We start from the raw sequence: 72,089 nt of genomic DNA, 5'->3' as shown, positions 1-72,089 counted from the left end.
TACCCTGTGAAAAACATTTGGTAAAGTATGTAGTCGGTGCAGTCCATTTCACCATCAATGAGTTGATATATTGCTGTTTGAGGACATGCGTGTTAGCTGAACCACTGGCATTAGGATAATGTTGGTAGAGGAACTATACTTCCATTATTTTCTCAAGTTTCATTCAAATATCATTAGGCACACAAGGAACAAACTACAGTACATTTAAAGTGTTCCTCCTATCTCAGTTACAATTGCCTTATTAATTCACCTCATTAAAACTGGACTCTTATCAAACACTTAATCAGTGTAGCATATACCAAGACAAGACTTTATCACATTCAATACTGGGACAAATTCAGATTAACACATTCATAAAAGATTTGTTTCAAGAACAAATGTATGACACATGCAAACATTTGTTAAGTGAGAACTTATATATAATGTATGTGGGTTTTATATCAGTAATGTCAAAAACATTTTGTTTGTTGGAGAGTACAGATTGATAAAATAAACACACAATTTCTCATGACATATGTAATGTTTAATGGTCAACAGTCAAAGCAAGGCTTAACATTCACAATATCTTCTTTCATGCATTTTAAAGTTGTGTAATTTTGGCAACTACTAATTATTTAAGCCTCCAGATTTGGGCTGGATGTGTCAATGTTTAGTTCATACATGCATAATCTATGAGCAGAATTACTGTCTGACCTCAATTAGCTACGAAATCCCAACATTTTCAGCATGGGCCAGCCCCCTAGCAATTCGAGTTATTGCCAATGAGCTTCAGCCCCTCGCCATTTGAGTGACAGCCAGCAAGTTGCACACACAGCAGAGCAATGACGTGGTGCACATATCTGCACATGTGAAATAGTACACAATTTCCGGGGACCACTTTTGGCTCGTGAGCTCTTTCAGAACTATTGGCTAAAAAGTATACAAAAGTACTGTAGAATCTCTTTAACCGACAATGCTATTGTGGCACTATGTTGTAAACTATATAAATACATCTACAATTAAAACAACAGGCAAAATCCTGAGAAAAAGTGAGAACATTGTCTTTATTATAATACAACCCTGCCCCTAAAGTCCAGACTCTCCTTGACGGGTCTCCTAATACATAGGCTGAAAACCAATGAAACACATTCAAGAATGACACTGAAATAGCTAATACCAATTATCACCCCTTCTCATCCCCAAAAACTGAACACAGCAAATATAAATTACAGGCATCGTATTTTCCAATACATTTATAAAGCTTTACCTTTGCCAAATGCTCTAATTTGACTTTACAAACTATTTCATGTTACATCACTATTTTAAGGTCATTTTGTGTAAAAATCTATACCGCAATAAAAGTGCTCCATTGAGTGTAAAACTGTTGATCACAGAATGATTTTAGATCATCACTTTATGTGATTGAATAGACAACCTATTTCCACTCATACATTATACACTTCAACCGTCCGCCGTAACAGTCCAAAAGTGTGGTTACAGAGGTCATAGACACATAGGAATGCTGTTATTGGGAAGGGGTCTCCTCAGGCCTACCAAACAAAGAGCAGATTCAATCCATGGCTGAGCCTATTCATGCATTCATCCTGTGCTCATCAGTTTTTGCCAAGCTCACACTGGGCAGTGATAAAGCCATTCTAACTACCCACATGTCCTTTTGAAATGTCCGCTCCAATATAAACGGTTGTTTAGTTGTAGGTCCGCATTTTGCTTATTTGCCGTGTCATGTTGACTGAATTTACAACATTGTCATTCCAAACGCAAATGTCTTCAGCTTCTTAGTTATTTTCTTGTGAGACTGTGGTTTCCTGTAAAAGACAAATGAGCAGTAAGTTAGACAATAGCCCGAAGCATCGTGATATGCATCAAAGGAGAAATATGAGAGGAATCCAGCACTAAACCAATATTTGAAACCTGAATAAGCATTTATTTTGTCAATTCATTGAGGGGAGAGGTGGTAAGGTAAGTGGTAGATCATTGTGTGCCCATACTCTTCTTATCTTATCCTATATGCAAGCGATGTTGTAATAGTGCTGGCCAGACAGTGGTTTGGTCAAGGTAAACTTGTGCAATTTGTGGATTTTAGATAAGCTCTCCACTGTTGGCAAACCCCAAGCAGAACTAGTCTGGTTCTGTTCTAGCGTAACAGCACACAGCTAGCCTGAACATTAAAAGCAGACTCCAACCTGCCCTATAGATTAAAAGCTATTACCGTGTGGAATACAGTCTTTCTGTTACGCATCTGGCGGCCTGTGGAAACAGAATCCTGAAATTCTTAAAACTAACTTTGAAATAATAAACTTAAACGCATAGAAAATGCAATAAATGTATTTTAAAATACTAGGTGAGTGTCACTGAATTGTTGATTGTACTGTTATTTAAATGGGTGGAAACGACTTAAGACTTCCTGTGTAATTAAACATCTGTAAACATTTGGAAGGAAACGTAAATGTAGCCTTAACAGTACGGATGTGTCTGCAGGCAACGGAATAGATACGTTTTACAGAATAGTGTGAAGCGCTCACAAACCAGATGTGTTGTCATGATGTTGATACCAAAACACATATAATCTCATTATCCTATAGTCACCAAAAAATGAACTTTTACAACACTCAGTCAAGTTGAACAATACTTTTTACAACAATGCTGTTAGTTAATGAAGGTCCACACACCATCAAGTTTTTACAGCTTTCAAAAAATGTTGTTTTTGTATAAGATAAGCCGCCAGCCATTTTCAGGACTTTTTTTCAAAGACATCCATGCGGAATTCATGGGACAACAACAGGTTGTTTCAATAAAATTCTGGGACAATCGAATTAAATATAATGCCTGACAGTACTCTGTAGACTTTCAACAGCAAGCCACTTGAATAATATAAACAAATTTATGGCACCTTTCACCAATACGTTCACAAATTGCATCTCTCTCCTACACTTATCCGCTTAGGTAAAAGAAAGTTGTAAAACTTTACCTCAGCGATTGGAGATAATATCTAGGGTGTTAACACTTAATAAGCCAAAATTGCAGTCAGAAGAGCAGGTAATGATATGGCTATGATAAGCTATACATCTATGGTTCTGTGTTTGGTCAATTTCTGAAAGAAGTCTTACAAATGGAGTCCTCTCTCCAAATTTGCTCCAGAACGTCATCTTGACAGTGTTCTTGTGTCCAGTCCGCTGGTCAAAGGTCTGGCAGGTCTTGAAGGGGGGACTGTACAGGTGCAAACTGGCCGAACATTCTGTGTGACTGGCGTTCTCTACTCTGTGCAGCCCAAAGGAATCTAAAACAGGTAAACATCACACATTTATAAGATATGGAACCAGAATGTGAAACATTCACGTAGAGGTCGACCGATTAATCGGCATGGCCGATTAATTAGGGCCGATTTCAGGTTTTCATAACAATCGTCATTTTTGGATGCCGATTACATTGCTTTCCACGAGGGAACTGCGTGGCAGGCTGACCACCTGTAATGCGAGTGCAGCAAGGAGCCAAGGTAAGTTGCTAGCTAGCATTAAACTTATCTTATAAAAACCAATCAATCTCCACATAATCACTAGTTAACTACATATGGTTAACTAGCATAACTAGCTTGTCCTGCATTGCATATAATCAATGCGGTGCCTGTTAATTTATCATCGAATCACAGTCTTCTTTGGCAAACCGGTGATGATTTAACAAAAGTGCATTCGTGAAAAAAGCACAATCGTTGCACGAATGTACCTAACCTTAAACATCAATGCCTTTATTAAAATCACTACACAGAAGTATATATATATATTTTTTTTACCTGCATATTTAGTTCAAATTAATTCATGTTAGCAGGCAATATTAACTAGGCAAATTGTGTCACTTCTCTTGCGATCATTGCACGCAGAATCAGGCTATATGCAACAGTTTTTACAGAATTTTACATAATTATGACATAACATTGAAAGTTGTACAATGTAACACAAATATTTAGACTTATGGATGCCACCCGTTTGATAAAATACGGAACGAAAGAATAAACGTTTTGTTTTCTAAATGATAGTTTCCGGATTTGACCATATTAATGACCAAAGGCTCGTATTTCTGTGATTATTATATTATAATTTAGTCTGTGATTTGATTTTTGATAGAGCAGTCTGAGCGGTGGTAGGCAGCAGCAGGCTCATAAGCAATCATTCAAACTTTACTGCGTTTGCCAGCAGCTCTTAGCAATGCTTGAAGCACAGCGCTGTTTATGACTTCAAGCCTATCAACTCCTGAGATTAGGCTGGCAATACTAAAGTGCCTATTAGAACATCCAATAGTGTAAGGTATATGAAATACAAATTGTATAGAAAGAAATAGTCGACGCGTCATAATTCCTATAATAACTACAACCTAAAACTTCTTAACTGGGAATATTGAACCACCAGCTTTCATATGTTTTGAGCAAGGAACTTAAACATTAGCTTTTTTTACATGGCACATATTTCACATTTACTTTCTTCTTCAACACTGTGTTTTAGCATTATTTAAACCAAATTCAGCATGTTTCATTTTTTTTATTTGAGACTAAATAGATGTTATTTATGTATTATATCAAGTTAAAATAAAAATGTTCATTATTCATTCAGTATTGTTGTAATTGTCATTATTACAAATATGTATATACATGTATATAAAAATTGGCCGATTAATCTGTATCGGCTTTTTTTTAGTCCTCCAATAATCGGTATTGGTATCGGAGTTGAGAAATCATAATCGGTCGACGTCTACATTCATGTATCACATAGCTGTGAGTTCCGCTTATGGTAATTTCACACCAAACACAGCACATAAACCAAACAAAGCCCATAGAGTCCCAGAGTATACATTAAGAATTTGTATAATACGTACCAACCTTTTTTAACATATACAACCAGATTTCAGAATCAAATAAATGAAAGTGAAGATATTCAGTAAGTGAATGTTTATAAAGATATACTGATGAAACTTTACCATATTTTCCTATTAACAAACATACAATTATGACACTTTAGAAGCTATTTTTAAAAATGTTCTTGGTCCTAGGGTCATGAAATGTTCAGAGTACATTGAGGGAAGTTGCTGCGTTGAATAAACAACAAAAAATATTGAAAAAAATTATTTGAGAAATTGCATTACGACATTTTCATCAGACCGTGATGATATTATGTATGTATTATGTATGCCTCCTCATGTTGTCTGACACACAATGTTGAAGAAATACTAAACTGTCTTACCATTGATGTAGGCACACTGGTTTGTTTGCAGGATTCTCTGAGATTTCTGAACCATGTTGCATGTTTTTTTATCGGGCCATTCAAAAAGCGTCTCCTTCAGCTGGCCTTGCAGCAACTTCATGAAACAGTGGGAGTCTGTGTGGTCATGGATACTGCTGCAAGTGGTGGAAAACAGACAGTCTTAGAATGTGCCAGAACAGTGTTAACAGCAATCAAACATGTGGTTACATGTATGTACACCACCATTAGTTCTAAGTCCTGTTTAAAGAGAAACTCTCTGCCTTTTGTGTTGGATATTAAACATCTACTGACAAAAAGTATAACTTAACTCCTCAAACTATATTAGCTACAATCTGATATAGTATTCCTTTCATTGTGCCTCAAGCAACGTGACCAATTGTTCATATCTGTTAAGTTTCAAAAGGGCAAATTATTATATGGTTACCACAAATGTATTTATCTTTATGAAACTTGCATAACGTTGACTTTCACAAGAACATTGGACTTTGTTATCTCCATACACTTTCTGCCTGGAGCCCGTTTCTTCATTTCACTAGACCTATACTAGTGTTCTATCTGACAAGTCATATATTGTAATTACACTGGTTCTGTCAATATTTATGGCACTGCCAATATATACACTGGTATAGACATAGCACCTTAATTACCACATTAATTCTGAAGTAGAGGGATTTAATTGCCTCAGATCAAATAAGTTGCATCATTGTTTTCTAAAAAATGTCTTACCTGCCGTGACCCTCTCCCCAACAAAGTATCATGAGGTTGAACTTTCCATTCCCTTCATCCACCAGGTTCCTTGTGTACCTGGAACACAAATATAAAACACAAACAGAAGTGTGGGTTAGAACAAAGGTAGTGCTTACCCATTCAATTATTGGGAGCATATATAGGGTGTGCGACTGTCTTTTAAATGACGACCACTCCAACAGTTTGGGATGTGTGTCAACTCGTGATTTTGACTAGAACAAAGGTAGGACATCCACTGCTTTTGTTCACTGAAATTTAGGAAACTGATTCATATGGTATAGCCACAAACTGATTTCTGATTACCACAATACTGTACATGCAAAACATCTGGCACAAATACAAATGCCAAGCAGTAACATTCACATTATTGAATGCAAGGCTCATTAGTTTGCACAGTCAGTTGGGGCATAATTATCTTGAGTCTACAGTCATTACAGTTACAGTTAGCGCAAGAGTAAGACCAGAGGAATAGGGTTTTGAACAGATGGATTGCAATGTATTTTGTTCTCAGTGGTGTGACTCATTCAGAAAACTTAAAAATTATGTTTTAGCTCCACACTGTTTTATCCACTAATTTCCACAATTCTGTCCAAAGACCTATAAATGCTACTCTCAAAATCTCAAGTGATTGACCTATATACATTTATTAGGAGTACTGACAAAGGAGTATTAATATCAGATGATATAGAACCGCATATGGCCCAGTTCATGTCTCTAATCATAAATTATATTTAATAGCGTAATAGCGTAAGCAACACGTGCATTACGTCTATAATGTAATTCGAGCCATCACAGACAGACATGTTGTTCCCTCGTTTTGCACGAAAGTCAATGGGTACACTAGTCACGTTTTTGAGCGCGTAGAAAATCGTGTTCTTGTGGCAGCTTGCAACCCCATACCGCAAACGCAAAAGGAATCTGCCTCTAAATTCTGATTGGCGGACGGGTTCCCACCCTCGATTTACCCCCACAAGAACCAAAACAACTCCCAGTTTATGGTGCAAGCCGGGAAAACTGTGGACAGAGCGTTTTCTTTTGTTGAAGCACACAATGAAACTCATTTTGAAAGTCTCATTCTGTTGTAAACATCTTCGAATGTAACTTTTTTGAACGTTTTAAAGTGAGAGCATGCATGCTATAACTGACAAAATATTAAATCTATTGCTTACACCTTTTTACATGGCAAAAGTTGAATATAATTATGCTTTTTTAGCCTATTCAAATGAGTTCGGCAGATAAAATGCCACATGTGGGCTATATTAACAATATAATATATAACACAATCAATAATTGCACATATATTATGAGACATCACATTAAGTTAAATAAAATGGCTGTTTAAATCCCCTGAGAAGAAGCCTTTGTCATGCGTTGAATATGTTTAGGGCCTTTGCCTGCTGATCATTTGTGCTACAGCTTTGAAGTTAAAGTTAGCACCAGCACCCCACCAATTTCAAGTAAATTACTGGAGTTTTTGCAATTCATTGTAATACTATTCGTTGCAGGATTTCACGATAAGGTGATAACTGCATATAGCCTAATTAGTGATATTTGTGTACAGATTATTATTATTTTTTAAATAGTACGTTTATCATCAGGCCATAGGATATCTTTTAAATTAAACAGGCCTACTCAATCTCAACACAACAGGAGCCATAATAATACTTTTCCAAAAAATAAACATAGGCCTATTTATTCGTTTATTTTTTACCTGAACTGGTCGAATTTAGCAAATTTCATCCATTCCTGTGGATTGCTGTCATATGCTTCCATTATATTTTGCACCTCCTCCACATTGATATTGTCACTTTCAAAGATTTTATGCAAAACTTTGATCAGATCATCAAGAGTTTCTGGTTTCATCACTTCGGTTTGCTCCATGGTTCAGTGCGTATTTATCCCGGCAAGCTTGCTTTCTAACTGACTTTTGAGCATCGCCTAGTCTTTATAGAGTCGCCTACTCTATTTGGGGCCAACTGTTGTTGGACTGTACCATTATGAAAAAGGGTGAACATATTAGTTAAAATATGAAAACCTTTATGGGAATAACATCAATATTTAAAATCAACATTAACGTTGTAAATAATAGCAGGTATTTTATTTACAAGATACACTTAAGTTCTTGGTGTTAAAATATTATTCATTATTTACCCCCACATCATGAACTTGGACCAATCCTTGCCTTGGCCGCAGCTGTTAACAAAATCTCTTCTTTCTTTTCATCATTATTTTATTTGGCCTTGACTTCTGCAATAGCCCCCTTGCTCTCTTAATTAGGCAGGTATTGAGTCAACGAGTCAGAGAGAAAGAGAGAGAGAGAGCTAGAGCAGAGTTTTAGGAGCCTAATAACAAAACAACGTGATATAACTTGTGAGAAAATTAAATCAAGAGTTTAATTTAAAACAATTATATTTCTCTGTTTCAGACAGTGACATTGATTTGTAATAATAAGTATTAGTTATTATTTTATGCTAATAACAGCATTAAGAAAAATCATATTTTGTTATCATTGTTGGTTAAATAAGAAGAATAGGCCTATGTAAAGTCTATCAGATCATAACACCACCTAAGCTTTTCATACATCTGTGCAAACTACCAATTTGGAGCTCAGATCCAGTCATTTAAGTGTAATGGCGGTTGGGCAGTGAACTACACTGATGAGTAAACCATGCCTGAGACCTGAAAAGATACGTTGGCGCCCCGAGTAAAGGCTTTAGCTCAGTGGGCTAACACAATCTCGTGGAGCAAAGTTACAAACCACTTGATCACATTGGTACCATGTCACAGATTCACAGTGGTGTAAATGACTTAAGTAAAAATACTTTGAAGTACTACTTAAATATTATTTGGGGGTATATAGAATGGTGCCAGAGTGGATGGCTGCTGTTTTACGGGCTCCTAACCAATTGGGCTATTTTGTGTGTTTTGCATTGTTTGTAAAATATTTTGTACATAATGTTGATGCTACCGTCTATTATGACCGAAAAGAGCTCCTGAATATCAAAACAGCAATTACTTACCTCAAACTGGACAAAGGTTTTTCTTTAATGAGTCGGCCGCAAAGGATATAATGTTGCTCCCAGAGAAGGCCAAAATCCCTGTCATTCACATGAAGAAAATAATGAAATACAGGGGGCGGAGAGCAGGGTGCCTTGTGAGAATTTGTTGGTGACTGTGTAACCTGCCTCTTCCAGTCATTCTATAAGCCAATGTGCAATCATGGGAGAATAAACTGGATGAGCTCCGTTCGAGACTATCCTAACAATGGGACATTAAAACTGTAATATCTTATGTTTCACCGAGTCGTGGCTGAACGACGACATGGATAATATACAGTTGGCTGGGTATTCGTGCATTGGTAGGACAGAACAGCCACGTCTGGTAAGGTGAGGGTCGGAGGTGTGTGTCTATTTGTCAATAACGGCAGGTGCGCGATTAAGGTAGTCTCAAGGTATTGCTCCCCTGAGGTAGAGTACCTCATGATAAGCTGTAGACCACAGTATATACCAAGAGAGTTTTCATCTATATTTTTTGTAGCCGTCTATTTACCACCACAAACCAACACTGGCACTAAGACTGCACTCAACAAGCTGTATAAGGCCATAAGCAAACAAGAAAATGCTCATCCAGAAGTGGCGATTCCATTGGCCGGGGACTTTAATCCATCACATGTGCAACCAGAGGAAAAAAACTCTACACCACCTTTACTCTATACACAGGGACACGTACAAAGCTCTCCCTCACCCACCATTTGGAAAATCTAACCATAAATCTATCCTCCTCAATCCTGCTTACAAGCAAAAACTAATGCAGGAAGTACCAGTGATTCGCTCAATACGGAAGTGGTCAGATGACGCGGATGCTACGCCTTAAGACTGTTTTGCTAGCACAGACTGGAATATGTTCCGGGATTCATCCAATTCCATTGAGGAGTATACAGGTGTACAGGGGTGGCATGTAGCCTAGTGGTTAGAGCGTTGGGCCAGTAACCAAAAGGTTGCTAGATCGATTCCCCAAGCTGATAAGGTAAAAAGCTGTAGTTCTGCCCCTGAACAAGGCAGTTAACCAACTGCTCCTAAGCCATCATTGTAAATAAGAATTTATTCTTAACTGACTTTATTATTATTTTTAAATACCACCTCAGTCACTGGCTTCATCAATAAGTGCATCAACGACATCGTCCTCACAGTGACTGTACGTACATATACTAACCAGAAGCTACCGCTTTCAAGCAGAGGTACATTAATCCGGACGCTTATAAGAAATTCCGCTATGTCCTCAGACGAACCATCAAACAGGCAAAGCGGCAATACAGGACTAAGAATTAATCCAACTACACCGACTCTGACGCTCGTCGGACGTGGCAGGGCTTGGAAACTATTACGGACTACAAAAGGAAACCCAGGTGCGAGTTCTACCAGATGGGCTAAATGCCGTTAACGCTTGCTTCAAGGAAAGTAACACTGAAGCATACATGAGAGCACCAGCAGTTCCGGACGACTGTGTGATCATGCTCTCCGTAGCCGATGAGAGCAAGAACTTTAAAACATTCACAAGGCCGTGGGGCCAGACGGATTACCAGGACGTGTACTCAGAGCATGCATGGACCAACTGGCAAGTGTCTTCACTGACATTTTTCAACCTCTCCCTGATCGAGTATGTAATCCCTACATGTTTCAAGCAGAATATATTAGTCTGTGCCCCCAAAAGTGAAGGTAACCTGTCTAAATGCCTACCGCTCCGTAGCACTCACGTTGGTAGCCATGAAGTGCTTTGAAAGGCTGAACATGGCTCACATCAACACCATCATCCCGGAAAACTTAAACCCACTCCAATTCACATACCGCCCCAACAGATCCACAGATCTCAACCTCAATAGCACTCCACACTGCCCTTTCCCACCTGGACAAAAGGAACACCTATGTGATAATGCTGTTCATTGACTGCAGCTCAGCGATCAACACCATAGTGCCCACAAAGCTCATCACTAAGCTAAGGACCCTGGGACTAAACACCCCCCTCTGCAACTTGATCCTGGACTTCCTTGCAGGTCCGCCCCCCAGGTGGTAAGGCTAGGCAACAACACATCTGCCATGCTGATCCTCAACACGGGGCCCCTCAGGTGTGCGTGCTTAGTCCCCTCCTGTACTCCCTATTCGTCAATGACTGAGTGGCCAAGCACGACTCAAACAACATCATTAAGTTTGCTGACGACACAACGGTGGTAGGCCGACAACGATGAGACAGCCTATAGGGAGGAGGCCAGAGACCTGGCAGTGTGGTGCCAGGACAACAACTGCTACCTCAATGTGAGCAAGACAAAGTAGATGATTGTGGACTACAGGAAAAGGAGGGCCGAACATACCCCCATTCACATGGAAGGGGCTGTAGTGTAGAGGGTTGAGAGTTAAGTTCCTTGGTGTCCACATCACCAACAAACTATCATGGTCCAAACATACCAAGAAAGCTGTGAAGAGGGCACGACAACGCCTTTTCACCCTCAGGAGATTGAAAAGATTTGGCATGGGTCCCCGGGATCCTCAAAAGCTTATGCAGCTGTACCATCGAGAGCATCCTGACCGGTTGCATCACCGCCTGGTATGGCAACTGCTCAGCATCTGACCATAAGGCGCTACAGAGGGTAATGCGTACAGCCCAGTACAACACTGGGGCCAAGCTTCCTGCCATCCAGGACCTATATAATAGGCGGTGTCAGAGGAAGTCCCCAAAAATTGTCAAAGACCAGTCACCCAAGTGATAGACTGTTCTCTTTTCTGCCGCATGGCAAGCGGTACCGGAGTGCCAAGTCTAGGTCCAAAAGGCTCCTTAACAGCTTTTACCCCCAAGGCAGAAAACTGCAGAACAATTAATGGCCACCTGGACTCTTTGCATTGACCACACCCCCTTTGTTTTTACACTGCTGCTACTTGCTCTTTATTATCTATGCATTATCACTTTATCCCTACCTACATGTACAAATTACCTCGACTAACCTGTACCCCCGCACATGGACTCGGTACGGTACCTGCTGTATATTTAAACAGTCAAATTATTATTATTTTCTTGTGTTACTTTTATTGACATTTTTTTCTGTTTACTTTAGTTTATTTAGTAAGTATTTTCTTAACTCTATTTTCTTAAACTGCATTGTTGGTTAAGGGCTTGTAAGTAAGTATTTCACGGTAAAGCTTACCTGTTGTATTCGAGACATGTGACAAATACAATTTGATTTGATTTGTACTTTACTGTTTATATATTTTTTTACAAATTTTACTTTTACGTCACTACATTCCAAAATAAAATAATATACTTTTTACTCCGTACATTTTCCCTGACACCCAAAAATACATTTTGAATGCTTAGCAGGACAGGAAAATGGTCCAATTCTCTCACTTATCAAGAAAACATCCCTGGTCCTCCATACGGCCTCTGATCTGGTGGACTCCCTAAACACACATGCTTGTTTGTAAATTATGTCTGAGTGTTGGTGTGTGCCCCTGGCTATCTGTAAAAAAATATATGTAAATGGTGCTGTCTGGTTTGCTTAATATGAGACATTTGAAATTATTTATACTTTTAATACTTAATTATATTTCAGCAATTTTATTTACTTTCGATACTTAAGTATATTTAAAACTAAATACTTTTAGACTTTTACTCAAGGAGTGTTTAACTGGGTGACTTTCACTTTTACTTGAGTCATTTTCCATGAAGGTATATTTACTTTTTCTCAAGTTTGACAATTCAGTACTTTTTCCACCACTGCAGATTCCATCAGTTTATCAGCTGCTGGGGTCGGTGTGGAGAGGGCGAGGAGGTCAAAGAGGGTGAAGTGAGACGTGAGGGTGTGGTGACTGGAATTGAACCATGCACATGCGATGAGTAACAGGTCTGAGACTTGAAGACTTGGGTCAGTGGTTTAATGCCAGTCATTGCCAGAGAAAGGGTTTAACCGGAGACATTTTATAGGCTCAGGCATTATGACGGTTGAAGGATATAATTTGGTTATACACTGTATATAAAAAAGTATGTGGACACCCGTTCAAATTAGTGTTCCGATATTTCAGCCACACCTGTTGCTGACAGGTATATGAAGTCGAGCACACAGCCATGCAATCTTCATAGACAAATATTGGTAGTAGAATGGCCTCACTGAAGAGCTCAGTGACTTTCAATGTTGCACCATCATAGGATGCCACCTTTCCAACAAGTCAGTTCGTCAAATTTCTGCCCTGCTAGAGTGCTGTTATTGTGAAGTGGAAACGTCTAGGAACAACAACAGCTCAGCCACGAAGTGGTAGGCCACACAAGCTCACAAAACAGGCCCGAAATGTCAGCACAAGAACTGTTTGTCGGGACCTTCATGAAATGGGTTTCCTTGGTCGAGCAGCCACACACAAGCCTAACTAAGATCACGTGCACAATGCCAAGCATCGGCTGGAGTGGTGTAAAGCTCGCCTACATTGGACTCTGCAGCAGTGGAAATTAGTTCTCTGGACTGATGAATCACGGGTCACCATCTGGCAGTCCGATGGACGAATCTGGGTTTGGTGGATGCCAGGAGAACGCTACCTGCCAGAATGCATAGTGCCAAATGTAACGTTTGGTGGAGGAGGAATAATGATCTGGAGCTGTTTTTCATGGTTCAGGCTAGGCCACTTTGTTTCAGTGAAGAGATATTCTTAACACTACAGCATACCATGACATTCTAGACGATTCAGTGCTTCCAAATTTGTGGCAACAGTTTGGTGAAGGCCCTTTCCTGTTTCAGCTTGACAATGCCCCCATGCACAAAGCAAGGTCCATACAGAAATAGTTTGTAGAGATTGGTGTGGAAGAACTTGACTGGGCTGCACAGAGCCCTGACTCCAACCCCATCAAACAACTATGGGATGAATTTTAACGCTGACTGTGAGCCAGGCCTAATTGCCCAACATCTAACATTTAGTGGAAAGCCTTCCCAGAAGAGTGGAGGCTGTAATACCAGCAAAGGGGACCAACTCCATATTAATGCCCATTATTTTGGAATGAGATGTTTGACCAGCAGGTGTCCACATACTTTGGGTCATGTAGTTTAGCTTATTGTCAACATTTGTCTTTAGTTAATATTACCATTGTATATCCTTTTTCACCCACTGCTATACTTTCTGTACACTGGGGATCCTCCCCAAACTACACGGTGACTAAATTGAAGTCACCGTGTAAAGTTTAATCATGGATGTTATTTCCCACCACAAAAACAGCCTGTAGGTTATCCAGACATGGTGCCATTTGTTCCCAGCTCCAGCTACTGGAAATGAACTGGGAAGAAATTAACTGTGTACAGTATAGGCATATAGATGTACAGTGGGGCAAAAAAGTATTTAGTCAGCCACCAATTGTGCAAGTTCTCCCACTTAAAAAGATGAGAGGGGCCTGTAATTTATCATAGGTACACTATGATTTGGAGTGTGACAGTTTGAGGTTGTGGACAGGGGTCTTTTATACTGATAACAAGTTCAAACAGGTGCCATTAATACAGGTAACGAGTGGAGGACAGAGGAGCCTCTTAAAGAAAAAGTTACAGGTCTGTGAGAGCCAAAAATCTTGCTTGTTTGTAGGTGACCAAATACTTATTTTCCACCATAATTTGCAAATAAATTCATTAAAAATCCTACAATGTGATTTTCTGGATTTTTTTCTCTCATTTTGTCTGTCATAGTTGAAGTGTACCTATGATGAAAATTACAGGCCTTCTCTCATATTTTTAAGATGGAGAACTGGCACAATTGGTGGCTGACTAAATACTTTTTTGCCCTGCTGTATACATCTATAGGTCAGAAGGACATAGTCAAAATATACGGAACTAATCATTTTGCCCAATCGTTTTCACTTTTGTAAGAAATATTGGCAATATTAACATTCAATTTCAGAATGAACAGTTGTGGCCAGGTCCATTGACACTTTGGACATACAGGTAACTGCCAAAATCAAGGAAACATTTGAGTAAATTAGGGATATAAAGTATACTTTTGATCCTGGACAACACCCTGTCGTTCTCAACTAACATCATGGCGGTGGCCCGTTCTTGTAGGTTCATGCTCTACAACATCCGCAGAGTACGACCCTGCCTCACACAGGAAGCAGCGCAGGTCCTAATCCAGGCACTTGTCATCTCCCGTCTGGATTACTGCAACTCGCTGTTGGCTGGGCTCCCTGCCTGTGCCATTAAACCCCTACAACTCATCCAGAACGCCGCAGCCCGTCTGGTGTTCAACCTTCCCAAGTTCTCTCACGTCACCCCGCTCCTCCGCTCTCTCCACTGGCTTCCAGTTGAAGCTCGCATCCGCTACAAGACCATGGTGCTTGCCTACGGAGCTGTGAGGGGAACGGCACCTCAGTACCTCCAGGCTCTGATCAGGCCCTACACCCAAACAAGGGCACTGCGTTCATCCACCTCTGGCCTGCTCGCCTCCCTACCACTGAGGAAGTACAGTTCCCGCGCAGCCCAGTCAAAACTGTTCGCTGCTCTGGCCCCCCAATGGTGGAACAAACTCCCTCACGACGCCAGGACAGCGGAGTCAATCACCACCTTTCGGAGACACCTGAAACCCCACCTCTTTCAGGAATACCTAGGATAGGATAAAGTAATCCTTCTCACCCCCCCTTAAAAGATTTAGATGCACTATTGTAAAGTGGCTGTTCCACTGGATGTCTTAAGGTGAACGCACCAATTTGTAAGTCGCTCTGGATAAGAGCGTCTGCTAAATGACTTAAATGTAAATGTAAATGTATACTGATAGCAGCTGCAGGTATTGTTCTTGAGTTAATTCAGCAATTAACATCCCATCATGCTTAGGGTCATGTATAAAAATGCCCAGTTGCCCATTATTTAGGCTACCATCGCTAGAAAAGATCTCAGTGACTTTGAAAGAGGGGTCTTAAAGGAGAAAAGGGGATTTAAAGTGTGTGGGTGTGTGTGTGTGTTTGTGTTTGTCTGTCTCAGTCACCATATCAACCCAATTGAACACTTACGGGAGACTCATTCTGGAACGACGCCTGAGACAGCGTTTTCCACCACCATCAAAACACTAAATGACGGAATTTATCATGGGAGAATAGTGTAGAATCCCTCCAATAGAGTTCCAGACACTTGTAAAATCTATGCCAAGGCGCATTGAAGATGTTCTGGCAGCTCATGGTGGCCCAAAGCCCAGTTAAGACACTTTGATTCGAATCCCAGAGCCGGAAAGATGGAAAAATCTGCCATTCTGCTCTTGAGCAAGACAGTTAACCCCTAACAACAACTGCTCCCCGGGCGTGGGTGACGTGGATGCACATCTCTGATTCAGAGTTGGGTTAAATGCGGAAGCCACAATTTGGTTGAATGCATTCAGTTGTGCAACTGACTAGGTATCTCTAGGTGTCGAAAGTTTTTCACAGGGATGCTGGCCCATGTTGACTCAAATGCTTCCCGCAGTTGTGTTAAGTTGCATGGATGTCCTTTGGGTGGTGGATCATTCTTGATACACTCAGGAGTGTTAAAAAAACCAGCAGAGTTGCAGTTCTTAACACACTCAAACCGGTGTGCCTGGCACCTATTACTATACCTCGTTCAAAGGCACCTAAATCTTTTGTCTTGCCCATTCACCCTCTGAATGGCACACATACACAATCCGTCTGACTTGTCTCAAGACTTAAAAATCCTTCTTTAACCTGTCTCCTCCCCTTCATCTACATTGATTGAAGTGGATTCTACAAGTGACATCAATAAGGGATCATAGCTTTCCCTTGGAATCATCTGGTCAGTCTATGTCATGGAAAGCGCAGGTGTCCTTAATGTTTTGTACACTGAGTGTATATTTGTTTGCTTATTAATCTAAATCAATTGGGCTCTTGCTCCACCTAGTGGCTTAACCTAGGTGAAACATTATGTCCAAAAATGAAAACAATGGCACTTGTGGGAAGTATGGGTGTAGGCCTAACCAGAAGATTGCTGTTTCCAATTTATCAGGTAAATGGGAGTAATGGGGATGTCATTCTCCCACACAGCTATTTCACTACTTTACTAAATGAAAAGACTGGATCAAATAGGAAATGGTGACATGACATGGATAGGCCCATTTAAAACATAAAAATGTTATTGTAGCTGTAGGCTTTAGCCTGGAATATTTCCTATTGTACAACAAAGTTTATTGGAAACCTGATGACACACAAATTCACTAATAGAAGAGAGATAGAAAGAAAGACAGAGAGACATGAGTTTGACGTTGGAGAGTGGTCATGGGTGGGATATGGGCATCAGTTCAGTGAAGTGTTGGAGGAGCTGGGTAGTAACGGATTACTTGTAACATATTACGTAATTCAGATGACAAAAATTAACAAATTGTAATCAGCCCAGATAACTTTTAAAAATGTAAGTCAATGACAGTTACATCATTCTTAACAGCTGATTACATTTTGGATTAATATGAAGCTGTGGGCTGTAAGTGTTTGCCTCAAACACCCCGAAGTCACAGCTTAGAAGTCACCTGTCAGTGGGAATGGTAGCTCCCTTCTGTTCTGATTTACTTGAAATCTTAAAAACAGGCAGATTTTCTCGCAATCTGAAAGGGTTTGGCCATAGGAGCCAGCAGCCCAGCTGGTTAAGACGGTCTGCCCGAAGGCAATGACTCCCCCGGCACTGAACTTCAGACTCAACATTGACATCTGATGGACTGGCTCATCTTGGGGGAAAGCAGAGAGAGAGGGGATGGGGTTTAAAGAATCAGTGTAACACACAGGGACAAACCTATGCAAGTTTTTTTTGTCATTATTTGCAAATACTGGGGGCGCATTCCTCTGCTCAGACATTGCCGACACCTGCCAGATTTTACGCCTCGATATATATTTTTTTACGTGTCAGCTAACCACATCATATGATATAGCTATCTATAGCGTTATTTTCAGGCCTATGACATGGACAGGCCTATGACGTGGACCATGGCTGCAACTCTACTTGTTCATGTCCATTAATCATTCTTCAAATATCTTATTTTGTTAATGTCCTAAAAGTCATCCCTAAGACGAAAACACATAAAATGGTCTGCAGTCTGCCAGAGATGGCAATACCCTCCATACATTTTTCTTTATACTTCCATTCTCCCACAAAATTACTCAAGCATGTTTCAGTTTATGAAAAAACCTTCTGCAAGGCCCCTTTTATCCAAAATCAACCCCTTGCCTCAAATCCTGCACACTTCTTGATGGCCCCTCAAGATACCCGTATGTTAGGTGTAAGCAAAAAGATTGTGTTCTTCTGACTGGCTTTGACGTGAGGGTGCAAGAAGAAGTGCTTTGACGTGAGGGTGCAAGAATGGCGTTAAGTTCAGACCTTCGTCTCCTAAGTACATACCTTCATCTCCTGGATACAAACCAAGTAAACTTACCTGTAAGTCTATTTGCTCTCTTGAGGATCTTGAAATAGAGTCAGTTTGCAGGTTGGACTGGTAGGAGTGACATTTTTGGAAAGAGTGAATTCTTGCTTTTTGGCTAACCCATACGTTGTGTCAAGCTTGGTTAAGGACAAACTGGGAATGGTTACATCTGTGAACGTTTCAATAATTGGAATTGTTTGAATGTTTTGTGCATCCTCCACCCAGAGGAAGCTGCCGCTTCGAGTCATGCATCTCAGGTTTCAACCTGAGTGATTAGTGGGGTAGAGGTGGATCAAATGAAAAATAATATTCCTGGTGTTTGTGACACCCACCGTTTGGTGAGCCTTAGGTTTTTCTCAGTTACGCCATTGGGTCTAAGTCTCATTGAGCTTTGACACATATTTTCTACCTGATATAAGGTCAGGTTTGTTTACATTGGCTATTCTGTGAGGGCCTGTTCCGAACTTTAGGTGCTAAGGATTCAGACATGTTGCAGCAGTGTGTAGAAGGGAGATCCCACGATATGAGAAATGTGCAGGAGGGTATAGTCAGATGGAGTGTAAAGTTGTGATAGAGAAAGCACTGTGTGTCAACTGTGGGGGTGCCCATGCAGCTGGTGATCCGAAGTGCACTGTAAGAGAGACAGGCTGAGATTGCCAGAGTTTCGAGTGGGGCAGAATGTTTCCTATGAAGAAGCAGTAAAAATAATAAAGGATATCCACCCCAGTGACCAGGCCTAGGCATGAAAAGACAGAACCAGAGAGGATGAGTTTTAATAAGGTAGGATTTATTGCCATGGTCATTAATTGTACCGCACAGATTAAATGGAAATCTCAGAAGATTGATTCGGTGGGTAAGCAGCAGATACGTTTTTGGGTGACAGCAATTTTAGTGCAGAATAACTACAGGGGTTGTAAAATGTGCTATTCACACTCTGTGAAAGGCAGCAACATCCAAGTCTGCCGGAAAACTACACGAAGAAGAAGATCGCTAGGACTTTTCCGCCATTTTGGTAACACTATCCAGTGGTTTCAGATCTAGTAAAATGGGACATCTCCAGCTGTCTCAAGTGTCTTGAAAGAGGTGGTAGAGGTTGAGTTCTGACTGGTCAAATGAAACGTTTACCATCGCAGTTTGACCCACCACGGCTGCTGTAGTTAGAAGAAGATTAATGGGTTTTGACGTGGAGTATTTCCGCAAAAACTGGATTGAGAAGCGACATGTAATTTAGCTGGTTGCCGTTTTAGCTAGCTAGATTGAAACGGATTTTAGGGTCCCAGGTATACCATTTTTGTTCGCCCCTCATAAAACAGAACATCATGATTAAAGCCATACTAATATTCAACAACCATGGAAAACCTCGGCTTTCTAAATTCTACGAGCATTACGTGAGTATGCGAGTGTTTCTAATCTACTAGCTAGTAACGGTTAATAGCAAGCAAATCTGTCACACAGTTAACGTTAAAATTATCTAGCTAGATAACGTTACACACTGTACGTTACGAATCCAGTAAAGTTCAAGAGTAACTAGCTAACTAACTACACTGGGACTCTCGTGTAACGTTACTTATACAAAAGCTTTGTTTGATGTGACATCATAGCTAGCTAACAATAGCTATTTCATTTTGGGTTGACAACTAGCTAACGTTAACTAGTTCGCTACGGCAATGTTGTTAGCTAAAACGTAGTTGTGCTAATTAACTGCATCATTATTGAAAACAGCATTACTTGTTAGCTAACGGTACTAGTCATATTCTGAAACGTTGTAATTTGAGATCAGGGCCGGTTTCCCAAAACCAATTTAATTGAAAGTTCACCCATTTTGCCTTATTACATGTGATGGTAGTTGATCCCCCAAACTGTTTTTTTTAACACTTTGTTTCTTTAGTCATCACTTGACATAGACTACAATGGATTATGAAAATGTGTCTGTTATATCACTCCAAACCAACTCATATTATACTGAACAATATAAACACTACATGCAACAGTTAAATTTGATTGAGTTAGTTCATATAAGGAAATGTCCATTTAAATAAATTAGGCCCTACTCTATGAATTCCACATGACTGTGCAGGGGTGAAGCCATGGCTGGGCCTGGGATGGCATAGTCCCACCCACTGGGGATCCAGGCCCAGCCAATCAGAATTAGTTTTTCTCCACAAAAGGGCTTTATTACAGACAAATACCCCTCAGTTTCATAGGGTGTCTGGTTTAAGACAATCTTGCAGGTAAAGAAGCCAGATGTGGAGGTCCTGGGCTGACGGTGTTAACACATGGTGTGCGGTTGAGGCCGGTTGGCCAAATTTCGAAAACAATGTTGGATGCAGTTTATCGTTGAGAAATTAACATTAAATTCTCTGGCAACAGCTCTGGTGAACTTTCCTGTAATCAGCATGCCAATCGCACACTCCCTCAACTTGAGCCATCTGTGGCATCATTGTGTGACACAACTGCACATTTGTGGCCTTTTATTGTCCCCAGCACAAGGTGCACCTGTGTAATGATCATGCTGTTTAATCAGCTTCTTGATATGCCACACCTGTCAGGTGGATGACTTATCCTGGCAAAGGAGAAATGCTCACTAAAAGGGATGTACAGAAATTTGTGCAAAACATTTGAGAGAAATAATATTTTTGTGCGTATGAAACATTTCTGGGATATTTTATTTCACCTCATGAAACATGGGACCAACACTGACATATATTTTTGTTCTGTTTACAGTTTGGACACACCTACTCATTCAAGATTTTTCTTGATGTTTACTATTTTGTACATTGTAGAATAATAATGAAGACATCAAAAGTATTAAATAAATAATACATCTGAGTTCACATTGGTGCCTTACGTTCAGAAGTTCCAAAACATCCTTTGATTTGGCAGAGAACCACATCAATTTACAGGAATACTCATAATAAATATTGCTAAAATATACAACTGTTATGCATGGAATTTGATGCACTTCTTAATGCAACCGCTGTGTCAGATTTCAAAAAAACTTTATGGAAAAAGCAAACCATGCAATAATCTGAGTCGGCGCTCAGAGCCCAATCAAGACACAAATATAGCCGCCATGTGATGCAGTCAACAAAAGTCATAAATAGCATTATAAATCTTCACTTACCTTTGCTGATCTTTGTCAGAATGCACTCCCAGGACTCCCACTTCCACAAGAAATGTTCGTTTTGTTCGGTAATGTCCATTTATGTCCAAATAGTTTGTTAGCGCGTTTGGTTAACAAATCCAAAGTCACGAAGCGCGTTCACTAAAAGCAGATGAAATGTCAAAGTTCCGTAACAGTAGAAACATGTCAAACAATGCATTGAATCAATCTTTAGGATGTTTTTAACATATCTTCAATAACGTTCCAACCGGAGAATTCCATTGTCTTCAGTAGTGTGATGGAACAGAGCTCCCTCATGTGAACGCGCATGGTCAGCTCATGGCAGACCTTACTCGTTCCCTTCTCCTTCGGCCCCACTACACAGTAGAAGCATCAGACAAGGTTCTAAAGACTGTTGACATCTAGGGGAAGCCTTAGGAAGTGCAACATTACCAATACCCCACTGTATCTTCAATAGGAGCTGAGTTGAAAATCGACCAACCTCAGATTTCCCACTTCCTGGTTGGATTTTTCTCAGGTTTTCGCCTGCCATATGAGTTCTGTTGTACTCACAGACATCATTCAAACAGTTTTAGAAACTTCAGAGTGTTTTCTATCCAATACTACTAATAATATGCTTATATTAGCATCTGGGACATAGTAGAAGGCAGTTTACTCTGGGCACCTTATTCATCCAAGCTACTCAATACTGTCCCCCTGTCACCAAGAAGTTAACCTCTAGTGACTCCCCATCCCGCGTGCGGGAGCGTAATCATCGCCTGACACTAATTAGCATAACGCAATGGACATAAATATAGAAAATAGAAAATATTCCTATTCATGAAAATCACAAATGAAATATATTGAGACACATTTTAGCCTTTTGTTAATCACCCTGTCATCTCAGATTTTCAAAATATGCTTTACAGCCAAAGCTAAACAAGAATTTGTGTAAGTTTATCGATAGCCTAGCATAGCATTTTGTCCAGCTAGCAGCAGGTAACTTGGTCACGGAAATCAGAAAAGCAATCAAATTAAATCGTTTACCTTTGATGAGCTTCGGATGTTTTCACTCACGAGACTCCCAGTTAGATAGCAAATGTTCCTTTTTTGGCTGAGAAATCGCCCGGAAATTGCAGTCATGAAAACTGCGAAAAATATTCCAAATTAGCTCCATAATATCGACAGAAACATGGCAAACGTTGTTTATAATCAATCCTCAAGGTGTTTTTCAAATATCTATTCGATAATATATCCATCGGGACAATGAGTTTTTCAGTAGGACCGATTGGAGTAATGGCTACCTCTGTATTTTACGCGAGAATCTCTCTGGGAGCATCAGGTGACCACTTGCGCAATGTAGCCGCTTACGGGTAGTCTTCAACATAAATGCGTAAAACTACGTCACAATGCTGTAGACACCTTCGGTGTGGTTGATAGCCCATTCACTGCTCAATAGGGACTCATTGGAACGCAGCGCTTTCAAAACACGAGGCACTTCTGGATCTGATTTTTCTCAGGCTTTCGCCTGCAACATCAGTTCTGTTATACTCACAGACAATATTTTCACAGTTTTGGAAACTTTAGTGTTTTCTATCCTAATTATATGCATATTCTAGCATCTTGTCCTGACAAAATATCCCGTCTATTACGGGAACGTTTTTTTCCCAAAAATTAAAATACTGCCCCCTTGTCACAAGAAATTTGTGGAGTGGTTGGAAAAACTAGTTTTAATGACTCCAACTTAAGTGTATGTAAACTTCTGACTTCAAATGTACATAGACACACTGGCCTTACTCAAAGCCAGTGGCATGTCATTTAGTAAAAATTGAAAATAGCAAGGGGCCTAAAACAGCCATTTCTTAGCAGGGGGTGTAAAGTCATAACACATACGTTTTTTTTCCAGCAGCAGACTGATTAATCATGTCTAAAGCTGCACTGAAGTCTAACAAGCCCCTACAATCATTTTATCATAAATTTCTCTTTGGCAAATCTCATTTTATTAGTCACATGCGCCGTACACAACAGGTACACACCTTACAGTGAAATGCTTACTTACGAGCCCCTAACCGACAATGCAGTTTCAAAAAATAAGAATAAGAGAGAGAAGTAACAAGTAATTAAAAGAGGAGCAGTAAAAAATAAATCTATACGGGGGGTACCGGTACAGAGTCGATGTGCGGGGGCACCGGTTAGTTGAGGTAGTATGTACATGTAGGTAGAGTTAATTAAAGTGACTATGATGTTCAGGAGTCTTATGGCTTGGGGTAGAATCTATTTAGAAGCCTCTTGGACCTAGACTTGGTGCTCAGGTACCGCTTGCTGTATGGTAGCAGAGAGAACAGTATGACTAGGGTGGCTGGAGTCTTTGACAATTTTCAGGGCCTACCTCTGACACCGCCTGATATAGAGATCCTGGATGGCAGGAAGCTTGGCCCCAGTGATGTACTGGGGTGTTCACACTACCCTCTGTGGTGCCTTGCGGTTGGAGGCCGAGCAGTTGCCATACCATGCAGTGATGCAACCAGTCAGGATGCTCTCGATAATGCAGCTGTAGGACCCATACCAAATCTTTTCAGTCTCCTGAGGGGGAATAGGTTTTGTCGTGCCCGCTTCACGACTGTCATGGTGTGCTTGGACCATGTTAGTTTGTTGGTGATGCGGACACCAAGGAACTTGAAGCTCTGAACCTTCTCCGCTGCAGCCCCGTCGGTAAGAATGGGGGCATGCTCGGTCCTCTTTTTCCTGTAGTCCACAATCATCTCCTTTTTTTAGAGGGAGAGGTTGTTGTCCTGGCACCACAGGGCCAGGTCTCTGACCACCTCCCTATAGGCTGTTTTGCTGTCGGTGATCAGGCCTACCACTGTTGTCAAGGAAACTTTTATGAGGGTGTTGGAGTCGTGCCTGGCTATGCAGTCATGAGTGAAGGGGGATTACATTAGGGGGCTGAGCACACACCTCTGAGGGGCCCCTGTGTTGAGGATCAGCGTGGTGGATGTGTTACCTTTCCTTACCACCTGAGGGCTGCCTGTCAGGAAGTCCAGGATCCAGTTGCAGAGGGAGGTGTTTAGTCCCAGGGTCCTTAGCTTATTTATGAGCTTTGAGGGCACTATGGTGTTGAACTCTGAGCTGTAGTCAATGAATGGCATTCTCACATAGGTGTTCCTTCTGTCCAGGTGGGAAAGGGCAGTGTGGAGTGCAATAGAGACTGCATCATCTGTGGATCTTTGGGGCGGTATGCAATTTGGAGTGGGTCTAGGATTTCTGGGATGATGGTGTTGTGAGCCATGACCAGCCTTTCAAAGCACTTCATGGCTACAGATGTGAGAGCTACGGGTCGGTAGTCATTTAGGCAGGTTACCTTAGTGTTCTTGGGCACAGACACTATGTTGGTCTGCTTAAAACATGTTGGTATTAGTGTCAGTGAAGACACTTGCAAGTTGGTCTGCGCATTCTTGCAGTACATGTCCTGGTAATTCAGCTGGCCCTGCGGCCTTGTGAATGTTGACCTGTTTAAAGGTCTTACTCACGTTGGCTATGGAGAGCGTGATCGCACAGTCTTCTGGTACAGCTGGTGCTATCATGTATGTTTCGGTTTCTGGTTGGGGTATGTATGTATGGTCACTGTGGGGACGATGTCATCGATGCACTTATTGATGAAGCCAATGACAGATGTGGTGTACTCCGTAATGCCATTGGTGGAATTCCGCAACGTATTCCAGTCTGTGCTAGCAAAACAGTCCTGTAGCTTAGCATCTGCTTCATCTGACCACTTTTCTATTGATCTAGTCACTGGTGCTTCCTGCTTTAATGTTTGCTTGTAAGCAGGAATCAGGAGGATAGAATTATGATCAGATTTGCCAGATGGAGGGTGAGGGAGAGCTTTGTATGCGTTTCTGTGTGTGGAGTATAGGTGGTCCAGAGTTCCCCTCAGGTTACACTTTTAACATGTTGATAGAAATTAGGTAACACTGATTTAAGTTTCCCTGCATTAAAGTCCACGGCTACTAGGAGCGCCGCCTCTTGGCTGGCTTTTTCTTGTTTTCTTATGGTGGAATACAGCTCATTCAATGCTATCTTGGTACCATCCTCTGACTGTGGTGGTATGTAAACAGCCACAAAGAATATAGATAAACTCTCTCTGTAGGTAATGTGGTCTGCAGCTTATCATGAGAAACTCTACCTCAGGTGAGCAATGGCTAGAGACTTCCTTAGATATCGTGCACCAGCTGTTGTTTACAAAAATACATAGACCGCCTCCCCTTGTCTTACCAGACGCCTCTGTTTTATCCTGCTGGTACGTCGTATAACCAGTATGTTGATTTTGTCGTCGTTCAGCCACGACTCCGTGAAGCATAAGATGTTCATTTTTAGTATCCCGTTGGTAGTTTAATCTTCTCAATAATTCAACTAATTTTATTGTCCAAAGATTGCATGTTTGCGAGCAGAATTGAGGGGAGTGGGGGGTTTATTCGATCGCCTCCTTCTCCTCAGAAGGCAGCCCGCCCTCTTTCTCCACATCCTCTTCACGCAGATCACTGGGGTCGGGGCCTGTTCCCGAGGGAGCCGTGTATCCTCGGGCTCGTCAGAGTCGTGAAAGAAGAAAAAGGATTCTGCTAGTCCTTTGTAATCACAGTCCTGATGTCGTCTAGAAGTTATTTTCAGTCATAAGAGACAGTAGCGGCAACATTATGTAAAAAAAAATAAGTTACGAACAACGCAGATAAACTAACAAAAAAACAATCGGTTGGGGGTACGTAAAATGTCTGCCTTCTGCTCCGGCTCCATTTTACTTGGCAATCATCAGTCATTTGTGTAAGTGCTTTTTTCCATTTGTTTACTTAGGGTTGGTATCAGGCTGATTGGTCGCCTATTTGAGCCTGTAAGGGGTCTTTACTATTCTTGGGTAGCGGAATGACTTTAGCTTCCCTCCAGGCTTGAGGGCACACACTTTCTAGTAGGCTTAAATTGAAGATGTGGTAATATTGTCCACTATTTATCCTCAGTCATTTTCCTTCCAGATTGTCAGATCCCGGTGGCTTTTCATTGTTGAACTCAATCATCAAGTTTGCGGGCGACACAACAGTAGTAGGCTTGATTACCAACAACGACGAGACTGCCTACAGGGAGGAGGTGAGGGCCCTCTGAGTGTGGTGTCAGGAAAATGACCTCACACTCAACGTCAACAAAACTAAGGAGATGATTGTGGACTTCAGGAAACAGCAGAGGGAACACCCCCCTATCCACATCGATGGAACAGTAGTGGAGAGGGTAGTAAGTTTTAAGTGCCTCGGCATACACATCACAGACAAACTGAATTGGTCCACTCACACAGACAGCATCGCCTCTTCAACCTCAGGAGGCTGAAGAAATTCGGCTTGTCACCAAAAGCACTCACAAACTTCTACAGATGCACAATCGAGAGCATCCTGGCGGGCTGTATCACCGCCTGGTACGGCAACTGCTCCGCCCACAACCGCAAGGCTCTCCAGAGGGTAGTAAGGTCTGCACAACGCATCACCGGGGGCAAACTACCTGCCCTCCAGGACACCTACACCACCCGATGTTACAGGAAAGCCATAAAGATCATCAAGGACAACAACCACCCGAGCCACTGCCTGTTCACCACGCTATCATCCAGAAGGAGAGGTCAGTACAGGTGCATCAAAGCTGGGACCGAGAGACAGAAGCTGTTTTTCAATCTCAAGGCCATCAGACTGTTAAAACAGCCACCACTAACATTGAGTGGCTGCTGCCAACACACTGACTCAACTCCAGCCACTTTAATAATGGGAATTGATGGGAAATTATGTAAAATATATCACTAGCCACTTTAAACAATGCTACCTAATATGTTTACATACCCTACATTATTCATCTCATATGTATACGTATATACTGTACTCTATATCATCTACTGCATCTTTATGTAATACATGTATCACTAGCCACTTTAACTATGCCACTTTGTTTACATACTCATTTCATATGTATATACTGTACTCGATACCATCTACTGTATCTTGCCTATGCCGCTCTGTACCATCACTTATTCATATATCTTTATGTACATATTCTTTATCCCCCTACACTTGTGTGTATAAGACAGTAGTTTTTGAATTGTTAGTTAGATTACTTGGTGGTTATTACTGCATTGTCGGAACTAGAAGCACAAGCATTTTGCTACACTCGCATTAACATCTGCTAACCATGTGTATGTGACAAATAAAATTTGATTTGAGGTAAGTGTGCTCTCGAGAGGCTAGATGTTCTTTACTGTTTGGCCATCAGATTTGCCACCAATGCTTCTTAATGGACACATCACTGCACGTAATACTCTGTAAACTGGTCATCTCTGTATACCCATCGCAAGACCCACTGGTTGATGCTTATTTATTAAGCCCTCTTAGGCCTCACTACCCCCTATCTGAGATATCTACTGCAGCCTTCATCCTCCACATACAACACCCGTTCTGCCAGTCACATTCTGTTATTGAAGGTCCTCAAAGCGCACATATCCCTGGGTCGCTCGTCTTTTCAGTTCGTTGCAGCTAGCGACTGGAACGAGCTGCAAAAAAACACTCAAACTGGACTGTTTTATCTCCATCTCTTCATTCAAAGACTCAATCATGGACACTCTTTACTGACAGTTGTGGCTGCTGTGTGTGATGTGTTGTCTCTACCTTCTTGCACTTTGTGCTGTTGTCTGTGACCAATAATGTTTGTACCATGTTTTGTGCTGCTGCCGTGTTGTGTTGTCATGTGTTGCTGCCATGCTATACTGTTGTCTTAGGTCTCTACTGTTTCTCTTGTCGTGATGTGTGTTTTGTCCTATTTGTATTTAATTTAAAAAATGAATTGTTAATCCCAGCCCTCATCCTTTTGGGAGGCCGTCATTGTAAATAAGAATCTGTTCTTAACTGACTTGCCTAGTTAGATAAATAAAAAATAAAATAAATAGTTGTTGGAACATTGCTGCAGGGACTTGCTTCCATTCAGCCACAAGTATTAGTGAGGTTGGGCACTGATGTTGGGAGATTAGGCCTGGCTCGCAGTCAGGGCTCTGTGCAGGCCAGTCAAGTTCTTCCACACTGATCTCGACAAAAATGTTTGTATGGACCTCGCTTTGTGCACAGGAGCATTGTCATGCTGAAACAGGGCCTTCCCCAAACTGTTGCCACAAAGTTGGAATCACTGAATTGTCTAGAATGTCATTGTTTGCTGTACTGTTAAGATTTCCTTTCACTGGAACTAAGGGGCCTAGCTCGAACCATGAAAAACAACCCCAGACCATTATTCCACCGCCAACAATCTTTACAGTTGGCACTGTGCGTTCGGGCGGAAGTGTTCTCCTGGCATCCGCCAAATTCATCCGTCGGACAGCCAGATAGTGAAGCGTGATTCATCACTCCAGAGAATGCGTTTCCACTGCTCCAGAGTCCAATGGCGGCAAGCTTTACACCACTCCAGCCAACTCTTGGCATTGTTTACGGTGATCTTAGGTTTGTGTGTGGCTGGTTGGCCATGGAAACCCATTTCATGAAGCTCCTGTGCTGATATTACTTCCAAGAGGGCGTTTGGAACTCTGTTGTGGGTGTTGCAACCGAGGACAGATGATTCTTACACGCTTAAGCTCTCGGCGGTCCCGTTCTGTGAGCTTGTGTGGCCTGCCACTTAGTGGTTGAGCCTAGACGTTTCCACTTCACAATAATAGCACTTGCAGTTGACTGGGGCAGCTCTAGCAGGGCAGAATTTTGATGAACTGACTTGTTGGAAAGTTGGCATCCTATGCCGGTGTCATGTTGAAAGACACTGCTCTTCAGTACGGGCCATTCTATTGCCAATGTTTGTCTATGGAGAATGCAATTTTGTTCACCTGTCAGCCATGGGTGTGGCTGAAATAGAGTCCACTAATTTGAAGGGTGTGTTTTTGTGTGTGGTTCTAAATCTCAGAGTAAATAACTCTACGGAAGAGGAAGTAATGGGGCAATAAACCATTTCTCCCTTAAGGGGATCTGACCTGACCTCAACCCTTCATTTACCTAATCCACAGATGTCCATCCGTATCCCCTATAGCAATCCTGTGACTTCCTCCTGTCCACCCAACACATTCCAAAGCCACCTGGCTCCTACAGATAACCATTCAATTCTGATTGGCTAGCAATGTTCCAAGTTTAACCCTGAATCCAACAGTCCCCCGCTTCGAACATTTTAACTCCATACTGTTCAACATACACTTGAAATGTACTTATAAATGAACAAACAATAATAATAATAAACATGATTTAACATTCACTGTTAGGCTTATGGCCTCTGTTCTACCTGCACACTCTATTTCCATTCCATCACAACAGAATGCCATTCCAGCTGAAGCTGTTGGCTTTCTACACTTCAGCTGGAGCTGCTTTTAGTGTCTCCACTTTCTCCTTCTGGTTCCCAAGAGAGTGATAGCACAAGACTTGGAAAGCAACAAAAAGGCACTTTAAAACAACCGCATTAATAACGTGTTAAGATAGGCAGAATTATATATGCATGACAACCCAAAATTTGATAACATGACAATTCCCACTCCCTCTTAGCCCTATGCCTTCAGGATACTTTTCTGCTGAGGTTGGCAAAAATGAAAGCCATAAAAAGCCTCCTCGTGCTTTCTCCCAGTCTTCCCAGTCAGACTATAGGATCTAAGAGGTGTTCCCAAGCCATGTCATTCTCACTTTGCTCCCCATCTTCCTCCATAGCCACCTGATATATGCTTGCGGTAGCCTTATCAATTTGACCTCATCTTGAGGTAACTCAACACTGTAGTGTAGAATAGCGATTGCCTGGAATCTGTCTGGCTCTTTGTGGTGGTTAATTTCTTTACTATCAAATGAGAGACAAACTTATCACACAACTCAAGAGTTCTACTTAAACTAAGTCTAATCACTTAATAAGGGAGCAGGTCAATACAACGCACACATATAAAGTGAATTGATTGAGTGCCCTACAATAATGATGGCTGGTCGACGAATCGCCCTCAGATGATTCGTTGAGAGCCCCGAGACAAAAGTACAACGGTCCTTTTTATAGCTAAAATTACACCCCTTTCAACCTACATGATGAAAAGATGTATAGAATGGGTCACAAGGTTAAGATTTGTATGAAAGATACTTATAATTCACAGCAGACAGTATCTGCTGTAAAAACAGTTCTCTCTCCCTGGTACCATATAGAACAGAAACATTAACTCAAGCACTGGAATGGGGGTCTCTTTAGATTTGATCAACCAAAAGACATTGTAAATCTCCTGTTAGTGTTATCTCCCAGAAGCCCATCCTCAGTAGAACACACACACAGATGAGTGATCTAACAACCCCATTTTCTGTTGCATGAAACAACCATTTGATGCAATAATAGCAGTATAACATAATCTTGTAACTTCCACCGTATCTTTGATTATCTTCGCTTCACTTAGGACTGAACCTTTCAGATACTCCCTACCTGTCTCCCAGTTCATTCCCTGGTCCTTAGCCACCAACATCTCCAATGACCTCATGTGTTCTGCTACAGTTGGTACCTGTGGATAGTACTTTCCTGTGCTCAAGTTAGGTACTCATCCCAAGGCCAATCTACACTCTACCCGTTTGTGAACACCCTTGTTACGGTGTAGACTTTGGGTCCCAACGGTTGATAAGCAGCCACCTTCTGACACTTTGCGTTTACCGTCACTCGGTCCCAATCTTCTGGGAGTTATTTACTATCTGTCAGAAATGGGGGAGAAATTAGTGGCATTGGAAGAGTATCCAGCCGGACAGTATCCAGCCTGAAAACTCTGAGTCACATGTTTCTTAATCACACTCTGCAGGAGATGTGACGCTATTATTACAGCAAACCGTGGCCTCCTGTATACAGGGATATGTGGCTATTCTTTTAAGTGTTATGCCTTTTGTGACACTCATTACTAAAAGGTGACAACAGTGTATGAAATGACAACACTGTCTCTGCTACTTTCACCATGATCTGGGTATGTGTAACGTTCAATTCATCTTCATAATAGTCCCTATATTGTAGACAACTAGCTGTCCTCCCTTTCCTACGAGCTATTTCCTGTAACAATATACATAGAGGAGTTATCGTTCCCCAGAGACTCTAGTACCCACTTCCTTAATTTACTTGACACACAAACTTCCGCCCCAGTCATATTAAATTCTGCTCTCCATTAATGCCTTGGTTTTGGGGACCATAGAATGCACTGATATCGGTCCTGCCAGAATTTGCAACTAACACTGTAGGCCTGACCCTTGACCCCTCCACCTACACTGATGGGTGTTGGTCTTTGTCACTAGTTCTGCCCCTAAATGAGTCTATAAGTATGCCTTCTTCTGCTCATATGCATCTTCTTCCCCCTTACACTTAACAGTAGTAGTTTGGTTCCCATATTCCCCCCTTAGGATGTTGTCCAGAGTATAATTACCCCAACAAACTATCTTTCCCCAGGTTCGTGGTCTACTGGTGTCTAAAACTTTCCCTGGCACTTCAGTCGCCTAGTTGCTGTACTAAAGGGCATTACTGGTGAATAAAACCATGCTATCAACCTCCTGAAATGTTTTGAGTTATGGTAACATTAGTCTGAAAGTTATCGACTGAGCTTCAGCTGATCTAGAACCCTGGCACATGACTTCCATCTGTGGTAACAGAGAAAATCTAGTTTCGTTCTTTAAACTCTCAGTATTACTATGTTCCTTCCACACTCCTGTTTGTAATAAAACCACACCTCGTTCAGAACAATCTACGTCCAATGTACTAGTTCTGCTCCACCCATATCACCATACCTTTTGTGATGAGTGAGCCGTCTAGTGTCCGTAGCGTTAGTACCGACTGATGGCTTGTAGGCCTGTTGTAAGGCAGGTCCTCACCAGACACCACCGGCAACAACGTCGCCTATGGTCACACCCATCGTTGCTGGACCACACAGGACTGGCAAAAAGTGCTCTTCACTGACGAGTCACGGATTTGTCTCACCAGGGGTGATAGTCAGATTCACGTTTATCGTCTAAGGAATAAGCGTTACACCGAAGCCTGTACTCTGGAGCGGGATCGATTTGGAGGTGGAGGGTCGGTGTGTCACAGCATCATCGGACTGAGCTTGTTGTCATTGCAGGCAATCTCTGTGCGTTACGGTGAAGACATCCTCCTCCCTCGTGGTACCTTTCCTGCAGGCTCATCCTGACATGACCCTCCAGCATGACAATGCCACCAGCCATACTGTTCGTTCTGTGCATGATTTCCTGCAGGACCGGAATGTCAGTGTTCTGCCATGGCCAGCGAGGAGCCCGGATCTCACGTCTGGGACCTGTTGGATTAGATGGTGAGGGCTAGGGCCATTCCCCCCCCAGAAATGTCTGGGAACTTACAGGTGCCTTGGTGGAAGAGTGGGGTAACATCTCACAGCAAAAACTGGTAAATCTGGTGCAGTCCATGAGGAGGAGATGCACTGCAGTACTTAATGCAGCTGGTGGCCACACCAGACACTGACTGTTACTTTTGAGTTTGACCCCCCCCCCCCCCCCCCTTTTTGTTCATGGACACATTATTCAATTTCTGTTAGTCACATGTCTGTGAAACTTGTTCAGTTTGTCTGTTGAATCTTATGTTCATACAAATTGTTTATTTCTGTTTTTTATATTTGTAAAATACATTTGCCCCAAAAAGTTTTGCTTTGGCATTATGCGGTATTGTGTGTGTGTGGAAGATAACCCCCCCCCCCTGGTGGCAGTGCATTCATTTAATAAAACCAAAAGATTACCATGACTTGGAAGAGTTCCAGTGTTGGATAGTGTCTCTCTTTGCTTGAGCTGGGTGTTTTGAGTAGCAAGCTAGCTAAGTCAAGGTGAAATATATACATGTGTATGTGGACACCCCTTCAAATTAGTGGATTCGGCTATTTCAGCAACACCCGTTGCTGAAAGGTGTATAAAGTCGAGCAATGCAATCTCCACAGACAAACATTGGAAGTAGCATGGCCTTACTAAAGAGTTCAGAGCTGCCCTGGTCAACTGTAAGTGCTGTTATTGTGAAGTGGAAACGTCTAGGAGCAACAACGGCTCAGCCACAAAGGGGTAGGCCACAAGCTCACAGAACGGGACTGCCGAGTGCTAAAGCGCGTAGCAATCATCTGTCCTCGGTTGCAACGCTCACTATCGAGTTCCAAACTGCATCTGGAAGCAACGTAAGCACAATAACTGTTCGTCAGGAGCTTCATGAAATGGGTTTCCATGGCCAAGCAGCCACACACAAGCCTAAATCACTGTGCGCAATGCCAAGTGTTTGCTGGAGTGGTGTAAAGCTCTCCGCTTTTGGACTCTGGACCAGTGGAAATGCATTCTCTGGAGTGATGTATCATGGTTCACTATTTGGCTGTCCGACTTATGAATTTGGGTTTGGCTGATGCCAGGAGAACGCTACCTGCCCGACTGCATAATGCCAACTGAAGTTTGGTGGAGGAGGAATAATGGTCTGGGGCTGTTTTTCATGGTTTGGGCTAGGCCCCTTAGTTCCAGTGAAGGGAAGTCTTAACGCTGTAGCATACAATTCTGTGCTTCCACCTTTGTGGCAACAGTTTGGGGAAGGCCCTTTCCTGTTTCAACATGACAATGCCCCTATACACAAAGCGAGGTCCATCCAGAAATGGTTTGTCGAGATCTGTGTGGAAGAACTTGACTGACCTTCACAGAGCCCTGACCTCCACCTGATCAAACACCTTTGGGATGAATTGGAATGCTGACTGCGAGCCAAGCCTAATCGCCCAGCGTTAGTGCCCAACCTCACTAATGATCTTGCTGCTGAATGGAAGCAAGTCCCTGCAGCAATGTTCCAGCATCTAGTGAAATGCCTTCCCAGAAGAGGGGAGGCTGTTATAGTAGCAAAGGACCAACTCCATATTATTGCCCATGACTTTTGGAATGAGATGTTTGATGAGCAGGTGTCCTCATACTGTTGGTCATGCAGTGTATCTTCAAACTATTTTGAATAAAAAAAAAATCTTGGTCCTAGTCAGTAAAGCTCATTGAGGGTAGTACATTGAGGGAAGTTACTGCTTTCAATTCCTCAAAAAATGCATGGTTATGTGACCATTTGGATGTACGGCTAATTTTTCCAGGTTATTAGTGTGTAAATATGGTAGTCTCAGCCATCAGTAAATTATCAGAACAAAATAATGGATCATTTTAAACATATGTTCTGCTGACCTATACCAAAAGCTTTCCATTTTTGTTTTCTCATCCACACTACACTGACTGTTTGTTCTTTACGTTCCACAGAGTGAAGACACAGAACAACAAATCATCAGAGAAACATTTCATCTGGTATCCAAAAGGGATGAGAACGTCTGCAATTTCCTAGAAGGTGGAATGTAAGAGATTTCTTTAAGATGTCATAAACTGTCCACAAGTACTGAAAACAATAACCCCCACATGTTGGGCTTTGTCTTAACATTTCCTGCTCATGTAACAATGAAATGCATAACCTTTCAATGTCATGTACAACTGATACAAACCAACGATTTGATCTTACGATGTCTGCTGCTCAACAAAACGCTCCACGAGTTGAATCAGCTTTTCATGATGCAACATCCCCATGACACATTGCACTGCATGGGAGAGCTAAGGGGTAGAGGGAGAGTGGTATCAGATGGTGGCCAGCTGTGGGGGAGAGAAATTGGATTATCATGAATAGTTAAATATAATTTAATTATTCATGAAGCAGGCTATTGCATTTTGGAACCTCTCACATAACAGAATAATACAATTGGGGTGTGATCATTGGTGCAAAATGTTTTGCATCGAGAATGAGCCTTTCTTATTGGACAAGTTCAGGTTAGTCTCTGTTTTGGCCTGTGATTTTTTCTTTTTGGTTCCTAGTAAATAAACGCCTGGGATCCCTGGTATATGATTGTTGCTACTGTTTATGCTCATCAGCAAGTATAATGTCGCTCAAGCAGATCCAGGTCAACATGTTTTTACCAGGCCTTACAAAGATTGTTCAAGGCCTCTGTACTTGGCCTGGACTCAACTTGCGCTAGACACGTGACCCTTTTACTTGTTCATCATACCAGCATGTTTGGCTGTGTTTCACATCATGGAATGTGTGTGTTGAGTAATTAACATGACACTGGACTATCCCATGCATTGATTGGTGCCGTGTGAGTGTGTGCCCCTTGTCGTGTGGACTGTTGTTCCGATGTAGAGGTGAAGTACTAGGAGACAGTGCTGCTTGATGTGTTACTTTGTAGTGCAAGCACACGGGGCAGATGGCTTGTTGTTGCATTGATCTCTGTTAACAAACCTTGGCTCACTTCCACATGCATGCCAGTCTTCACAGATCCCAGGAAACCGCACACCAACTGGGGTTTATTTACTAGACTCCAAACTCATGCAAACGGGTTGGACAGGACCTACCTGAATTTGCCCAATAAGAAACAAGTTTTCATTGCGAAGGTTTTGTTACGGTTTGCACTAATGAGTACACCCCTGTTCAGAGTTTTGATTGTCCCTTCATTTTGTTTTTGTTTCGTTAGGTTGATCGGTGGGTCAGAGAACAAGCTCATCTACAGACACTATGCTACGCTCTACTTCGTATTCTGCGTCGATTCCTCGGAGAGTGAGCTTGGCATCCTTGACCTTATCCAGGTAATGTTTCCAAAGTCTTAGGGGAATTGTATTTGAAAAAAAAGATATTGTTCAACTACGACCATTTGGCACCACAATTGTAGATAGTCTACCGTCCACTGGAAACAATTACACTGTTCAGTGAATGTGATCGTCTCTCCACAGGTGTTTGTGGAAACTCTGGACAAATGCTTTGAGAATGTTTGTGAACTTGACTTAATTTTCCACGTGGACAAGGTAGAGAATTATTTTATCAACTATATCCTATTATTTCATCCTTCCTTTTTATATTCACTATACCAAGGATGTAAGTCAACCTTGCCCCAAACAGCAGCATTAAATGCTCACAATGAATGTCTGACTTCCCATAGAAACTCACTGTGTGTTAGTGTCATTTGTTTACTATAAGGCTTTCTGAATTCATCTCCCGTCAAATCAAAGTTGGTCGCGTACACAGTTTAGCAGATGTTATAGCGGGTCCAGCGAAATGCTTGTATGCAGCAAAATCCATGTAGAAACAGGGCGGCTGTGTCCATCAGCGTCATCTTAATGATATCCCTGTGACAATGCTTCGGCCCTGATGGCACTTGTCACAAGAAAATCTATTGTGATTGTCTAGCCAAGTCTGTGGCAGCGAAGCAGGATATTACAGTACTTTCTGCACAGGTTGCAGCATTTCACACACAGAGATGCCATTGATATTCATGTGTACAGAGGACCGAGTTTGTGTAAACCTTTTCTCTACAGCAGGTTACAAAAATGTGAACGGCACAGAAAATAACCCCCCCCCCCCTAAAACATCTCTAAAGGGGTGAAAGCAATAGGATGTTATCTCAGTCTGAGAAGAGCCTATAAATAGAACATTTTGGATTGAACCTGTAGGTACACAATATACTGGCAGAGATGGTGATGGGAGGAATGGTGCTAGAGACCAACATGAATGAGATCATCACACAGGTGGACGCCCAAAACAAAATGGAGAAATCGGAGGTAAGAGTGGCAGTAATTCGTTCTGACTTCTCATACTCCAGGTATGTGTAGGCATGTGCGTATGCTGGAACCTGCATGCCCCTCCAGTGCCCTTGTGATGCTCTTGACTCTTGAGTGTTTTGTGCTCTCTTGGCCCTCCGCTACTGCACTGCTGAACCACACAGAATTACATTTATCTTCCTTCCTTCCCCTAAGTTATAATCATCATCACAGACACCGATGGTCTCTTCTCTGGAATCTAAATTTACACATTGTCCAAAGCATCTGCGGAATCTTGATCCTCAACAATCACACACTCATGAGATGCATTGCTCATCCCACTCTACAGGCTGGATATCTCGTGTTGACGTATTTGCTTAAACGGGGAGATGGTGGTAGTGTTTCTATGGCTGTTGAATGGTTCGTTGTGGTCAGAGAGCGATGTTGAATTAACGACATTCGATGTTCAAGTCTAGATATTAAGGCCTAGACATTTATTTTTTTCTCAGATCTCTTTGAATACAATTTCTAAATTTCATCATTCATGAAAACCGATTGTTACAGCCATAGATAATTTTAAGAAGTCGTTGCCATTTACCAATTCCAGAACAATGCCATTATGACTGACTGGGTGTATTCTGATCCATCTAAATACAAGACCCTGTGTATTTTGAAATTGACACACAAAATATTCCAGTTAAATAAATGGATATGAAGCCAAATATTTAAAAGCCACAAATGTTTATCAAAGTTATTTTTTGAGGAGTTCTTTTAGGTTTTGTTTGCTTACTGCACAATGTAAAGTTACATGGTGTGACTCAAAAGTCCTACGGATGTGTAACTTGCTGCACCATCAAATTGGTGCTGCACCATTGGCTAACATTTACAGATATTACCTCACTGTAGCAATGTGGCTGTATCTAACAATGGAAACCATGCTTTGGTAACAATTTTTGGGCCGTATTGTGTGGTTGATTTTAAATGGAATCATTATGGTATTGTACGCCAAGTCTTTGACTGCTCAACAAACATCAGATGTGCTCCGTCTTTTCCTTCTTGGACCTACCCTAGACCGCAGTATTTTTATAGTCACGATCATTCAAACTTCAACGCTAATTCAGAGCCATAAATAATGACGTAAACAAAATAAATTCCTAGAATTGTGTAAAGAGAATTTTTTTTGATAAAAGTCAATACAAATTGGTGAAGAATGATCGGCTGTATTTAGTTCACTTTCACATGCTCATCAATATGAAACATCAGAAGTGTTGCTATGCCTTTGGAGGTGTTGAGGCCTCTCTCAGTGCAGTCTATCAATGCGGTCTATGATAGGTCTTATCACTTTCTATTTATATAAACTGTAATTTCTTTGATCTGCTTTAACATTCCTCATTCCTCTTTTCCCCTGACCCTTTCTAGTTCTTTCCATTCTTCTCTCTTTACAGACATTTATCTTTCAGTCTCCCAGGCAGGACAGGTAGACACAGGTACTGCTAAATTTCCAACAAGTACTGTAACTTCCCAAATTTATTTACATTATCCGTAGTTCTCCATAGGCTGACCACTTAATAACAAAATGACATCACTAACATCTAAATCTTTTTACAGCATACCCTAAAATATATCAATGGTACTTAAAAGGAGCATTGAAACCACAAATGACTTGGCTATTTCGGTTAACATGTTTCAATTATCATTTGAAACTTCCATGTATTTCATTGCAATGTTTTTAATTAAAGGCCCAATGCAGCTGTTTTTATCTCCAATATTAAACCATTTCTGGGTAACATAAGTACCTTACTGTGATTTAAAAATATATATATTTCATATATATTAAAATGGTCAAAAATAAATGGGTAAATTTAGTAAAGGGCAATTTATCAAGAATTTTGTGGGGAGGGGAAAACCTGAAAAATAACTTATTGGCAGAGGTTTGGCCTTTTTCTTATTGGTCTATCAACTAATTTACCAAACCGCAATTACACTAAAAGGGCAGTATCATAATTTTCACCATTTCACAGTATTATTCTAACCTCAGTGTGGAAATGTACACTACCGGTCAAAAGTTTTAGAACACCTACTCATTCAAGGGTTTTTCTTTATTTGTACTATTTTCTACATAGCAGAATAATAGTGAATAAAATCAAAACTATGAAATGACACACGGAATCATGTAGTAACCAAAAAAGTGTTCAATAAATCCAAATATATTTGAGTTTCTTAAAAGTAGCCACCCTTCGCCTTGATGACAGCTTTGCACTCTCTTGGCATTCTCTCAATTGTGGATTGTGGAGGCCAGGTCATCTGATGCAGCACTCCGTTACTCTCCTCCATGGAAAAATAGCCTTTACACTACCTGGAGGTGTGTTGGGTCATTGTCCTGTTGAAAAACAAATGATAATCCCACTAAGCGCAAACCAGATGGGATGGTGTATCACTGCAGAATGCTGTGGTAGCCATGCTGGTTAAATTGAGATGGTCCTGTGATGCAGTATTACATCAATTCCCCACATGAATGATGTCATTAGGTAATACTATGGAAATAATTCTCACATTGAATAGCTGTCGCTATACACCTTTCTGTACATTTTAATAATCAAACATTAGATTGAACATTGTCATATTTTACAAACACTGAACCTTGTCACCCCCCATTACCAACAAGTAAGTCCTTATCTCAGCGTGTTTCCACTGAGTTGTTACAATTCGAATATATTACAGTGCAGTGCATTCGGAAAGTATTCAAACCACTTTTCACTTTTTGCTACATTGCAGCCTTTTTCTAAAACATACTTTAAAAACAAATCCTCAATCTACACACAATACCGCATAATTACAAAGCAAAAACAGGTGTTTATAAAATTCAGCAATTTTTTTTTTTTTTTTTTTTAAGAAGTAAATTTACTATTTCAGTTAAGTGTTCAGACTCTAGTTTGTTAAAGCACTTTTGGCAGTGATTACAGCCTTGTCGTCTTGGCACACCTGTATTTGGGGGGTTTCTCCCATTCTTCTCTGAAGATCTACTCATGCTCTGTCAAGTTGGATGGGGAGCGTCGATGCACAGCTATTTTCAGGTCTCTCCATAGACGTTAGATCGGGTTCAAGTCCGGGCTCTGGCTGGGCCACACAAGGACATTCAGAGACTTGTCCCTTCGCCCCAGTCTGAGGTCCAGAGCGCTCTGGAGCGGGTTTTCATCAACAATCTCTCTGTACTTTGCTCTGTTCATCTTTCCCTCGATCCTGACTAGTCTCTCAGTCCCCGCCGCTGAAAGACATCCCCACAGCTTGATGCTGCCACCCCAATGCTTCACCATAGGGATTTTGCCAGGTTTCCTCCAGGCGTGACGTTTGGCATTCAGGCCAAGAAGTTCAATCTTGGTTTCATCAGACCAGAGGATCTTGTTTCTCATGGTTTGAGTCCTTTAGTTGCCTTTTTGAAAACGCCAAGCGGGCTGTCATGTGCCTTTACGGTTTGTGGAGTGCTGCAGAGATGGTTGTCCTTCTGGAAAGTTCTCCCATCTCCACAGAGGAACTCTGGAGCGACCATCTGGTTCTTGTTCATCTCCCTGATCAGGGCCCTTCTACCCAGATTGCTCAGTTTGGCTGGGTGGCCAGGTCTAGTAAGAGTCTTGGTGGTTCCAAACTTCCATTTAAGAATGATGGAGGCCACTTTGTTCTTGGGGACCTTTAATGCTGCAGAAATGTTTTGGTACCCTTCCCCAGATTTGGAGCACTCGGGGAGAAGGGAATTATAATTATTATATATAGCCCAAGGGTACAATGGCCGCTAGCCTGCAAAAGGCATGGATTTTTTTTAGGGGCGTTTCGGCCACACACGGGATGCCACCGGGAAATTTGAGGCATTATAAAATGCTTGTCAAATTGTGAATGAGAGAGTGAAGTGTGTACAGCCTGCGCCAAAAACAAAGTAGAGGTCATGCCTTTCAAGCAGCCTTACAATGTATTAAAAATCAGAACATATACCCCAATGCTTGTAGAACTAAAGTTACCTAATTTGAAATTTAGCATATAGGGGTACCTATTTCTTTGTTAACCGCTCAACACAGAATAGCCGCATGTGCGCACTCCCTCATCGTTTGGAGAAAATATCCTTTCTATTTTATTCAGCTTTGTTCAATTGTATTCTTCATAATATAAAATAATGCCACGGAATTCTAAGCAAACCTTGTCTGCTAAATGAACTAGTGTATCCCACAGCCATATGGCATAGCCAGATCAGGACCTAACTAACATAAGGACAAATCAGAGTTTGGAGTACTGTTCTTCTGAAATAACTACATTTTCTTCATATCATGTTTCTTTAGAACGTCTAAAATAATGGATTTATTGTTAAGGTGTAGGCTATATTACATGGATTGATTAAACTTTTAAAGGTATATGTTCTGCATCAGTGGCTTGTAGGCGGTGTGGAAGCCAGGAGATGCTAACTGTGTTTGTGTTAAAGGTCAATTACTGTGAGAACAGAAGTTATTTGCTTGACAATCACCAGCTGATAAAATTTTGTGACCGCCACAGCCCTAATATAGACAGGTGTGTGTGCCTTTCCAAATCATGTCCAATCAATTGAATTCATTACCACAGGTGGAGTCCCAAGTTGTAGAAACATCTCAAGGATGATCAATGGAAACAGGATGCACCTGAGCTCAATTTCTAGTCTCATAGCAAAGGGTCTGAATACTTATGTAAATAAGGTATTTCTGTAAAAAAAAAAAAAAAATGTTTGCAGAAATCTCTTAACCTGTTTTTGTTTTGTCATTATGGGTGTTGTGTATAGATAGATTGAGGAAAAAAATATTTAATGCATTTTAGAATAAGGCTGTAATGTAACAAAATGTGGAAAATGTATCCTTGAAAAAGTTCCCACGTTTTTAAATCCACTTTCATTGAAACAGTCTGTTTATTGTACTTTAGGAATGGCCAGAAAAGACTGAAACTATACTGAATTGTGAGAATGGTGTTATATTTCACAGAGAACCATTTTAATCTGATAACTTTTCACATAAATACAGTATATATAAATACGTAGCAAAATAAATCTTAGTGCAGTGTGATAATTTCCTTTGGGCCATCTGATATTGCTCTAGTTCGTTCCTCTTTCCTAACACACACAAATAAGATATTTCACTATAGTCATGTTCAAATTTGTTTTCCGGAATTCAATAATGATTCTATACAGATCTATAGCTTCATTTCCTTCTCATATCAAATTCAATTTTTTTTCTTCTTTACCCAATTCTCTCCTTGCATTTTTATCCTTATCAGTCCTCAAGAATTTGGTGGGTTCACTTTTCAAGCAATGCTGCCTCCGTCTTTTTAAAAGTCAATATTATTGAATATTTCAAGATCTATGAATGTAGCACTATGTTCTCACAGTTGATTCATAATTGGCTCTGGTTGTGATGTAAATCATAAATGAACTAAATAATGCATGTGCATAAGAAGCTAGGCATTTGAATGTACATTTGCACACGTCTGTTAATAGTTGATGCTTTGCATTTTGTCTGTTGGTGACTGTCTCTGTATAGTGCTTTTATATTTAGTACTGTGGAGTTGTGTGTCCCTGTCCATTGTGAGTAGGTCTGGTGGTGTGAAAGTTGTAATGTGCAATATGTTTTTAAGTGTTTCTGGTGACTCTTAACTCTGTGTTTTGTGTGTAGGCTGGTATTGCAGGTGCACCTGCTCGTGCTGTATCTGCCGTAAAGAACATGAACCTTCCCGAAATGCCCAGAAACATCAACATCGGAGACATCAGCATAAAAGTGCCAAACTTACCCTCCTTCAAATAGCGGCATGACCCACTGTGCCGAAGTTGACCAATGTTTACCATGCAATTTGTTTCCCAAAATCTAAACAAATATCAACAAAGATCATGAAGGTACTGTGTGAATTCCTTTGGTGTTAAATCATTCTTTGTTTCCTTGTTTTAAATGACTGTCATTGATGTGGCTATGTTTTAGAAAATTAAGTATTTATTTATTACATTCCTCTACCCTCACTGGAGGTGTTCCATTATGTATTGGCTGCTACAGTATTGGAACATCATACCTTAGTAGTTTGTAAAACAAACTGAACAGAATATTCTTATATACAATATGATGGAATTGTATCTTTGTCTCGTCTGTATACAACATTTTAAATTATCTTGTCTTATCAATTTATTTTCTCTTGATTTTAATCAGTGCATGTACGTTTTTTTCCTTTTTGCAACTCAATAAAATATTGATTAATTTAATTCCTATGTGTTTGCAGTGAACCTGGTTTCATACTATACAATTGTGTAATAGTGCTTGATGGGTTTTCTGAAAGAAGAGCAAGTTGGACCGCTGTTGATCCAAGTAGCTTGCATTTTATGGACAGTAAATGTCCTATGATTCAAACTTTTTGCAATGCAATTAATAATTGATTCACAATGTACTGTGGTTTACACTTATTAGGTGCAGTTTGGCCATCACGTGTCCGTCCCAGTGACAGCACAGCTGATAATGGCACGTGACTGCTCTTTTTTTCTCTCTGCTCTTGCGCAACACAATTAGTAAAAATGTACTTTCTTTCATAGCTGGTTCTATGAAAACAAGTAATAAAACTATAGATGACAATGTCTTATTCAGTTGATTTCGTATTTGTTGCGTAATAAATTGATTCAATGAAGCGTGCAATATGGTGGTCGCGAATGCAGCAATTCACAATGGTCAGCAGGGTTGCCATGTCTGGTTTTCCTAATAAATGGGGCTACTTTGAAAACAATGTCATGTGTGAAAATGTATTGGTTGTAGGATATTGGGCCATTTCTAATTTGCACTGTGGCTGCCATGGTATTTCTCTATATAACACTATATTTCACTGTGCCATGATGACTTTCAGGAAGCGAGAGGCAGGCTGTTGCTGAGAGAGAGGTTGTGGGTTCCTGAGTTCTTTTGCAAAAAAAAAAAAATTATAGTTGGAATAATGTAGATAAACTTTTTTGTCACAAGGACTTATACAGGACTACATCAAAATTCCATACCTAAAACCTTGATTTTGGACAAAATTACCTGAATGGATTCTGACTACCAAGGAATATCAACAACAAAAAAATCCTAACAAACCAAAACCTGCAGAAGAACCGCAGTGGAAACCTGGAAATAACACAACTGAGCGAGTAATGATCAGTCTGAACCTACTTACTTGAAAAATCAAAAGACAATCTCTAGGTAATTTTGTTTATGTAAAGCCTATTAAATAAGCCTACCAAGTTGCTAGGACAGAACAGACCTGGCTGCAACTTACATTAGCACTGAAGTGAGAAACTCTTGAGCCTAACAATGGCAGGAGTGTTTCACAGCCTCCCCCACCCAAATGCAGAGGCCTTTGAAGCCCCCCTGCGCTATGGCATAACCCTGTGCAGATGTCATCACAGTACAGTACCCCTTGGATATTAAAAATACTGCACGGAATAAGTACAAAAATAATCTTAAGAACAATCCAGAGACACTATTTGCTGACTGCTACAAAGAGGAGAATGTAAACAACACAAACCATCCCCTGGCATGGCAGAGTGCTAGAGGAGCACACTACCCCTATGTCAAGAGAGAGGGTGTTGGCCTAGGGTGGAAACTCTGAATACTAGACATTGAGGAAACTGAAACAATCTCCTGTCAATGTGTACAATGATGGAGAAGTGCAATGTGTACAAGTCTGGGACAGTAATGGTGCAGGGCATCCTCAAGCAGGATCAGAGAGCGAGCACAGTAGGAAAAGCTCTCTCTGTGAAGACTCCCTCATCCTGAGTGAGTCTGATCACCTCTTCAAACTGTGTACAAGTGTGATCAGACTCACTCAGGATGTGGGGGAGTCATCACAGAGATAGCTTTTCCTGCTGTGCTCGCTCTCTGATCCCGTATAAGTCCAGCTGGAACTGCTTGAGGATGCCCTGCACCATTACTGTCCCAGACTTGTACACATTGCACTTCTCCATCATTGAGAGGGATCAATTCACAGAGCTGGAAGCGACTTGGTGGTCGCTCCAGCTAGACCAGACAGATCAGATCCCACAAAACAGACCAGCACAACAACAGCCCCCAACAAGACCTGGAGGGCTGAAGGTAGAGATGGACGCCTGTCTGAGGCAGCTGGCTGCATTCCGGAATGAGGAGGTAAATGCAGTGAAGGAGGAGGGAGAGAAACACATGGCACAGCTAATAGCAATGAAGAAGGAGGGAGAGGCACTGCTAACAGCATTAATAGGGATAGCCCCCTTTTTTTCCAAATTTTCGCTTAAAATGACACCCAAATCTGCCTGTAGCTCAGGTCCTGAAGCAAGGATATGCATATTATTGGGACCATTTGAAAGGAAACACTTTGAAGTTTTTGGAAATTGTATGTAGGAGAATATAACACAATAGATCTGGTGGAAGAAAAGCAGAAAAAAACAACCGTTTTTTTTCCCCTACCACGATCTTTGAAATGCAACAGTAAGGTCCCACATCTTGCCATCAGTCTGGTTTTAATTCCGATGGTGTCCACAAGATGGTAGCAGTGTATGTGCAAAGTTTCAGACGGATAACTTGATGTATGAGCAAACTACATGACATTTAGTGTGAAGTCACCCAGGTACATTTGGGCATTTGGACATTTACATTCACACTACATTTTTCTGCAAGAATATCGTTAAATCTGTATACTTGGACTTTAATTGAGCTTTTCCAGTATTTGTAGCCATATTATAAGATAACATTTACAAAACACCAAGTTTCCATAATATAATTCTCCATATTCTTATCATTTTTGTCTAGTCTCGTAAAGCCCAGCTCATTGGCTATCTAGCTACAGTTGAAGTCGGAAGTTTACATACACCTTAGCAAAATACATTTAAACTCCGTTTTTCACAATTCCTGACATATAATCGTAAAAATTCCCTGATTTAGGTCAGTTAGGATCACAACTTTATTTTAAGAATGTGAAATAGTGGGTCAAAAGTTTACATACACTCAGTTAGTATTTGGTAGCATTGCCTTCGGGTAGCCTTCCACAAGCTTCCCACAATAAATTGGGTGAATTTTGGCCCATTCCTCCTGACAGAGCTGGTGTAACTGAGTCAGGTTTGTAAGGCCACCTTACTCGCACATGCTTTTTCAGTTCTGCCCACACAATTTCTATAGGATTGAGGTCAGTCAGGGCTTTGGGATGGCCACTCCAATACCTTGACTGTGTTGTCCTTAAGCCATTTTGCCACAACTTTAGAAGTATGCTTGGGGTCATTGTCCATTTGGAAGACCCATTTGTAACCAAGCTTTAACTTCCTGATGTCTTGAGATGTTGCTTCAATATATCCACGTAATTTTCCTTCCACATGAGGCCATATGTTTTGAAGTGCACCAGTCCCTCCTACAGTAAAGCACCCCACAACATGATGCTTCCACCCCTGTGCTTCACGGTTGGGATGGTGTTCTTCAGCTTACAATCCTCCCCCTTTTTCCTCCAAACATAACGATGGTCATTATGGCCAAACTGTTTGTTTCATCAGACCAGAGGAAATTTCTTCAAAACGTTCGATCTTTGTCCCCATGTGCAGTTGCAAACTGTAGTCTGGCTTTTTTATGGCGGTTTTGGAGCAGTGGCTTCTTCCTTGCTGAGTGGCCTTTCAGGTTATATCGATATAGGTCTCATTTTACTGTGGATATAGATACTTTTGTACCTGTTTCCTCCATCTTCACATGGTCCTTTGCTGTTGTTCTGGGATTCATTTTCACTTTTCGCACCGAAGTACGTTCATCTCTAGCAGAACACGTCTCCTTCCTGAGCGGTTTTGATGGCTGCGTGGTCCCATGGTGTTTATACTTGTGTACTATTGTTTGTACAGATGAACGTGGTACCTTCAGGCGTTTGGAAATTGCTTCCAAGGATGAACCAAACTTGTGGAGGTCTACACTGTTTTCTCTGAGGTCTTGGCTGATTTCTTTTGATTTTCCCATGATGTCAAGCAAAGAGGCAGTGAGTTTGAAGGTAGGCCTTGAAATACATCCACAGGTACACCTCCAATTGTCTCAAATGATGTCAATTAGCCTATCAGAAACTTCTAAAGTCATGACATAATTTTCTGACATTTTCAAGCTATTTAAAGGCACAGTCAACTTAGTGTATGTTAACTTCTGACCCACTGGAATTGTGATACAGTGAATTATAAGTGAAATATTCTGTCTGTATACAATTGTTGGAAAAATTCCTTATGTCATGCACAAAGTAGATGTCCTAACTGACTTGCCAAAACTATAGTTTGTTAACAAGAAATTTGTAGAGTGGTTGAAAAACTAGTTTTAATGTCTCCAACATAAGTGTTTGTAAACTTCCGACTTCAACTGTAGCTTTGTTTGACCCTGATTGGTGCTTATTTGACAAAGATACAGTCTATCAACTGAAGACCGCCCTCGTCTTCGGCATGCCGAGAAGGTGTCGCTCTCTGACCAAATTTTGTGTCCTGTTGGATATACTGCACCCCTAATGATATAGTGAAGTCTGGTTACGTTCTAGGATCTCTGAGGAATAAACACGAACATGATTTGACTGGTTGAGACAATGTTTGGGGTTAGATTGACACGGATTCCTTTGTTTGCATTTTGAAAGATTGGAAATACAAAATCGATCGTGCATGCTTTATGGACCTTTTTAGGATATGAAAAAGGACTTTATGTAACAAAATGACACTTCATGTAATCTCTGGGACCCTTCGGATGATGAATCAGAGCAAGATTTCAGAATGTAAGGACACATTTCACCTTCAGAGGTGAATTTATCAAACCTATCGTGGTGAAAAAGTGTTTTGTTGTTAGGAGCTCTCCTCAAACAATAGCATGGCATTTTTTCGCAGTGATAGCTACTGTAAATTGGACAGTGCAGTTCTATTAACATGAATTTAAGCTTTCAGCCAATATAAGACACCTGTATGTACCAACATTTGTTGTTTCTCTAAAATCTGCGATCGTGACACAAGGCGCTGCGTGATTTACAACTGTCCCATTGCCTATCCCTAATAAGGAGGAGGTGAGAAAGCTGAGGTGTGACAGAGAGCAGGACACTGCCACAGAGAAGTCAGCAGAACAGCCCACCTCAGACCCGGACCACTACTCTAAAACCACAATGGGACAGACAACACAGGACCCACCAACTCAACAGACGCCACCACCCTCCTAACAGTCAGGAGCTCCCCTGATAGCCCTCCTGACAACCCTAACACATCCACTGAGGACACACAAAAGCCAGAAATTATGCTCCTCATTGACTCAAATGGCAAATATATTCTAACGAGATAACTTTTTCCAAAGTGCAAAGTGGCTAAACTCTGGTGCTCAAACACTAGGCATGCCCTGGAGCTATTGTCAGAGGACAGACTAGGGTCCTCCAGCCACATTATAATTCACACAGGCACAAACAACCTGAGGACCCAGCAGGAAAAGGGAGGCCACAGCACTCAAGGGAGTGATTGAAAAAGCTACTTCCACTTTCCCCAAAGCGCAAGTTTATCTCCACCCTGCTACCACGAAAACACTGTGCCTCAAAACCTGATGTCTAGTTGACTCACCACTCCACCCTTGACTAGGAACAGCTTTTACGACCAGGTCAACCTCTACAAGGCAGCAATCCCAACTTTTGCCAGGACACTGAAGGATGTCAACCCTCAAACTGCAGCCCAAGCACCTCACACAGGAGCAACGGACACCCTGCCCAGACCAGCGAGACACCCTCCCAGACCTTCAAGACCCCCTCCCGAAGGACCTGCACCGAGAGAACCAATGCCAAGAGGACCTACAGCCAGACCACAGCTTCACCAGCCACACCCCAACCAGCTGAGACCACCCCAAACAAACCCTGGCCACACATTATAGGCCCCCAGATCAGACCTATGCCCCATCTGCCCCCCGCCCCTGCAGAAAAGACCTCAACATGGCGCCGTACGTATGCCCAGGCCGTGAGCAGAGTAACAGGCCCAAGCCCCATACTGTGCCCTAAGGGCTATGTATCAACATGCTCTGCTCACACCTACTGTAATAGTCCAGGCCTTAACCACAGGAAAACAACACTAGACACTGGAACACAAAGCTTATACTATCTCATCCTGGAATATACAAGGTCTGAGATCATCTGCCTTTGGCCTAAAGAACAGGAACCCAGACTTCATCAAAGAATTTGGAAATACAGACATTGTCATCCTACAAGAAACATGGTATAGAGGAGACTGACTCACTGGTTGCCCTGAGATCTGGTAGTCCCGTCCACCAAACTACCAGGTGTGAAACAGGGAAGGGACTCAGGGGCTATGCTAATTTGGTATAGAGCAGACCTAACCCACTCTATTAAATTAGTCAAAACAGGAACATTTTACATCTGGCTAAAAATTTATAAGGAAATTAAACTCAATAGCGAAAAATGTCCTTGTGTTCGACCTATACCCTCCAATTTTTTACCCCCTTTTCTCCCCAATTTCTTGGTATCCAATTGTTAGTAGTTACTATCTTGTCTCATCGCTACAACTCCCGTACGGGTTCGGGAGAGACGAAGGTTGAAAGTCATGCATCCTCCGAAACACATTCCAACCAAGCCGCAGTGCTTCTTAACACAGCACGCATGCAACACGGAAGCCAGCGGCACCAATGTGTCGGAAGAAACACTGTGCACCTGGCGACCTGGTTAGCGTGCACTGCGCCCGGAATGCCACAGGAGTCGCAAGTGCGCGATGAGACAATGATATCCCTACCAGCCAAACCCTCCCTAACCCAGGCGACGCTAGGCCAATTGTGCGTCGCCCCATGGACCTCCCGGTTGCGGCCGGCTGCGACAGAGCCTGGGCTCAAACCCAGAGTCTCTGGTGGCACAGCTAGCACTGCAATGCAGTGCCTTAGACCACTGCGCCACCCGGGAGGCCCTGAATCCCCATACTTTAATGATGACCGCTTCTCCATCCTAGAGGGGAGATCAACCATTTCCAGTTCCAGGGACATGTACAGTACTAGTCTGTGGCGACCTAAATGCCAGAACTGGACAAGAACCTGACACTGTCAGCACACGGGGGGACAAACATCTACCTGGAGGTGACAGTATTCCTTCCCAATCCCTTGGCAGTAGTTCTGTAGATTATTTTATCACTGACATCAACCCAGAGTCTCTGTGTACACAGTCAGCCCACTAACACCTGTATCAGGTCACAGCCAAATCACAGCCTACCCGAACACAGCAATACTCAATCATCAAGCATCAAAGCCAAAGGAACTGCACAATATTATGAAACGCTATAGATGGAAGGAAAGTAGTGTAGAAACCTACCAAAAAACAATTAGGCAACAACAAATTCAATCCCTTTTAGACATCTTCCTGAACAAAACATTTCATTGTAATAGTGAAGGTGTAAACTTGACAGTAGAAAGCCTAAACAGTATATTTGACCTTTCAGCTTCCCTATCATATCTAAAAATGTAGATAACCTAAGAAAATTAACATCAATGACAAATGGTTTGATAAAGAATACAAAAACCTGAGAAAGAAATTAAGAAACCTTCCAACCAAAAACATAGAGACCCAGAAAACCTGACCCTATGCCTTCCCTATGGTGAATCCCTAAAACAATACAGAAATACACTATAGAAAAAGAAGTAACAACACGTCAGAAATCAGCTCAATGAAATTGGAACACACTAAACAATCAACACGAAGAGTTATCTATCCAAATCGGAGATGTATGGACTTCTCCAATCTTTTTAGCTCTATAATAAAGCACAAACATCAACACCATACACATGATCAATTACAAATCTTAGAATCCGCAATTAAAGACTACCAGAACTGTCACGCCCTGACCATAGAGAGCCTCTTTATTCTCTATTTTGGTTAGGTCGGGGTGTGACTAGGGTGGGTTATCTAGGTTGTTTTATTTCTATATTGGCCAGGTATTGTTCCCAATCAGAGGCAGCTGTTTAGCATTGTCTCTGATTGGGGATCATATTTAGGTAGCCATTTCCCTACTGGGTTTTTGTGGGATCTTGTTTATGTGTAGTTGCCTGTGAGCACTCCATAGCTTCACGTGTCGTTTGCTCTTTATTATTTTTTGTGCATAAAAATATGTGGAACCCATATCACGCTGCGCCTTGGTCCGAATGTTATTACGACGATCGTAACAGAAGATCCCACCACACCAGGACCAAGCAGCGTACCCAGGAGGAGAAGGTATCCTGGACTTGGGAGGAGATCTTGGATGGGAAGGGATCCTAGACGTGGGAGGAAATCCTGGCAGGACAGGATCACCTTCCTTGGTGACAGACTCAAGGAGAGAAGGGAGGACAGCACCGAAGCCGGGGTTCGCAGCCACAACGGAAGCCCAAAGGACAGCCCCCCAAAAATCTTGGAGGTGGGCACACGGGGTGGTCGGCGGAGCTGAGGAGGGAACCAGAGCCCATCTGGGAGAAGATGGAGAAATTGGAGGAGAATGAACGCTGAGAGCCAGAGACCACCTGGGAGGAGATAGAGAGGTGGTCAGTCGACCCAAGGAGAGTACCAGAGCCCGCTTGGGATTCGCTGGAACAGTGTGAGGAGGGATACCGGATAATGGAGTTCGCTAGGAGTATGCGGCAACGCAGGCATTTGGAGGAACGTGTCATTAGTCCGGTGAAACCTGGGCCGGCCCCACGTATCTGGCCTCCAGTGCTCCTCCCCAGTCCGGTACATCCTGTATCTCCTCCTCAAACTCTCCCTGAAGTGTGTGTCACCAGTCCAGAGCTTCAGGCGACGGTCCCCAGTCCAGAGCGTCCGGCGACGGTCCCCAGTCCAGAGCTTCCGGCGACGGTTCCCAGTCCGGAACCTCCGGCGACGGTCCACAGTCCGGAACCTCCGGCGACGGTCCACAGTCCGGAACCTCCGGCGACGGTCCACAGTCCAGAGCTTCCGGCGACGGTCCACAGTCCAGAACCTCCGGCGATGATCCACAGTCCGGAACCTCCGTCGACGGTCCACGTTCTGGAACCTTCAGCAAGGGTCCCCAGTCCAGATCTTCCGGCGACGGTCCCCAGTCCAGAGCTTCCGGCGACGGTCCCCAGTCCAGAGCTTCCGGCGACGGTCCCCAGTCCAGAGCTTCCGGCGACGGTCCCCAGTCCAGAGCTTCCGGCGACGGTTCCCAGTCCAGAGATTCCGGCGACGGTCCACAGTCCGGAACCTCCAGCGACGGTCCACGTTCTGGAACCTTCAGCAAGGGTCAACGGTCCTGAGCGTCCAGGCACGGCGTCCAGTCCCGCTCCAGGGCCGGAACCTTCCTCTGCGCCGATGTCCAGGCACGGAAAGAGAGGGGGGGAGAGAGAGAGAGAGAGGGTTTATGGGTAATTGTAATGTAAGTAAGACCTCGGAGAGGTGACATTAACTGGAGAGTGAGAAAGGGAGGTAGAGAGAGAGGGGTTGTCCAGGGGTTTGACCACCAGACAACAGAAAGAGAAAGTAAACCGTTATCAGCTGAACATAACAGTATGCCAGGGGAAGGGAGGACATTAGCAGGTGACCCAACTGTGGTTTGTGACTATTATTTCCCATTTTAGCCAATTCAGTTCCAGGAATTCCGTTACTGATTTGTTGGTAATTCCATTACCAATTTGGTAATGGAATTACGAGTTTTAATCACTTAATAATTCATAAACAAATGTGATATCAGTAAAATCACTAACTAATTGGTCGGTCTACCATTACTTATTACTTCTGTGAACTTGCATTATCCTCCTTCTTCATGAGGGAGAGAAATGTGAAAATATCTTAGATATGTGGGTTTAAGATAACGAATTACAAGGCACAAGGCAATATTTCTTAAACGTACAAAAGGTTAACAATTTCTCCAAAAGTGTTATTAGTTGGCAGGGATCTTTACGTCAACATGATTGTGCTTTGATCCGTTTCTGATACCTTTTAAGACTTTTTTTCTTTTTCAAAAATATTAACTCTTAGCTGTCATTTGAAACCAAATTTGATGTGCTCCTATGAACTTTCGATGGAAATGCCCTTGTCTAGAATGGTGCATTCTAGTTTTCTAGTGCCATCAAACATCAGTCTTTGTAATAATTTTACTTCAGCTTACTTTAATCATTATTTGCCCAGTGCACATGTTTTTAAAGGAGTATCTAGTTACTCGTTTCCTTCAGGAAGAGTGCATGTTCAGTGAGGAGGAAGAACAGAAACTGCAGAGTGCTCTGTCATTGGACAAGCAGGCCCTCTGTCTGGTTTTTCATTCTAGAACAGGTAGGTGGGCCTCGATGTCCACCTCAACTGTAGCTGGAATAAAGAATCTTTAATTAATTGTTGCTCCGTTAACCTACCTTTCCACTCCAGCCTTTAGTGTACAGTCGTGGCCAAAAGTTTTGAGAAAGACACATATTCATTTCCACAAAGTTTGTTGCTTCAGTGTCTAGATATTTTTGTCAGATGTGACTATGGAATACTGAAGTATAATTACAAGCATTTCATAAGTGTCAAAGTCTTTTATTGACAATTACACGAAGATGATGCAAGGAGTCAATATTTACAGTGTTGATCCTTCTTTTTCAAGACCTCTGCAATCTGCCCTGGCATGCTGCCAATTAACTTCTGGGCCACGTCCTGACTGATGGCACCATTCTTGCATAATCAATGCTTGGAGTTTGTCAGAATTTGTGGGTTTTTGTTTGTTCACCCGCTTCTTGAGGATTGACCACAAGTTCTCAGTGGGATTAAGGTCTGGGGAGTTTCCTGGCCATGGAACCAAAATATTGATGTTTTGTTACCCGAGCCAGTTAGTCATCACTTTTGCCTTATGGCAAGGTGCTACATCATGCTGGAAAAGGCATTCTTCATCACCAAACTGTTCCTGGTTGGTTGAGAGAAGTTGTTCTCGGATGTGTTGGTACCATTCTTTATTCATGGCTGTGTTCTTAGGCAAAATTGTGAGTGAGCCCACTCCCTTGGATGAGAAGCAACCGCACACATGAATGGTCTCAGGATGCTTTACTGTTGGCATGACAGGACTGATGGTAGCGCTCACCTTGTCTTCTCCGGACAAGCTTTTTACGGATGCCCCAAACAATCGGAAAGGGGATTCATCAGAGAAAATGACTTTACCCCAGTCCTCAGCAGTCCAATCCCTATACCTTTTTCAGAATATCAGTCTGTCCCTGATGTTTTTTCTGGAGAGAAGTGGCTTCTTTGCTGCCCTTCTTGACATCAGGCCATCCTCCAAAAGTCTTCGCCTCACTGTGCGTGCAGATGCACTCACACCTGCCTGCTGCCATTCCTGAGCAAGCTCTGTACTGGTGGTGCCCCAATCCCGCAGCTGAATCAACTTTAGGAGACAGTCCTGGCGCTTGCTGGACTTTCTTGGGTGCCCTGAAGCCTTCTTCTCAATAATTGAACCGCTCTCCTTGAAGTTCTTGATGGTCCGATAAATGGTTGATTTAGGTGCAATCTTACTAGCAGCAATATCCTTGCCTGCGAAGCCCTTTTTGTGCAAAGCAATGATGACGACACGTGTTTCCTTGCAGGTAACCATGTTTGACAGAGGAAGAACAATGATTTTAAGCACCAGCCTCCTTTTGAAGCTTTCAGTCTGTTATTCGAACTCAATCAGCATGACAGAGTGATCTCCAGCCTTGTCCTCGTCAACACTCACACCTGTGTTAACGAGAGTTTCACTGACATGGTGTCAGCTGGTCCTTTTGTGGCAGGGCTGAAATGCAGTTACATTTATTGGGGGGGATTCAGTTCATTTGCATGGCAAAGATGGACTTTGCAATTAATTGCAATTCATCTGATCACTCTTCATAACATTCTGTAGTATATGCAAATTGCCATCATACAAACTGAGGCAGCAGACTTTGTGAAATTAATATTTGTGTCATTCTCAAAACTTTTGGCCACGACTGCACTGTTTCCCAGTCTGAAGCTGAGGGAGAATTGTCACGTGCAGAGCAATTCAAAGAATTATGTATAAACTGTGCACAAGTATCAAGTATGCACACTGCAATTATATTATGGCGCTATTGGTGATAATGGTTTTTACAATGTAAAGAAGTCATGCCTAAAGAGATGTAACAATATGAGAAGCATCATTGGGATAAGTGTGTTTTATAAGCGGCAGCTGCCAGCCAAACTGACTTTCATCAATTCAATTGACCACAAATTCTGCAGAAACTTTACCTGAAGGTAGGTATCTCCATTGTGCAATATGAAGTGAGGTATCATGTGTAGAATTGGCATAATACGTGTAGAATTGGCAAAACAACAATGTATTGGTATGGCCACGTAAAACGAAGTAAAGCTTAGGTTAATGCTCAGTACAATACAATACGTGTTTTGCAGAACAATACGACAATATGACTACTATCATGCATGAGATAAGATGCAGAATCTGCATCTTAGCATGTTTTGAGCTAGACAAGGTACCAGTCTGTTCAGCTATTATTCCACTCCTAGCCACAAGGTGTTGTTCCCAGGCTATTATTTAGCTAAGGCCAAGAGAAAAAGTACCTTGAATATTGCAGATCCTCTCTCTGTCCCTCTGCAGGCTGTTTATCCTAATGTTAAGCCAGCCTCCCTGAAGCAGCAGTTTGAGAACATCCATCTCTCCCCAGAGAAGGCGGAGGCCTTCTGCCGGGCCTGGACCACTGCCGGCCCAGATGTCACGGAGAAAGTCTGGCAGAGAATTTTCACCCCCAAAAAGGTGAGGAAAACGTCCTGAGTCTCCTACAAAAAAAATTGCAAGGGCGGTGCAATAAGTATGTTCCTGCAATGCAGATAAAGCCTAAATTACAACTTCTAAATGTACAAAACTCATGAATGCAATAAGATACGCAAAATGGCAATCCTGCATAATTGCATCGAGTTGCAAATTGCGTCTCTGTACACATTTGCGTATTTTTGCTACCCAAGAAGGCAGAACAGGCATTTTGCGTGCCTAATTGCATTCTTTGGTTGCGTACTTACATACCTGAGGTACACATTTCTGGTGGCTATGCAATGAAAGCAGCCAACGTTTGCACTTTTTTGTGACATTAAACCAGTCCCGTTGAGCTGGATCCCCGATCAACATTGGCATGCATTGGAAACTGCCAGATCCAACTGATAATTTGATCACAAAGGATGATCAAAATCAAAATGTGCAGTTGCTACATCCATTTTGTGACTTATAAATGATGCATATGTACCCATTGATTCTTGAAGAATATAACTTAAAAATGCCTCATGAGCTTAGTTCAACCGTGGTACCCCCATCAGAACCAAAAATATAAGCTTGTTTTCTCCAATATTTGTAAACAAAGGTAATGTCAACAAACACTGTATAGCCTGAAAACATTGTTAAAACTATCATTTTGGTATCATGGATTGTCAGTCCATAGCTCTATCTATGAATTTGAGATTGGTTACATTTCTCCATCCCTCAGCTCTTTAGTGAAACAGTGGTGAGGGGAACACTTTGTTATTGTTGCAACTGCTGATTGCTGCTTTACAACCATAGAATAGAGACTCAAAGCAGCCATAGCCTGTGATGTTGTCATGATAACCTCAGCGACAGCAGTCTTTGGGGGTGTCCCAAATGGCACCCTATTACTTATATAGTACAATACCTATCGGCCCTGGTCAAAAGTAGGGAATAGGGTGCCATATGGGACATAGCGTTGTCCCCCATGGGAGGCTGGGGCTGGTGTCATCACACCTGGTGCTGTGACGACCTGGGACCACACAGAGATAACTCCTGGTTTATAATCCCACTCTGCATCATAAAACTCTTCCATTCAAGCCACGTTGAAGGATCCAGATGCGGTGCTGGAGCTCGGGGTCAGAAATTCGGGTTCTGCGGTAAATACTTGACACTGTCGAACACACACCACACACACACACACACACACACACACACACACACACACACACACACACACACACACAGTCCTTTGTTACCTGCTCAAAACAGAGGGGCTGTTTACTTAGCATTACTCAGGGGATCCATCCAGGCTTCCAAATGGATGCTAATTCTGCATTTGTCCCTGTTGACACTGAAGTAGACCTGAAACCAGAGAGCAGGGAGCTTGTTAACGATGGCCTCGAGGGCCAGTTTTCCTTTTAGTCTTATGGGAGTCTGTATCTGTACAGTATCAGCAGGCCGTACATGTCCATCAAAATGGACAGCATCTGCAGATTTTCATCAGAAAATGTTTACCTAATGGTTCCCTTGGTTGTTATGGTAACACCAGGTTTATCAATTGTTGTTTATGATGTATTGTTTGGTATTATGTCTCTCTGACATGCATACAGTACAAATATTTTTTTCTCCCAAGCAAGTAAAACATGAATTAATTTATTTAAATCCACTTACATGGGCCCTGTTGGGAATAGATAGCTACAGGCCTGAGGCAAGCCAAGCTAATGGGAGCAGCCAGCCCACAGTTCACAAATGTGTTTAGAGGCGGTTCCTCTAACACACAAGAGGGGGCACTGTTGCCCCACAACAGATACTATCTTTCGCAGGCTCTCTCCTGTCGACAGAGAGGAATGGTTTACTGGTTCAAATTTACACTGGAGATCAAAGCATACGGCTACACACATTGTTTTTCTTCTAAGTTGAGTTGCTTCATTTTTCTCTCTGTTGTAGATCTGTATGTCTTGTTTGGCTCCACAGTATCACAATATCATTAACAAATAAAAATATTTAATGCAATTCAATTCTGAAGTTATTCTGCATGCACATTATAACAAAATAAGAACTATCTCAGAAATAAATGTAGCGATATTGTTGATTGAAAGGAGAAGGCTTGATAATACCCTCATAATCTTCCAGTAGTGTCTCCAGTAGAGAGGGAAGAAAGAGGAGGAGGAGAGGTGGTGGTGGTGGATGAAGACAGCTGTACATTACTTATTTGGAAGCCAAGCAGCAGAGTTAGAGAACTCCCACCTGATCAGTGTCGTGCTTTGTCAGCCCAATCCCGAGGGGAAGCAGGCAGACCTCCAGTGTACAGAACGAAACGTCTCCTCTCCATCCAAGCCAGTCAGTGAGCAGCTGGATATACATTATCTCTAAGACACACAAAACACACACACACACACACACACACACACACACACACACACACACACACACACACACACACACACACACACACACACACACACACACACACACACACACACACACACACACACACAAACAGTCTCTCAGATGTAACTTGGAGGAGTCTGAGAAAGTGAAATCCTTCAAAACTCTGGCGGTCTCGCTGTCATCTCTCTGTCCCTCAGCATTAGAGCTTTCAATGGCTCACCGCTCTAAATGTACCATCTTGGGGGACTAGTTCATTCATTATACATACAGTGGGGCAAAAAAGTATTTAGTCAGCCACCAATTGTGCAAGTTCCCCCTCTTAAAAAGATGAGAGAGGTCTGTAATTTTCATCATAGGTACACTTCAACTATGACAGACAAAAGGAGTAGAAAAAAAATCCAGAAAATCACATTGTATGATTTTTAATGAATTTATTTGCAACTTAATGGTGAAAATAAGTATTTGGTCACCTACAAACAAGCAAGATTTCTGGCTCTCACAGACCTGTAACTTCTTCTTTAAGAGGCTCCTCTGTCCTCCACTCGTTACCTGTATTAATGGCACCTGTTTGAAGTTGTTATCAGTATAAAAGACACCTGTCCACAACCTCAAACAGTCACACTCCAAACTCCACTATGGCCAAGACCAAAGAGCTGTCAAAGAACACCAGAAACAAAATTGTAGACCTGCACCAGGCTGGGAAGACTGAATCTGCAATAGGTAAGCAGCTTGATTTGAAGAAATCAACTGTGGGAGCAATTATTAGGAAATGGAAGTCATACAAGACCACTGATAATCTCCCTCGATCTGTGGCTCCACGCAAGATCTCACCCCGTGGGGTCAAAATTATCACAAGAACGGTGAGCAAAAATCCCAGAACCACATGGGGGGGACCTACTGAATGACCTGCAGAGAGCTGGGAACGAAGTAGCAAAGCCTACCGTCAGTAACAGACTACGCCGCCAGGGACTCAAATCCTGCAGTGCCAGACGTGCCCCCCTGCTTAAGCCAGTACATGTCCAGGCCCATCTGAAGTTTGCTAGAGAGCATTTGGATGATCCAGAAGAAGATTGGGAGAATGTCATATGGTCAGATGAAACCAAAATATAACTTTTTGGTAAAAACTCAACTCGTCGTGTTTGGAGGACAAAGAATGCTGAGTTACATCCAAATAACACCATACCTACTGTGAAGCATGGGGGTGGAAGCATCATGCTTTGGGCCTGTTTTTCTGCAAAGGGACCAGGACGACTGATCCATGTAAAGGAAAGAATGAATGGGGCCATGTATCGTGAGATTTTGAGTGAAAACCTCCTTCCATCAGCAAGGGCATTGAAGATGAAACGTGGCTGGGTCTTTCAGCATGACAATGATCCCAAACACACCGCCCGGGCAACGAAGGAGTGGCTTCGTAAGAAGCATTTCAAGGTCCTGGAGTGGCCTAGCCAGTCTCCAGATCTCAACCCCATAGAAAATCTTTGGAGGGAGTTGAAAGTCCGTGTTGCCCAGCAGCAGCCCCAAAACATCACTGCTCTAGAGGAGATCTGCATGGAGGAATGGGCCAAAATACCATCAACAGTGTGTGAAAACCTTGTGAAGACTTTCAGAAAATGTTTTGACCTCTGTCATTGCCAACAAAGGGTATATAACAAAGTATTGAGATAAACTTTTGTTATTGACCAAATACTTATTTTTCCACCATAATTTGCAAATAAATAAATTAAAAATCCTACAATGTGATTTTCTGAATGATTTTTCTTCTCATTTTGTCTGTCATAGTTGAAGTTTAGCTATGATGAAAATTACAGGCCTTTCTCATCTTTTTAAGTGGGAGAACTTGCACAATTGGTGGCTGACTAAATACTTTTTTGCCCCACTGTATGTGTTTGTAGACATGGCTCATTTGAATATTTATTGTAAACCTGTGAGTGTGATAATGAAATGTAACCTTCAGTAGTCATCGATTGGCTATTCCTTTATTGGGTCTTTGATCTGATGGTCTCAGGTACGGTATATTAGGTTGATTGTGTATTAAGTCGATTACGATGGAATTTGGGTGACTTTTAGCCAAGCGTGGCCATCTCCTCCTCTGGAACTGTTTGTCGCCTCAAAACTCTGCCCACCTTACTAATCCTGCATCCTACCTCTACAGTCAACCTTTTCTGGCATCTTACTTGGTACAGATTCCATAAATAGATGATGCCTACTTGTATTGTCCTATTACTTCACTGTAACTTATTAACGAGAGGTGTTGTTGGTTTCCATTTCCTTGTAATGCTTTTCTCAGCCAGTGAGCGCTAACTAATTCTATTTCATCGAACCTACTTGTTTTGTATCAAAGCGTCTGACTTGAAAGACTTCTGATTCAAAAGTATTTTTTCTGGGTTCAGCCACTGAGGAGCGGAAGCTCTTTATCGGAATTTTCCCAGTGAAGGCTGTGACCTCATTTATTATCACCTAGAGATAAATAATGCAATTAAACATCACATTTTGACTTGTGAAGAGGTCCTGTGATCATCCCTATTCAAAACATCCACACTCCTCTCCTCACATGTCTTTGCCACAGACGATCACTACAAGTTTCAAACACACAGCCCCGAAAGTTGCACAAAGCTCTGTTTCCATCTTCCCCCTTCCCTCCCGACCAAAACATGCAGAACTAACAAGCAGCCTTAGAAATGAAACCTCTTCCTATTATATGACGGTTTATGTTAGGCGAGAAATACATTGGATAGCTTAAACCAAAATGGTGGCAGGAAGGCAGACAGACTGAAATCCCTTCAAACTCCCTCCCGTCACACAGCACAATAAAGCCCTGTCTGAGGCTTGTCTTCCTCTCCATGGTCCAGGATGCTTTGTGCAGCCATCTTTTGGGCTCCTTTCTCCTTGGTGACTTGTTTTTCTCCTTTGGGATCCCATTCAGGGCGTCCATTGTTCCGTGATTATCCATTCCTCTGGTGATGTGTACAGCCGAGTGGCATAATAGTCCTCTTACCCATACAATGATGTCACAGCTTTGCTTGCTCTGGGGACCATTGTTTCCCCTCTTTCCTCCTTTTCCTCTTTTTTTTTTATCCCCCAATTCTGTGCTTCTTAAAGAGCTTGGGGATTTGTGGGTGTTTAGCACACCCACGATACATGTTTGACATGCAGACATGAGCGGGGAAGGTGGCATTTAATTCCCATTTGTTTGACTTGTTTGGTGTCAGATCTTGGTTCTCACATCTGAGCTCATTTTATTGCACTGTACAACACATTTTTTTCAGTCGATTGTAAATTACCAAATGACAGTTTTTCTTGCTGCAGTAGCCAAGTGTGATTTTCAGGTGTTAGCCAATGTTTTTGTTAGAGGTGTTGTTTTAGGTAGTCTGGAGGACTCTCTCTGTTAGTACACATTTATGTGCTTTCTGACATCTCAAACAAGCCCTGATAATTGCAGAATGGGAAGAAAAATCTGAACTTTTCATCTAAACAAAGGCATATTTCTGTATTGATTTACCATAACCGTTTATTTATTTTTTGTACAATTATTTTGGGTAACAGATAATGGTTGAAAGGGTAGTTAACCATTCTTTCCTTCTAATAATAATTACGGTATGGTTTTCTTTGCCAGACCTGGTACTGTCAACAGCCATGTAATGACAGTTTTCCCTTATAAAAACACTCACAGAATTTGAGTTTGCTATTCACAAGAAGTGATGCCTGATGGGAACCATGCCTCGAACAAAAGAGATCTCAGAAGACCTAAGATTAAGAATTGTTGATTTACATAAAGCTGGAAAGGGTTACAAAAGTATCTCTAAAAGCCTTGAAGTTCATCAGTCCACAGTAAGAGAAATTGTCTCTAAATGGAGAAAGTTCAGCACTGTTGCTACATGAGCACAGCACAGAATGCTCAATGAGGTTACGAAGAATCCTAGAGTGTCAGCTGAAGACTTAACAGAAATCTCTGGAACATGGTAGCATCTCTGTTGACGAGTCTACGATACGTAAAACACTAAACAAGAATGGTGTTCATGGGAGGACACCACGGAAGAAGCCATTGCTGTCAAAAAAAACATTGCTGCATGTCTGAAGTTTGTAAAACCTCATCCCAACTGTAAAGTATGGTTTGGGGCTGTTTTGCTGTCTCAGGGCCTGGACAGCTTGCTATCATCGACAGAAAAATGAATTCCCAAGTTTATCAAGACATTTTGCAGGAGAATGTTAGGCTATCTGTCCGCCAATTAAAGCTCAACAGAAGATGGGTGATGCAACAGGACAATGACCCTAAACAGAAGTAAATCAACAACAGAATGGCTTCAACAGAAGAAAATACACCTTCTGGAGTGGCCCAGTCAGAGTCCTGACCTCAACCCAATTGAGATGCTGTGGCATGACCTCAAGAGAGCAGTTCACATCAGATATCCCAAGAATATTGCTGAACTGAACCACTTTTGTAAAGAGGAATGGTCCAAAATTCCTCCTGACCATTGTGCAGGTCTGATCCACAACTACAGAAACGTTTGGTTGAGGTTATTGCTGCCAAAGGAGGGTCAAGCAGTTCACATACTTTTCCCACCCTGCACTGTGATTGTGTACATGGTGTGTTCAATAAAGACATTAAAACATTAGTTGTTTGTGTGTTATTAGTTTAAGCAGACTTTATTTGTCTATTGTTGTGATGAAGATTATATCCAATTTTATGACCAATTTATACAGAAATCATCCAGGTATTTCCAATGGGGTTGATATACTTTTTCTTGCCACTGTATATTTGTTTTGTGTGCTATTTTTATAGCATAGACCTACTACATTTTTATGTCTTAGAGGATACTGTTGAATGATTCTGCATGTTATCTAGGGAATCACATCTTGGCATTTTGCCATGCACACGATTTACCTCTACTTAAAATAGACATGCCACAGGTATATAATAGTAATATTATAACTGCATGTAAATTAAATACATTTTCAGGTCTGTCAGCCAAGAGTATTATGTCATGAACTGTTAAATGTAGCCTAATGTCTTTGTTCTGTATTTTTTGCTAAATAAATACGACGATAACAATGCTGCAGTTGGATACAATATATCGTTTGTTGGCGGCACACCATTTATGTCCAGCAATGGGTTGTATTTAGTTGATTAAACCTTTTGGATTTGGAGAGAGAGGCAGCTGTAGATGTTTGACCTGGAAGATGCTTGTTTCCAACAACCATACTGTAAAAACGGACAAGGCTCTCCAACTTTCACAGCCACAGTGTCTGCATACCAAAGGGCCCAAGCTGGCTGCCTAGGCAATCACTAGGCTTGCCACACAGAAGAGACTCTACAGTTATGAATAGCAGCCATCAGCCTCCCCTATCCCTCCTCCCTGGGTCAAAGCATACATGCTACTACATGTACATTGTTTCAAAATGGAGGCAGCGTTGGGTCCATGTGTATACAGACATTTGGCATGTTGCTGTTTCTGTCATTTTGTTTGAGCACATTGTTTCCAGCGTGAGCTGCTCTTGAAAGGGCTGTGGGGTTGGCTGTTGGCACCGGTGTAAGTGTATAGTGCCTAGTCCGTATCAGGCAAAGCTCCCTCTAATCATTTTGTTATGACTTACACTAGTCCTGTTTTTGACTGTTTTATCTTGGCAGAATTACACAAAAAATATAAACGTAACATGCAACAATTTTTAAAGATTTTACTGAATTACAGTTCATAAAAGGAAATCAGTCTTTATATAAATTCATTAGGCCCAAATCTATGGATTTCACATGACTGGGAATACAGATATGCATCTGTTGGTCACAGATACCTTTAAAAAAAGGTAGGGGAGTGGATCAGAAAACCAGTCAGTATCTGGTGTGTCCACCATTTGCCTCATGCAGCGCGGTACAGCTTCTTCACATAGAGTTGATCAGGCTGTTGATTGTGGCCTGTGGAATGTTGTCCCACTCCTCTTCAATGGCTGTGCGAAGTTGCTGGATATTGCCTGGACTTGGAACACGTTGGGGTTACATGTTGATCCAGAGCATCCCAAACATTTACATTTACATTACATTTACATTTAAGTCATTTAGCAGACGCTCTTATCCAGAGCGACTTACAAATTGGTGCATTCACCTTATGACCTCCAGTGGAACAGTAGTGCATCTAAATCTTTTCAGGGGGAGGGGGGGTGAGAGGGATTACTTTATCCTATCCTAGGTATTCCTTAAAGAGGTGGGGTTTCAGGTGTCTCCGGAAGGTGGTGATTGACTCCGCTGTCCTGGCGTCGTGAGGGAGTTTGTTCCACCATTGGGGGGCCAGAGCAGCGAACAGTTTTGACTGGGCTGAGCGGGAACTGTACTTCCTCAGTGGTAGGGAGGCGAGCAGGCCAGAGGTGGATGAACGCAGTGCCCTTGTTTGGGTGTAGGGCCTGATCAGAGCCTGGAGGTACTGAGGTGCCGTTCCCCTCACAGCTCCGTAGGCAAGCACCATGGTCTTGTAGCGGATGCGAGCTTCAACTGGAAGCCAGTGGAGGGAGCGGAGGAGCGGGGTGACGTGAGAGAACTTGGGAAGGTTGAACACCAGACGGGCTGCGGCGTTCTGGATGAGTTGTAGGGGTTTAATGGCACAGGCAGGGAGCCCAGCCAACAGCGAGTTGCAGTAATCCAGACGGGAGATGACAAGTGCCTGGATTAGGACCTGCGCCGTTTCCTGTGTGAGGCAGGGTCGTACTCTGCGGATGTTGTAGAGCATGAACCTACAGGAACGGGCCACCGCCTTGATGTTAGTTGAGAACGACAGGGTGTTGTCCAGGATCACGCCAAGGTTCTTAGCGCTCTGGGAGGAGGACACAATGGAGTTGTCAACCGTGATGGCGAGATCATGGAACGGGCAGTCCTTCCCGGGAGGAAGAGCAGTTCCGTCTTGCCGAGGTTCAGCTTGAGGTGGTGATCCGTCATCCACACGGATATGTCTGCCAGACATGCAGAGATGCGATTCGCCACCTGGTCATCAGAAGGGGGAAAGGAGAAGATTAATTGTGTGTCGTCTGCATAGCAATGATAGGAGAGACCATGTGAGGTTATGACAGAGCCAAGTGACTTGGTGTATAGCGAGAATAGGAGAGGGCCTAGAACAGAGCCCTGGGGGACACCAGTGGTGAGAGCACGTGGTGTGGAGACGGATTCTCGCCACGCCACCTGGTAGGAGCGACCTGTCAGGTAGGACGCAATCAAGCGTGGGCCGCGCCGGAGATGCCCAACTCGGAGAGGGTGGAGAGGAGGATCTGATGGTTCACAGTATCGAAGGCAGCCGATAGGTCTAGAAGGATGAGAGCAGAGGAGAGAGAGTTAGCTTTAGCAGTGCGGAGCGCCTCCGTGATACAGAGAAGAGCAGTCTCAGTTGAATGACTAGTCTTGAAACCTGACTGATTTGGATCAAGAAGGTCATTCTGAGAGAGATAGCGGGAGAGCTGGCCAAGGACGGCACGTTCAAGAGTTTTGGAGAAAAGAAAGAAGGGATACTGGTCTGTAGTTGTTGACATCGGAGGGATCGAGTGTAGGTTTTTCAGAAGGGGTGCAACTCTCGCTCTCTTGAAGACGGAAGGGACGTAGCCAGCGGTCAGGGATGAGTTGATGAGCGAGGTGAGGTAGGGGAGGAGGTCTCCGGAAATGGTCTGGAGAAGAGAGGAGGGGATAGGGTCAAGCGGGCAGGTTGTAGGGCGGCCGGCCGTCACAAGACGCGAGATTTCATCTGGAGAGAGAGGGGAGAAAGAGGTCAGAGCACAGGGTAGGGCAGTGTGAGCAGAACCAGCGGTGTCGTTTGACTTAGCAAACGAGGATCGGATGTCGTCGACCTTCTTTTCAAAATGGTTGACGAAGTCATCTGCAGAGAGGGAGGAGGGGGAGGGGGAGGAGGATTCAGGAGGGAGGAGAAGGTTGCAAAGAGCTTCCTAGGGTTAGAGGCAGATGCTTGGAATTTAGAGTGGTAGAAAGTGGCTTTAGCAGCAGAGAGAGAAGAGGAAAATGTAGAGAGGAGGGAGTGAAAGGATGTCAGGTCCGCAGGGAGGCGAGTTTTCCTCCATTTCCGCTCGGCTGCCCGGAGCCCTGTTCTGTGAGCTCGCAATGAGTCGTCGAGCCACGGAGCGGGAGGGGAGGACCGAGCCGGCCTGGAGGATAGGGGACATAGAGAGTCAAAGGATGCAGAAAGGGAGGAGAGGAGGGTTGAGGAGGCAGAATCAGGAGATAGGTTGGAGAAGGTTTGAGCAGAGGGAAGAGATGATAGGATGGAAGAGGAGAGAGTAGCGGGGGAGAGAGAGCGAAGGTTGGGACGGCGCGATACCATCCGAGTAGGGGCAGTGTGGGAAGTGTTGGATGAGAGCGAGAGGGAAAAGGATACAAGGTAGTGGTCGGAGACTTGGAGGGAGTTGCAACGAGGTTAGTGGAAGAACAGCATCTAGTAAAGATGAGGTCGAGCGTATTTCCTGCCTTGTGAGTAGGGGGAAGGTGAGAGGGTGAGGTCAAAAGAGGAGGAGTGGAAAGAAGGAGGCAGAGAGGAATGAGTCAAAGGTAGGCGTGGGGAGGTTAAAGTCGCCCAGAACTGTGAGAGGTGAGCCGTCCTCAGGAAAGGAGCTTATCAAGGCATCAAGCTCATTGATGAACTCTCCGAGGAACCTGGAGGGCGATAAATGATAAGGATGTTAAGCTTGAAAGGGCTGGTAACTGTGACAGCATGGAATTCAAAGGAGGCGATAGACAGAAGGGTAAGGGGAGAAAGAGAGAATGACCACTTGGGAGAGATGAGGATCCCGGTGCCACCACCCCGCTGACCAGAAGCTCTCGGGGTGTGCGAGAACACGTGGGCAGACGAAGAGAGAGCAGTAGGAGTAGCAGTGTTGTCTGTGGTGATCCATGTTTCCGTCAGTGCCAAGAAGTCGAGGGACTGGAGGGAGACATAGGCGGAGATGAACTCTGCCTTGTTGGCCGCAGATCGGCAGTTCCAGAGGCTACCGGAGACCTGGAACTCCACGTGGGTCGTGCGCGCTGGGACCACCAGATTAGGGTGGCCGCGGCCACGCGGTGTGGAGCGTTTGTATGGTCTGTGCAGAGAGGAGAGAACAGGGATAGACAGACACATAGTTGACAGGCTACACAAGAGGCTACGCTAATGCAAAGGAGATTGGAATGACAAGTGGACTACACGTCACAATGTCTGGTGAGTATGCAGGCCATGAAAGGACTCTGACATTTTCAGCTTCCAGGAATTGTGTACAGATCCTTGCGACGTGGGGCCGTGCATTATCATGATGAAACATTAGGTGATGGCGGCGGCTGAATGGCACAACAATGGGCCGCAGGATCTCGTCACGGTACTGTATTTGTGTGCATTGAACTTGCCAGTGATAAAATGTAACTGTGTTCGTTGTCCGTAGCTTATTTCTGCCCATACCATAACGCCACTACCACCATGGGACACTCTGTTCATAACTTTAACATCAGCAAACTGCTCGTCCTTCTGCCCGATGCAGTTGAAACCGTTAGTCATCCGTGAAGAGCACACTTCTCTAGCATGCCAGTGGCCATCGAAGGTGAGCACTGAAGTCAGGTCAAGACCCTGGTATTTGTATTTAATATGGATCCCCATTAGCTGCTGCGAAGGTAGCAGCTACTTTTCCTTGGGTCCAGCAACATAAGACAGTTACATACAGTTTAAAATACTACCTGACATTACATTTCATAACACCTTACCCAACATATTCAGTGTTCCCTCTTGCCCCCACTACACTACCACATATTTACAATACAACATCCATGTGCACGTGTGTGTAGATTGCGTGTCTTGTCATGTGTATGTGTGCCTGTGTGTGTCTTTTCACAGTCCCCGCTGTTCCATAAGGTGTATTTGATCTGTTTTTTAAATCCGATTCTACTGCTTGCATCAGTTACCTGATGTGGAATCGAGTTCCATATAGGCCATGGATCTATATTGTACTGTGAGCCTCCCATAGTCTGCTCTTGGGGATTGTGAAGAGACCTTTGGTGGCATGTCTGCTAGTGTGCTAGTATTTTAAACAGACACCTCGGTGCATTCAGCTTGTCAACACTTATTACAAAAATAAGTAATAATGAAGTCAATCTCTCCTCCACTTTGAGCCATGAGAGATTTACATGAATATTATTAATGTTAGCTTTCCATGTACATTTAAGGGCCAGCTGTGCTGCCCGGTTCTGAGCCAATTCAACAGTAGTCCAGTTGCGATTAAACTAGACTCTGTAGGACCTGCCTTGTTGAGCAAGCAGAGGAGCTTCCCTGAGACGGTTTCGGACAGTTTGTGCAGAAAGTCTTCAGTTGTGCAAACCCACAGTTTCATCAGCTGACCGGGTGGCTGGTCTCAGACGATCCTGCAGGTGAAGAAGCCGGTGTGGAGGTCCTTGTCTGGCATTGTTACACATGTTGGGAGGCAGGTTGGACAATCTTCCAAATTCTCTAAAATGACATTTGAGGTGGCTTAGGGTAGAGAAATTAACATTAAATTCTCTGTCCAAAGCTCTGGTGGATATACCTGCAGTCAACATGCCAATTGCACACTCCCTCAAAACTTGAGACATCTGTGGCATTGTGTTGTGTGACAAAACTGCACATTTTAGAGTGACCTTTTATTGTGCACAGATTTTTGTGTGTATGGATCTTTCCTGGGATCTTTTTATTTCAGTTCATGAAACATGGGACCAATGTTTATATTTTTGTTCAGTGTAAATTGTCTCTACCGTGCTTTCCATCCTGAACCACTTGTGGCGAGGCTGTAAGACATATTGCTTTGGAACGGTCCCCGTAGAAAGAACAGTCTGTGTTTGTTTAACCTATTAGATTGTGTCAACCGTGTGGCAATATTCTCCAATTTGCACATCCTAAACATGTATTTGTCGAACATTAATATATGATGAAAGTGTATTTGAATATTACTCAACAGCACACCAAGTGTGGATACTTTTTGGCACTGAGGCCCTTTATCTACTTCCCCAGAGTCAGATGAACATTTTTATGTCTCAATGTCCAGTATGAAGGAAGTTAGAGGTGGTTTTGCAAGCCAGTGCTAATGACTGGAAGTCTATGAGTATCTGACTCGGAGGAAGTAGATCAAGGGCCTCATTACCAAAAATCCCAAAGTGAATGTATCACTCACAATCTACAGCCACAATGGATTCTGTGTCACGGTGTTTTCAAAATAAATTGTGTGCAGTGTGAACACTCCAAAGAAACTGAGACCCCTCAAAAGAGCCCCTGAAGCGAACTGAACTGAGACCATCTCGAGAGGTGGTCTGAGTTCGGTTCGCTTGAATTCCATGGTCCGGTTTCCTTTTTTAGGGCAATGTGAACACAAAGCTCCCCAAGTTTGCTTGTCATTATTCCCACACCAAACACTAGACTACTGCAACACTGTTTTTTTCTGCCATAACCTCTCACAATGGTGCCACAAAAGAGAGAAGATGATTATGTGCAGGTTTGAGGGAAGAAAATGTGTGCTGTTTTTGGATTTTAATTAGTGATTGTCATGGATGCACAGAAATTGGACAATGTATGTGTGGAGTTTTTAGCTCAGATTATTTGTTTGCAGTATGTGCTCTATAGGCTAAGAGATCATCTTCATACACTGTTTATTCGATTGTGGGGTTTGAATAATGTGAGATTACAACATATTTTGTGAGAATCACAACATAGGGTACAAAATCTATTCTTTCTCTTAAAGGGGCAGTAGCCTACATTGGGTGTACAGTGCATTGAGTGAATGTCGGGAAAATATCTTGGTTTCTTTCCAAACATAGACATGTGAATGCAAAGGGGACTTGGAACACAAAATAGTTGAAGTGAACTGGCAAAAGAGTTGAGTCCTCATTCAAATGCAAGGGAAGTGTGAATACAAAGAGAACTGAGTTATTTAGCTTTCTTTTTTTTACCCCAGAGTTCATTTTAAAGAGGACTGGGATCGGTTACTTTAAAAAGGACTATATGTGAAAACATCCTCAGACAGACCTTCATCCACAGCGTGGCTTCCGAATGGGCTCAATGAGAGATCTGAAATGGAATGAGTGGAAAGGGTTGAATAATGTTTGTGCCAAGCTATTTTGGGCATTCAGAAGATGAGTCATGACATATGAATAGATGCAGGGAATCCATGCATTGGATAGAAAGGCACCTCTCTCTCTCTCTCTCTCTCTCTCCCTCTCTCTCTCCCTCTCCATCTCAACAATCACAGGCATCTGCTTTGCTCACCTGAGAATTATTAACAATATACTTCTTGTTAATCGCCCTATGACGCACACTAGTGCTAAAAATGTTTGAGCATAACATTATCAGCCACATGTAACACGTGAGAAGATCTATATATCTAATAGTAGCCTAATGTTATATGCAAAAAGATGAGGTGATGTTAAGACCGTTTTAGATGAGAAATATGTTGTTTTGTTACATGCAACCAATAGATTGCTTTATTCCCACCTGTGTACCTACCTTTCTTTGATCACGATTCACTATTTACCTGGCACTAGTGGGCGGTGTATGCATAACCTTCTCTCTCTAATATACTGTGTTAGATATATGTCCAAAGGAGCAAAAGGGGTGTTGTTTTTGTTTTATTCAGTGGCAAATCCCCATTGCATGTCTGATCAAACCCTACACTCAGACCTTTGTTTAGAGCATCCAGATGAATTATATACACAGGAAGCAGCATCAATATGTCACTTTCATGCTCAGCTCTTCCCGTCAGATTGCTCCATGGGAAATGGCTCGGCAGGCTTCACTGGAGTGCCTAAAGAGATGCCCACAGCATCCCACTCTCTGGAAGCCATTTTTGTTTCATGTCTGTGTGCCGTCAGTGTTGAATCCCCACCATAACACAAACAAGGCATTTTCGACATCAAAGCTTCATCGTTTACATTTGAGACAGGGGGCATAAGATGTGCTTGAAAAGCTTTGTTAAAACGAGCTCTGAAATGTGTGTTGGTTGGTTAAGCTAAATGTATTTTTTTCCCCCTTGTCATAAACAATTTAGGCGAGTTTTTGAAGAATACTGTGGCAGCTCTTTTCAGGTTTCTCTTCAGCTCTCATCAGTTTGATAAAATGTCATATTTTTGGACAACATTGGTTTAATGAAAGCATGCCTACGTCAGTACTGTACTGTATTACCGATTAGGAATACTCCATCCATCCATAGCTATAAACTGATCTCTTTCCTACTCAACTCTCTTGTCCTTGGCCCCTGTGTATCTACTCTTAACATCATCAAATCTGAGTAATGGCAATGTTGCTTACAGTGGCACTGAACCTCTAAAAGCATTAAGCGTTCATTTTCTGCTGCACTGCACCTTTTCAATGAAATATGGGATTGGTTGGAATTAACTTGTAAGCAATTTACTTACATTCCCTGTCATTCCCCCCGCTCTGCCAAAGGTCTCCATTATTGTTCTATTAATAGCAGGGGTTCTTATCGGTTGTTGGATCACAAAGGCTGTGTGGACACAATACTTGGGACCCGCTCCTTGTTGGAGTTTATCCGCTGGGATCTGCTCGGCGGAGACGGGGCTTAGAAAAACGAGCAAGCTCCGCATGATGAGACCAGATAGCTTTATTGCATCAATGCTTCATCAAAGCAATTCTAAATACCAATGCATTCTCGGGCGAGCTAGATAGCGAAGGTAGTGCAGATAGGTGGCGCTGAGATATGGCTCTCGCTAACAAAGCTATATGAAAGATGTTTGAGATGTGAGGGAAACCTTGTTGATTGTTGTGGCGTCGCTAGTTACTTAGCTAATGACGTGGAGAGATGCATAACATAAGAGGCCCATATTGTAGAGAGTGTGAAGCGCTCCGCTAATATCCAGTGATTCGAACTCAACATCTAAGGTTTGTATCAAACACCTCTCATTTGAACTCTAGAAATAGTGTA

General features: G+C 42.5%; 2 protein-coding genes across 5 annotated transcripts; one reads left to right on the top strand and one right to left on the bottom strand.

Moving 5' to 3' along the window:
• Positions 1-1,016: 1,016 nt before the first annotated feature.
• Positions 1,017-7,926, bottom strand: LOC115139699 (cysteine dioxygenase type 1-like). Its single transcript, XM_029677375.2, has 5 exons — positions 7,708-7,926; positions 5,976-6,053; positions 5,229-5,383; positions 3,108-3,277; positions 1,017-1,805 (listed from the first exon to the last, which is right to left on the bottom strand). The coding sequence occupies exons 1-5, from the start codon at positions 7,875-7,877 to the stop codon at positions 1,776-1,778; spliced, it is 603 nt and encodes a 200-aa protein (XP_029533235.1). The 5' UTR covers positions 7,878-7,926; the 3' UTR covers positions 1,017-1,775.
• Positions 7,927-19,141: 11,215 nt separating this feature from the next.
• Positions 19,142-43,728, top strand: LOC115139698 (AP-3 complex subunit sigma-1). 4 transcript variants are annotated; one of them, XM_065026483.1, is made up of 8 exons: positions 19,417-19,779; positions 34,793-34,884; positions 36,049-36,160; positions 36,305-36,376; positions 37,022-37,129; positions 38,528-38,595; positions 42,392-42,405; positions 42,787-43,728. In XM_065026483.1, exons 1-8 carry the CDS (start codon positions 19,711-19,713, stop codon positions 42,921-42,923), a joined length of 672 nt encoding a protein of 223 aa, XP_064882555.1. In that variant the 5' UTR covers positions 19,417-19,710; the 3' UTR covers positions 42,924-43,728. The 4 variants fall into 4 exon arrangements, with proteins under 4 accessions (XP_029533233.1, XP_064882555.1, XP_029533234.1 ...); XM_029677374.2 differs by lacking the exon at positions 42,392-42,405 and having other exon boundaries at positions 19,418-19,779; positions 38,554-38,595; positions 42,787-42,857; XM_029677373.2 differs by lacking the exons at positions 19,417-19,779; positions 38,528-38,595; positions 42,392-42,405 and adding an exon at positions 19,142-19,171.
• The last annotated feature ends 28,361 nt before the right edge of the window (positions 43,729-72,089 follow it).

The sequence above is a fragment of the Oncorhynchus nerka genome, linkage group LG13 (assembly GCF_034236695.1).
Source record: "Oncorhynchus nerka isolate Pitt River linkage group LG13, Oner_Uvic_2.0, whole genome shotgun sequence".
NCBI classification, from domain to species: domain Eukaryota; kingdom Metazoa; phylum Chordata; class Actinopteri; order Salmoniformes; family Salmonidae; genus Oncorhynchus; species Oncorhynchus nerka.
Note: the sequence above shows the minus strand (reverse complement) of the source record. Positions and strands in the feature narration are given on the sequence as shown.

Bases quoted from the DNA above. Each gene is read 5' to 3' on its own strand.
- LOC115139699 (XM_029677375.2), bottom strand. From the start codon at position 7,877: ATGGAGCAAACCGAAGTGATGAAACCAGAAACTCTTGATGATCTGATC. The intron at 3,278-5,228 runs GTAAGACAGTTT...TACCTGTTTTAG, and splicing joins CCAGTGTGCCTACATCAATG to ATTCCTTTGGGCTGCACAGA. The intron at 1,806-3,107 runs GTAAGACTTCTT...TGTCTTTTACAG, and splicing joins TTGGAGAGAGGACTCCATTT to GAAACCACAGTCTCACAAGA.
- LOC115139698 (XM_065026483.1), top strand. From the start codon at position 19,711: ATGATTAAAGCCATACTAATATTCAACAACCATGGAAAACCTCGGCTT. The intron at 36,161-36,304 runs GTAATGTTTCCA...GTCTCTCCACAG, and splicing joins GCATCCTTGACCTTATCCAG to GTGTTTGTGGAAACTCTGGA. The intron at 36,377-37,021 runs GTAGAGAATTAT...TTGAACCTGTAG, and splicing joins TAATTTTCCACGTGGACAAG to GTACACAATATACTGGCAGA.